The following is a 54,038-nucleotide window of genomic DNA, read 5'->3' as shown; positions in this document are numbered from 1 at the left end:
AAGCTCTGTAGAAATATAAGTTAAGACATTTGTTTCCACACAGAGCTCTTATTTGCTCTTGGTGATATTTGATGGTGTTTTTGTAAGATAATACAATGGGCGTTTTCCACTGAAGATATTTTTTACATGTCACAGTCAGAAAAGCACGGGAATAAATGCCAAAATCAATGATGGATGGATCCCATGTTGCTGCCTCTGGTTCAGAGGCCTGCTATTCTGTGCGCTGGCTCGCTGTCAAAAAATAAATAAGTCTCACCGCTCCTCTCCATTAGATCACGCTTTATTCGTCAGACTCTTTTGGCTGTCTTGTATGGTCTACTGAGGACAAGAGTACAGGATAAAACCACGATTCCTCATCCCAAAAAAGGCAGATTTTTCTCCCACGACCATTTTTTTTTAACAAACTGCAGGATAATGACGTTACAATTCACTTTTTTTCATTGAAACGGTATATTTTTTGTGGTTTTGTGTGTGGTTTCTTGATGAATTCTCAGCTTATACAAAGTCTGTGCCTGTGTAAACGGCCATTCAAAATAAGTTTTTCATGACAAATACTATCACAACTCCTTCACTGTTACAAGTCACAAGTACAGCTGTATAGAGAATGAATTCAGAAATATGAACAAGATAAACATTGCTGTTTACTGGTTTATAATAATATAGCACAGGTAATTATACTTGGCATTATGGTTATTGTGCGCATTTATGAACCCCGTCAAAGACGTTGTAAATTCAACTTGTCTTTCAGACTCATAAGTGTCCATGAGACACAACAATAATGTGGTGGCCTTGACTCAAGGCATCAGGTTTTTTACTCTCCATAAGATAAACTTCTGTTCTATTTTCATCTGAGAGTTTGACCTGCAGCCACTGGCCTCAGGGTTGTAGAAGCACTTACCGATCACATGCTTGGGGAACTTCTTAAGCCATAAACCTTGCTCTACCAGCCCCCCTTTGGGCCTCTCTGTGTGGTATTATGACCCAGAGCCCAGCCTTCATCCATATTCCTGTTTCTGCTTCTTATCTGCCGTGTGTAGGAAGGCAGTGACTAAGAATAACACACTGCCAAAACATACACATGTGACTGTGTGCCTCTTAGGGCCAGATGGAGACCAGGCTTTTACACTATCCCGCTCCTTTTGTCCATATAGGTTTGGTTCTCCTTATCTGGACACTGTTTATCTAATGAGACATGACAACATTGGAGCTATGAATGACATAACCACACCTTAGACCAGTTGTGTTTACAAAGGATATGAGCTATAGGTAAGACAATCAGGAAAACCTTGCTAAAGGATTATACAAAACAGACTTTTCACCAGCCACAGTTTGACTCCGTCACTAAACCTCACAATCCAAATCAATCTCAGACTACAGGCAGAGAATTTTCTTTAATGTAAACATCATTGTTACACCTTTCACCTTCGACTACATGCAGTACGTGTTTGAGTCTCCCTCGTTGCTTCTTGTGATGTGGATTATACAGGCGATGAAGAAAAATACATACACAGCTGCTTCCTCCTATAGTGGCTGAGGTCCAGCACAAACATATGGAAACACTTCACAGTCAAACAAGATGAAGAGACTTGACTGTTCTTCTCTTAAATCGGCAGCTCCAACTAAGCTGCACTGTATCTGACCTACTGTAATGGTAGGAGGTTTCCTCTAGTATATTATTACTTTAATCATACGATTACCTTATTATTTTAATATGCGTTCCTTTGGAAACAGAAATCATGAGCATTAACCAGGGATCACTATAGTCTTGGTCTCAAAATGTACTGCAGCAACTCAGTCTAACCAGTAACGTCACAGCTGGGCAGAAAGGCAGAAGAGATAAAATGACTGAGAGTTGATTGACAGAAAATAATTGCCAGTTTTTTTGATAATCGAGTAACTGTGTGAGTGATTTTTGAAGCAAAAATGCCACACATTCTCTGGTTGCAGCTTTTCAAATGGAAGGATTTTTTGCTTTTCTTTGTCAAACGTGAATTCAATTCAGTGGTCAGACATTTTATAGACAAAAAGATTATTTGGTAATATGAGAAAAGAGTCCGCAGATTCATGAAAATAATTCACGTATATCCACTTAAATTCTACGGGCCAACATCTGAAAATGGTACACAATTAATCCAACAGGATTATTATCTTCTCTCTTCTCTCAGAGGGGCAAAATTTCTACTATCTAATATCTATTGCAGCCGTTTCCATCATCTTTCTGAACCAGTAAAATGATTGATTGGAAGCTAGTATTAAACTGAAGGAAGTACATCTACCTCCTGGTCAATCGAACTGTTTACTAGAGAGGCCCCGCTCACTGCTACTCCTCCATTGGGGAAGTTAGGTGGATGTGTTCCAGCATTTTGCATTGCGCGCTATCTTTCTTAGTGTTAGTGGTTACGCCAGCAGTCGCTTTTTTTGGTTTTGGGGGCATAATGGTCACAGACCTTTAAGATTCTTAAACAGAACAAATAAAACTCGAGTTGAAAAATGAAATTGTAGGATCGCACTGGCTTTATCATTGAGTGACAGGAACTCACAATACTTCTACTCCAAAGAGATGCCACCTAGTGGTTCTACTCCTGTGTCAGGTTAATAAATTGTTATTTTACTAAAATGAATGAATAAGGCACAAAAAACATCAGTCCAATAAAACCAATAAATAAACCTCTTTTAAAATGCTACTATCCATGCCACTTCACATTAGTCGAATCACTGACATCTATGACATCTGGTGAGCTCCTTTGGGGTTAACTGGGTTTCTTAAAACACCTTAAGACAACAACCACCTTAAATCCATCATGGTTTTGTGGAAAAGACAACTATAAACTGTGTTCTGTAACCTTTACTGATGAGTCATGTGCCCGCAACTCAAGGACTCTATTGTTTAAAGTGAAAATATACTGTCAGGGTCAGAGAAGTTGAGCTCAGCATGGTGGATCAGAGCGAAAGAGATATTAGTGAGATTTCCTGTGATACCTGCCTCGATAATCGCTGAGTGCTAGTTTTGGCCTTGACACAGCAAACCCAACAGAGATGCTCATGACTTTCACCACCTTTCACGCACGCATTAGATCCTCCTCAGCCTACAGTTTATCAAAACAAACGGCTTTATCTTTTACAGTACAAGTATCAGATGCATCCTCCTGCTTCTGCCAGAGATGCAGTGGTTCAGCTTGTTTGGCCCTCAGGTTGTCAGGCAGAAACCAAACAGGCTATTATTGTTACCTTATCATCAGGGCAGTTGGTGTCCTGCTTGGTAATCTGACAGGAGAATATCTACCCTATCACTATCAATCTTCGAGGGACACTCCCCTTCGCTTACGAGTCAGTGGTGTGAGTTGCGGCTCCACCCTTTGGGTACCAGCTGGCCAGTAGGAAGACAGGGAACATATGTAAATAGTGAGGTGAGGAGAGCATAGCTGGGGACAGGTGTCATTTGTGACCTGAACCTCAGGTGCATCTGCCTATTGCCCCATGGGAAGAGCATATTACCACACAATGATACTCAGGCTAATTTGATATGAAGAGCAAAGTGTCAACAGTGATGCTGCTAGTGATGGAAAACCATGATTTCCAGCTATGGATGCACTTTGACAGTAGATGCAATTAGCTCCATTGGTGGGTGAAATCATAATTTAATCCTTTCGCCAAACACAAGCTTAAATTTTCACTAGATGTGATACTGTTGGGTGCGGAGTCCTCTACGCAGGAATGTGGATCCCAGTTCCTGACAGACAACATACCACAGCTTCCCAAAAAGTAAACTGTTGGTGCAGCAGGTACAGGACCTGTCTGTGACGTCAAACACACACACACACACACACACACACACACACACACACACACACACACACACACACACACAATCACACAGGCTTGCATGTCTATGCGTGAGTGTATCTGAACTGCTGCGTTTTGTTTAGTTTCCACAGCTCAAAGTTCAATAATATTTTTTTTGTACCGCTAAACTGAAGCTTTTCAGAGCCAACTGTGTGAATTAAAAAAATATTTGTATTTGTTTTTAATGAAACACCTTCTTCTTGTAAAACTGTTTCTCTGTGGTCATCTCTGCTGCTAGCTCGTAGAAAGATGCTTTTATTATTACTATATGCTCTAGTCCACAGAATCACTGCTAAATCACAGAATCACTAAAATCAGTATACCTTCCCTTTCTGTTAGGGAAGCCGTTGTTGATAAATCACTTCCCAGTTGCTACTGATGCTACACTGCTTCCCCAGTGACCACCCCCCACTGCTCTCTGATGCACTGTAGCAGACAGAGCACTGTTATTTTCTAGAGAGGAACCATTATTAGGCATGAATTATGGAGGAGGTTTATTAGGTTACTGAGAGGATGTTTGCGGGTTGTTTGCTTTTGCTGTTATGTCAGGCCAAGCAGCACCACTCTTTCCCCCTTATATGAACTGATATCTCTCCTTTTAATATCACTTGTGTTGAATTCTACATGTTAAAAGAACACATTTCTCTCTAATAGGGGAACATGAGTAAATATTATGAGGAGATTCCAGTCGGAGATTAAGAAAACAGAGATATGAAGAAGACTGTTCATATGTCTTCCAAACCCAAAAGCCAAGCTACTTTCAGTCCAGAAGGAAAACCAGCCGCTCATGTTTTCTCTCCCGTTTGATCTGCAGAAACACAGGAAGGAGACATTCTGGGTACTTCCCTATGAACTGCTTTAAGGAAAAAATTCAATATAGTGTCTCTGCGCCTCATAATAACTGAAAGAGAGTAGAGTTCCTCAGCAGATCACTCAAATGACGTGAATCACATTTGCTTAGGTTGGCTTAGGTACAGAAACATAAAATTCCCCACCATGTAATAATAAATCTGCACTTTAGACAAAGGCAGAGAGGAAGGGTGATCTGATGGTGATTAGTTTAAGCACTCATCCGCTCTGTGTGCAAGTTATGGCAACATGGTTTCCAGGCAACATAAAAATAAACAGGTTTTGTGGACATCCATTGTACCCTGTCTTAGAATAATGGGCTTTGTCAGTGAGGAGCTCTGTTAAAAACATGTAGTGCTAAAATCAGTTTGTATCTCATGTTCTAATATAATCTAATCATCAGGATTGGATTGGATGAGACTTTACCTGTGTCTAAATTCAATACTACAGAATTGTATGCATTATGTGTTATATTCTTATCTTATTCTTATCCTAGACTCTTGCTGCAGCTGCTAAAAGAAATCCTCCTACTTAATTGTTTTGTACTAACATGAAATGATACAATACTTGCACCATCAGATGTCAGTTAATCTGAGAAACTGGAGTGATTTCACAACTATCCACAGGTTTGGTTTTTTTTTTAATATTGACTATTAGTACACTTTATTTTGTCACTTTTCCAATGTGAACACACTACATACTCAGAACTTGCTTAGAATTAGTGTGCAGTATGAAAGCACAACACAGGTACTGTCTTTTCTTAGATGTCCCAGTTAACATGGGAGACAGGTAAATTTTTTTTTTTTATTAAAAAAGGACCAACAAAACCAAAAATAAACAAAAGCAACGTGCAGGCTGTTGTGCATAAATCCTTCAGGTTTGTACATACAAGTTGCTGTGACAGAGAACATCTTCCTTTGTAAACTGTATATAGTAACAAAAAGGCAGACACAAAATAAATTATGTGATTTAGCATTGAGAAAGGAACAAACAGTGGTGTAAGGAACAAAGAGAGTTTCTTCAGCATTTTTCTGTAATGTGTGGTACACAGTTGCAAATGATAAGCACTACCCTTCAGCCGTGACTCATACAGGATGGCATACACACAAAACTGAGCAGGTGTCCAAAAGTTTGATTGAACATAAGTTAAATATGTACAATGTAAAAGTTAAACTGACCTGGAACAAAAACAATTCGCCGTGGTTGGTGCTAATATATGTTATTAACTTTTTACAGCCAGATGACAACAATCAAAAACCTTCTCTTATATATTTCCATAAATAAATAAAAGAATCTCATACATATTTACAATATTTCTTGACTAAAATTTACAAATGTAAGAAGGCAACACCAGAGTGAACTTAAGAGCTTAAGCTTTAAAAATATTTACAGGAATTATCTACACTGTTACAATAGGTAATCACCAACAGTACAATCACTTTTTACTGGAACTATCTTCATTAAAAAAACAAAAACAAAAACAAAAAACATTTTCTTCATTTTGGTTGACTTCAGAAACTCAGCAGCTTTTTCCATTTAAAACATAAACCATCTGTGACACTTCACACTCAAGATACCTAATTGGAGATCAGTCATTAAATGAAAAACACAGCATAAGAGCTCTGAATTAAATATGATTTACTTTTAAGAAAGACTATAATGGGTGATAGTAAACAAATGCCTCTGATATGGGAGCCAACAAAATGTGCAAAGCTGTTTGGAGAAGAGGAGAAGAAAAGGCCTCAAAATACTGTGGTGGAGGCCATCACTGCCTGGGGTGAAAGCACTACGACATTAACTACCACGCAAACTGGTTTGGAAGGTAGTGGGATCAGTAAGGCATTTACTGTATGTACATCCAATAAACGTCACTAAAGTACCAGACTGTGGATGGAAGGCACACATGCGTGTTAAGACAGAAAAGGTCAGGCTTTTCAAGTTAAACTCACTGAGCAAACAAAGTGATTTGTGTATTTAGGCCATCAACATAGTGAGGTGATGTGTTGGTGGTAAAGTAAGCATGCTTCTGCAGCTTTTTAAATGACGGGATTCTTAGACAATTTCGCCTAGCTTCAAAAGAGTCAAGGCTCAGTGATCAAGAACATCATCTTTCGAAACCGTGCATTACTCCTTCATTTTGAAACCATTTTGTGGTTTGACTAAATGGCATCCTGTAGTTAACCTCCATTTTGTCATACAAAAGTTTCAAGTATCTTTTTTTTTTTTTCTTCTTTTTTCAGTTCTTTCTTCAGACTTGGACGGCACAGTGCTGAGGTCAGAAACATAAGCCACAAAATGAGGTCACTGGGGGAAGGAGGGGTCTGTTAAGCAGCAGCAGTAGAAACAAAAAACGGTCTTTGATGCTTCATATTTGCATCAGGAAAAAAAATTACTTCAAATAAAGCCAGTGTCTTCTTCATCTTTGGGTCATGCAACATCCATGTCGTCCATGCTCAGTAGTTGCCTCTGTAAAAAAAAAAAAAAAGCTTTAAAATTACACCCTCTCATTTTTAGAGACAAAATCTAACGATAAATGATGGCATCAAAGGGAAGATACCTGAGGATAAACATGGCCGTCACAGCTGTTCCTGCAGATATGTACCTCGTCCTCCGTGGTTTTCTGGTACACTGGATTGTCAAAGTGGATGGTGTTGGTGTTCTTCAGACGCCAGTGTCTCCATAGCAACACTGCTCCAAAGATCAGCAGGGAGGTGACCACTGCAGAGCAGGAGAAGAGTTGAAGGTCATTTAGATTGCACGTGTTGACCACGCAGGGCCGGCTGTTTTCTTTAGTGTTTGACAGAGAGCCGTGAAGAGCTGAAATGTGGAACTTACCTATTGGCAACACGACATAGAGAGCAATAGGGTGGGATGGATGGGCTTCTGCAGGCACTGCTGCCAATCTGTTGCCTGAAAAAACAAAGAGTGCAATGTTTTTCTTTATATTATTCCTTAAAATTAGATGAGAAGATCAATACCACTCTTGTGTGTTGTGTGGTATATACTGTAAGAAGCTGCAGGCAGGAGACTCTGGGAAATCACTGTACCCTGCCAAGAAATATGTCCCACCTGAGTCCCACATATGTAGGGATTCAACAAATGAGATATAACATGTTAATTTGTGAACTTTAGAGGTGCTGGTAGGTGGTTTTTGTTGCCTATGGACTGAGTTTTATCCCGTTTCCAGTCTTTATGCTAAGCTAAGGTTACTGCACAAAGATGAGAGTGGCATCGATCTTCTCACATAACTCTTGGCAAGAAAGTGAATAAGTGTTGTTTTCCAAAATGTTGACATAGTCCGCTAACAACATAATCTATCACGTAAGGGATCACGTACAGTGGAACTTTAATTCAAAGCCTTTCACTGTTAATTTCATTAGCACACATAAAGTAATAGTTTCTGTACCTTGAGCAGTGGCGGCAGGCTGCTGTGTTCTCTGTGTGGGCTGGATGGAAGAGGTGGATGTGAGCTTTTTGGTGGCTCTGGTGGTGGTTGTAGTTGCAGCAGTTGTAGTTGTTGGGGTAGCGACAGGCTGCCTGGGTGTAGTAGGCTTGGCGGGATCCTTGGGTGGGAGCAGTTCAGCAGTTTTGTTTTCGGCAGGAGGGGCAACTGTGACTGCTGGGAAAGACAAAATGTAAGGGTTACTGTGGCGATTCTATGTGAACCTGCAGTTCCTTTGTAGTGCCATGCACAGGGGACATTTACCTGTCACGCACATCCTCATGTCAGGTCCCATGGTCATGTGGTCAGGACAGGCGCAGGTGTATTTAGGAGAGTGCTGGTTGATCAGAGGGGCAGGGAGGCACAGAAACTCACAACCTCCATTCATACTGTCACTATCTTTGCACCAGTCTGTACCTAAATGACGGAAAAAGTGGGTACAATAAGCATTAGAAAACATTATATGGCCTTGAAGTACTTTTTGTATGTTATAATTCCCAGATCCAGTGATGTTTCTGTACCGTTGGGCTGCTTGAGGTTGTGATACAGTATGATATCTTCAGGCTGGTCCAGGTCCACTGCCAGCTCAGTGATGTCCTTTCCTGTCAGACGGTTGGCACTTAAAACAGCACCATTGCCAATGTCCGTCCAAAACACTTTTTCCTGTTTAAAGGGAAATACAACTTGAGTAATTCTGTAATTATTTGCCGAAGTTTCCTGAAACACGAATGAATTAATTATCCAGACTGATAAAGGCTTAGTATAAATGATCCAAATTTATTGGGAATAAAGTGCGGAAATAGTAGCTAAAGCCCTGGCTTTACACTAAAAACAATTCCAGATGGATAACTGCATATGAACTGGATCACTGACTGTCTGGTTTTGAATTACAGTAGTAAAGTATAAATGACTGAAAGTGCATAGCTTTGTGTAAAAAAGACATTGAAGAAACATTTCATTTTAAGTTGAGGATGGTCCATATTTTCCATTGAAGCAGATCATAGTTCCCGTTATGATTCTCTTAATGTATCAGAACAAAATGATTCAGTCTATGCAGCGCAGACATTTTTGTGATAACATGACTGAAAACACCTTTAACTTTCAGTGACTTAATTTTCATCTGCGGATAAATTTACTTCATCACTAACCTCAAAGACAGTCAGAGAGAGGGGGTGGGAGAGCTTTTCCTCGCTGACTATGAGGCTGCGTCGCGTCCCTCCATTCACATCAATGCTCGAGAGTGTGTGCATCTTGGAGTCCACCCAGTACAGACGCTGGTTTGCCATGTCTTTCCAGAGAGAGCATGAAGCAAAGAAAGATTTGACTGGTTATCATGTCTGTATGCTCATTATACAGTTTGAATTGAAATTTCTTGGTTTCAACTAAAATCATTCATGAAGTTCTGCTTACCTAGGGTGATACCATTGGGCCACGCGATGTTGTCTGTCACCAAGGCAACGCGATCCACTCCATTCAACCCGCTCTTCTCTATCTTAGCCTGCTCACCCCAGTCTGTCCAGTACATGAAGCTAAAGAGGACACAGGACAATTCATAAAAATTGGAATCGCAAACTACAGATAATCAGGAAAAAGGAAAAAAAAAAAAGCAATTTTACGAGTCATCTAGGTTGAGGTATCCGTTCCACATCTGCAACCTGTCTGAAACTTTCACTTACTTGTTTACCGGGTCCAATGCGATGGCTCTTGGCTTCTCCAGGTTGTCTGTGATGAGTGTCTTCCTCTTGCTGCCGTCTGTCGTTGCCACAGAGATAGTCTTCAAAATGCTGTCAGTCCAGTAGATGTTGCCATGGATCCAGTCCACGGCAATGCCCTCTGGGGCCTGAATCCCACTGCCGATTACTACAGTGTGGCAAGAGGAGTTACTGGCCACGTCGATCTTGGAGCTGTCAGGAAGGAGACGAGGGTGGAGAGACTCAGTTTAGAGAGAGGTATCGCTTTATATGCAGTCCAGCCTACATCGCAGTCTCTCGTTCACAATGGAAAATCTGTTTCTGACATCTTGCAGTTACACATACAGGGTTTCTGGTGCACTACAAGAGCTTACTTAAACCAAAAGACTCCCTAACTAGATTGATAAAGTTTCAGGGTCTTTCTAACCTGTAGATTTTCTTCAAAGACAGGTCAGACCAAAAGATCATCTTGTGTAGCATATCCATGTCCAGAGCCACCACGTTTTTCAGCTGTGGGATCAGACGGACGTACTCGCTGCGGTCCACCGTCAGCTTCCTCACCTCGTGTCTGTTGGTGAAGTAGAGGGTGGGTACAGTGCCTGGAGGACACAGAGGAGAAGAGGTTTCAGTCAGGACTATAAATCTAAAGAGGTCCTGCAATCTGTGGGTTGTCTCTTAAGAGTAAGCATGGCATAAGGACAGGCTGTCTTTCAAACATTACCTGATTCAGCCTTGCATGTCTTGGTCGCGGGGTCAATCTCATAGCCGTTTTTGCAGTCGCACTTGTAGCTGCCGGGCAGGTTGATGCAGATCTGACTGCAAGTGTCCGGTTCTGCACATTCATCAATGTCTGCAGGGGGAGGAACACAAAGTCAAGGGGAAAACTCGGGGTTGCATTTGCAATTGGCAAATCGGGACCTTTTTTTTTTTTTTTTTTACATAGTCAAGTTTCTAATAGACTGTTTCTCAAAATATATGTTCATGACCCAAAGCTGATCACGGCCGACTTAAGAATGAATGTCAAATGTCAGACTCCCTCCTCTCACCTTCACAGGTTTTTTTGTCCATCTTCAGGCTGTATCCAGCAAGGCACGAGCAGTTGTAGCCAATCTTCAGATCGTTGCAGTGATGGGAGCAGCCACCATTTCCAGTCGAACACTCATTGATGCCTGTGGAGACCGAGATACACAGGGCTTTCAAATAGCATTCATGATAGCCATTTCCTAATGGTAGCTCAAATTGAAGCTGAACTCACTCATTCAAACTATCTAGGCCAGTGGGTCTGCTTTGGTATCTGGTCTAACATTTTCCACGCTACGCTGTGGTTTCACTTTTTCTTTTTCTCCGAGCAGCGGTGGAGCTGAGCGTATACCCGAACTCTAACACACTAACTAGTCTTATGACTTTTGGCTATTGGGTGGATTGTTAAATAAGACTTCACTTACCGCACTCTTTGACAGGTTCATCTGACCAGTCCCTGCAGTCTTTCTGTTTGTCGCACACCCTCTCAATGCTGATACACTCCCCACTGCCACACTTGAACTTAGTTGGGCCTTCACATACAATTTCTGTGGAGGAAAACAGGGGAGAATGAATTTAACTGTAATCTAACGATATGAAACTGCTGTGCAAAGACTTTAAGACTTTTCCATGGGCCTTAAGAAATAAATGATTAACTTCAGTATACAAAGTGTGTGGGTGAAAATAGACTGGATCTCTGTTAGAGTCACCTATGTGGCAGCCCATCTCATCACTGAGGTCCCTGCAGTCAGCCGCTTTGTCACACTGGCGGCTGCCATGGATACAGGTGCCGTCATTACACTGGAACTCGTCCGCACGACAATTAGGACGACCTACAAAAAGAAGACAAATTGGTGAAAAAGAGAGAGAGAGAGAGAGCGTGAGAGGCGACAGAGAGCAAAGGGAAGATTAATGAGATAGACATAGAAAGAAGAGATGACTTATTGTGGCTCTTGTGTCAGTATTGATGATGCTGAGTATGTGCAGGTGGCCCTGGATGACAACAGGATATCATGTATGCTCAAGCACGAATAGGCTGCATCTGTTAGGCTGTTAGAACTTTAAATATGAGCCAGAAGATTTATCAGAGGAAAGCAGGTTTGCAGAAGATAAGATGGATGGAATGAGAAAAACTAGGAATAACTAATACTCAAAGAAAGCGAACTCACTGCAGTTGACCTCGTCCGATCGATCCTGGCAGTCCATGCCTCCATCACACCTCCAGCTGCTGTGGATACAATCCCCATTAGCACACTGAAATTCGTGGACTCCGCAGTGCACCGCCGTCTTGTCCGGCTGCCGTTCCACACAGTTCTCCGGCCACTCATCCGACCCGTCGGCACAATCCTTGTCTCCATCGCATTTCCACAGGGCCGGCACACAAATGGAGTTGTTGCACTGGAAGGATCGAGGGCTGCAGGTGGGCTTGGGGCAGGAAGCCTCATCTGAGCCGTCTGAGCAGTCGTTGTCATGGTCGCAGACGAAGGTGCTGGATACACACTGGCCATTGGCACAACGAAATTCTCCAGCTTTGCACTGTTTGGCCGCTGTGGTCAGTCAGGAGTAGAGAGAGAAGAGAGGAGTTGATGTGATTTTTTGTTACCATAATCAGGTAAAATCAGACAGAAATGTCTTTTGACATGTTTAACGAGTAGTTTACTATATGAATGGTTTAAACCTCTTTGCATGTGTCTTTGTTTTAAACTCTGTATGTCTTTTAATTTTCCACTTTTTATTGTCGTTTATGATGTTTAAGCATCATTCATTGTTACTGATGAGGTGAATAAACTCTACTCCGGTCTAAAACGTACTGCAGTTCTTCTCATCAGCCCCATTGTCACAGTCAGCTTTGCCGTCACAGGTCCAGGTTCCTGGGATACACTGGTTCATGGGAGGGCCACAGCTGAACTCTGATTCCAGACAGGTTTTGGTTGCTAAGGACAGAAAAAGGAAGTATGAATCAAGTGATTTCACGTGTTAACAGAGGGGTAAGGCTTGTGACTACAGTAGAGTATAATGTAAAACTGAATAATCATTTACCTCTTGAAACTACTGTCTACGGTAGCTTTATTACTGCGTTTCTGATTCACTGTTTTAATTGCTGCTGATGATTATTGTCACAAGTAGGTCAGCAAGTCAAAAAATCAGGTCAAGAGAAATGTTCTGTATTTGTTTCATTTCTTGTATTAATCCTATTTTAGTTAAAACATGTAGATTTTATTATTTTTAATTATTAGTCGATTAATAGAGAATTTTGATGAATCTTTTCCATTTTCCAGGCAAAACTGCAAAAAATGTGCTGGTTACAGCCTCTCAAGTGTGCAGATTTGGTGGGGTTTTTTTGGTCATATATGATAGTAAACTGAATATCTTTGTTGGATTGTTGATTGGATAAAACAAGAAATCTGAAGATGTCACATTGGGCCGTTGGAAAATTAGAATGGATGTTTTTCATTATTTTCTCACATTTTGTAAGAAAAACTATGTGTTGATTAATTGAGAAAAGAATTGTCAGATTAATACAAAATGAAAATAATCATTAACTAGAGCCCAATTCCCATATGTTGCATTTTTATTTTCACTTACAAAGAGGATCACAGTCTTAGGTCCTCAGTGATAAAATAACATACCGCAGGTTGCAGGCAGTTCATCAGTTCCATCCCCACAATCGTCCGTATTATCACAAATCCACCTTCGGGTGATACACCGCCCATTTCCACACTTAAACTGAGTGGAGCTGCATGTGAATGCTGCATCTGTGAAGACAAAAGGAACAGAGTTCATTCAGTGTTACATGAGAGCAAACCGAAACCTTCCTTTACAGTCAACATCACAAGCTCTGACTCTATCAACAATTTACATTTCGCTTCCTGTGAGCACCTTGTAATAACGTGAGCTTGTGTCACCGCAAAAAAAAAAAAAAAAAAAAAAAAAAACACAGATATCCTGTCAGGTTAATATTTCACTGAAAAATACACACAGGACAAAAAAAAAACTGAAGGCCACTCAAATTCAGATAAGTGACGGTGTGAAAACTACACCTTTTACTCTTTGCTTAACTCAGAGGAATTACCAAATTAAGATAACAACACTCTGTGGTTCCTTCACTTGTGTTAGAACAAGATATTAAGTAAGAAGACATGAATGTAAAGTATTTGGACAGAGGAGGCCATTCCTTTGAGGGAACAAAAAAACATAATAGTCGTATATTTCTTTATTCCACCATGACACACACATGCACTCTACCACAACCACAATTCAACTGAATTTTAGTTCATTTACTTGACTTTCAGACAGTATAGTCCATATTTCACAAAACTAAAGATATAATAAGACAACTAAAAGATAACAGATGAGAGAAAATGAGTAAAAAACCGTAACTGTCTATTTAATCTAATGATGCAGCTTCAGAAAACTCCACTTGTTACCAAATGTTTATTTTGTTTTTTAATCACTTTTATTACGTGTTTTCTTATGTAGTTTAAATGTTGATCTTATCTGCGACGTATGTCCAAGGTTGAAGGCCATTAATGTTAGTGGAATGAAAGGAAAGCAAGTTTAACCAAAACCCAATACCTCTGTTACCCACTGGTGGGTTTTACAGCTGCACTACTCGCTTTGAGTTTTAAGTTGTGCGACCTTACATTGACCTTGGTTTATTCTGGGATCTGAGGTCTTCCCCCGAGAAGATCACACCTCGGTGATGCGCTGGTCAAAGCGAAGAGTGCATCAACATCGAGGAACATGTGAAACCAACACAGGCCACTCACACTCCTGAGCAAGCATGTGTCATCCTCCATCACCTCAGCACTGCCAGTCTCTCCAGTGACCTGGAGGCTGGGGACATGTCAGACTATCCCTTTAAGGCAATAGTATGGGAGGAGTTGAACAATCACACCACCAGTTGCTGATTGGTCCCAGAGTGGTATTTCTCATCAACAGCATCACCACATGACCGGCACACAGAGGCGGAGACTCCGAACACAAGGAAGTTTGTCACCTTAAGTGTGTCAATGAGCGATGACAGTTAAAAAAGGGACAGTGGGGTCTGGCCGGTGATGGGTTGTAGGAGATTGTAAAATAAGGAGAGGATGCTTGGGCAACACTGGGCTTGCCACCAAGAGTTAACTCCCACCTCCTTTGAAAATGTGAAAAAAAAAAGAGAAGGGAGAAATTGACTTTTTACTTCTTTTTTTATTATTATTGGAAACATTAAGTCAATGTGGGCTTTCCCTGATTATGGGAAAAACCTTTAGCCGATCTTGAAAAACTCTTCCTGTGTAACACCTACACACCCATGCGTCCAGGAAAATCCCAAAAACACACAAATGCTAACACACATGGCGGGGAGGCTGGACGCGCAGCCAGCAGCAGTTCCAGGAATAAAGTTTCCAAAGCTGGAAAATTCAGCTGTTACTGAAGATAAGCTGTGACAAATTAACAATGAAATTTAAAAGATTTCCTCCACAACTCTCACTCATTTTACCTTTTTAAGAATCGTCCATGTATTACACTTAACAGAGAAGGACCAAAAGTAAGACAAACGCTGGCACTTCCTGACCTTCAAACTCCCGACCTCGTCTCTGAGGGTGGAAATTACCCTGTGGGCCAGTGTTTTCATTTCCCACTGCTAATCTTCCCTACTGTTTCCACATATGGGTCACAAGCCTCCCAAGAATACTGCTCAGTAAAAGGAGGTTTACAGGCCCGTAAATATCAGGGCCTGTATCAGGCTCTGTTTCATGCAGTTGTTACTGCCTGTCTATTAAGACAGGCAGGCCTATCTACCAACTCTCAACTTGGGTTATATGTTATTGGGTCATATGTTATTTTGGACATATTATATATCTATGTGTGTGTGTGAGTGTGTACAGTTAGGTTCATAAGTATTTACAATTACAATTTGTAATTTTGCCTCTGTACGTCACCATGATGGATTTCAAACGAAGCCATCAAGATGTGACTGAAGTGTAGACTCTCAGTCTTAATGCAAGGGGTTTAACGTTTAGGAATTACAGCCATTTCTATACATAGTCTCTCATTTTTAGAAGCTGAAATCTAAATCGAGTTTCATGGCCAGGTGTGGCCTGTCCCCTCGTTATTTCATGACAACCGAAGTAGATAAAAGGTCTGGAGTTGATTCCAAGTGTTGAATGTGCATTTGGTAGCTGTTCATGGGATCTATCAACATGTGGTTCAAAGAGGTGTCGATGCAAATGAAGGAAGCCATCTTTACGTTGAAAAGACAAAACAACCCTATCAGACAGATGTCAGAAACTTTAGGATTGGCCAAGTCAACAATCTGGTACATTCTTAAAAAGAAGGAATTTACTGGTGAGCTCAGCAACACCAAAAGGCCACAGAACACAACTAAAGTGGATGATGATAGAGTTCTTTCCTTGGTGAAAAAAACCCCTTCACAGCATCTAGTCAGGTCAAGAACACTCTCGAGGAGGTAGGCATATCATTGTCAAAGTCTAAAATCAAGAGACGCCTTCATGAATGTAAATGCAGAGGGTTTACCACAAGGTCGAAACCACTGGTAACACTCAAGAACAGAAAGGCCAGATTAGACTTTGCCAGAAAACATCTAAAATAACCTGCCCAGTCCTGGAACAAGATTTTTTGGACAAATGAAACCAACATTAACTTTTACCAGAATAGTGGGAAGAGAAGAGAAGAGTATGGAGAAGGAAAGGAACAGCTCATTATCCAAAGCATAATCACCATCTGTCAAACATGGTGGCGGCAGTGTTATGGCATGGGCATGTATGGCTGCCAATGGAACTGGTTCACTGGTGTTTATTGACCATGTGACTGCTGATGGAAGTAGCAGGATGACTTCTGAAGTGTATGGGGCTCTGCTATCTGCTCAGATTCAGCCAAATGCTGCAAAACTGACAGGACGGTGTTTCACAGTACAGATGGATAATGACCCAAAACGTGCTGCCAAAGCAACACAAGAACTTCTCACGGCAAAGAAATGGAATATTCTTCAATGGCCAAGTCAGTCACCTGACCTCAACCCAATTGAGCATGTTTTTCACTTCCTGAGGACAAATTTAGAGCAGAAAGACCCACAATCAAGCAACAACTGAAAGTGGCTGCAGTAAAGGCCTGGCAAAGCATCTCAAGGGAGGAAACTAGCATTTGGTGATGTCCATAGGTTCCAGACTTCAGGCAGTCATTGACAGCAAAGGATTTTCATCCAAGTATTAAAAAAATTCCTTGTATTTATAAATATGTTGGTTTGGCATGTTTTAACTTCTTTGTCCAAAAGTGCTACAGGAAATAGGGTTTGTTTGCTTGCTTTTGTTTTTTTTTTGTTTCAGTGTGGAATATGTGTAATGTATCAGATATGTAGTATTTTTTAAGGGGGCTGGGGACCTTTGGATGTACGCACGACATTCGCTAATTCATTCACTCCCTATTCAGAGCAACGCTGACTTTCTCTGCATCTCCACTGTCTCCAGTGTGCTGCCGGGAGGATGCCAGCACGCTGGTGTCGAGGCCGCACCCTGTCTCGCTGACAACCGCCCGCTTCCCTCTGCGCTCATTCCTCCTCTTTGAAACTTGAGACGGGCGAACGTGATTGACTGGTCGCCTGCAGTCCACGGCGGAAGGAACCAATCAAAACGCGGAGCGTAAATTTTCACTCACTTGTGACAAAATTGTGAACCACAGTGTGTTGTCATCACCGATATTATTGAATCATCAGTTTCCTTCGCAGTAGCTGCAGTTTGCAGTCACTGCGCTCGTTGAATTCATAGGAGAATTTAAAGTAAAGTTCAGAAAGAACCAAATATCAAAGCAATTTCTCCCGATTCACTTAACATATTCAGCGCAATACCCTCATGGAAACATTTGAATTTGTAACATATGAAAACAAAACAAAAATAATGCTAAAACAAACGAGTTATTCCCATTAATTGTAAGGGATACAGAATGATACAAGGAAATAAGCTCGATGTTCTTATGTGCAGCTACAACAAATCAGCCTCGCCAACTTCCCAACACCGGAGCATCCCTCTGTGTGGTAAGAAAGGTAGTTGCCAGGAAACCACACTTCTTACCTGCCTGAGGCGAACAATGGATCAGCATCAGCAAACCCCAACATGTTGACAGTCCGGCGAGTCCCCTCCACATCCCAAACATATCCTGTCCTCCCCTATCTGTCCTGATTTGACACCTAAAGTAGACACCGGTCAGGTATGAGCACAGGTATGGAGAGGAGGGCGAGTTCACCGCGGGGATCTGTGCGTAAAAGGCTCTGGCTCAGGCGCAGAGGGCAGGCAGCAGAGTCACGCGGCGACTGTGCGTAAAAGGCGAGTGCCAGCCAAATATTAAGGGGCGCGTGTCACATCCGACCAGTTTGTATGAGGCTGACAGGGGGGCGGTGCTAGAGCAGTGGTGTGATGTTTGAAATGGGACGTGAGCATTGCGGGGGAGGAGCCACATTGTTGCTGTATCACTGAGATGGTGGGTGTGTGTGTGTGTGTGTGTGTGTGTGTTCCTAAGAAACAATTAATTAAAGGAAGAGGAAAAACAGACCTATATAATTAACACAGGCAGTTCACATCTAACTAGACTTTTACTGATGATATGACTATGTCTCTAGAAGAAGAAGCTGCTTTTATATTAACACTTACAGAAGAAACAAAATGTCAGAACCACAGTCACACCATAGTCAGGATGTCCGTAATGGTTCTACTCTTTTAGAAAACGAAAAGGACGGAAACCCTGTGTTTGAGACCACATGTGAGTATGTGCTGGCACATGGGGAGTCCTCCGCAGCAGCAGGGGTTCTTGAGTGTAGTAAAGGCTGAAGCGTGGCAGAAATTACTGTATAATTTCCTGGCGAGAAATAAAAGTATTAGACTCAGCTGGGTTTTGGGTAATTTAATGCATAAGAAGATGAATCAAACAAAGGATTAAACAAGCCAACAAAAAGAGTCACAGCAACACTATTCAGCTGAGTAGGGACAGAGTTCTTCCACCAAAGCAGGTTCAAGAGTCTGACAATTCCTCTGGAGTTCAGCAGATCTTTTAAACACGAGTTTCATATGAGCTGGCAGTCAGTAGCCCCGTAGGCATCGATCTGTCGTCTGCAAAAGTGGGGGAAAAATTTGTTCCTCCTGGCCCAAGACTGTGGGGCCCATGTTTGACTTGCCAGTTCAGTGGGGTCTTTTGGTTCATTCTAGACGAATAAAAGCTACTTAAGAGCTACGAAGTTAAGCAATTTCTATTACAAAACATACGGTAGCTTTGTTTCCCGGAGAGATGAGCTGGGGGCAGATCTTTTTACACTGAATAATGTGTGCACAGCACGTAAATTATAGATAGAGGCAAGACTTTACTTTAAGTCCTGCTGTTCAACATTTTTAAGCGTTTATTAATGTACAGTGTTTTTTCAGGAATTATGACGTCTCCTATGAAGACATATTTTACATTTATTCAACTGAGTTTTACTATATTGTCACTGATGATCTGTTTATACAACAGCCTCCATCCTGCCCACAGGAGGAGTTATAGTTGTTGACAAAATACACTCAAAATCTGCTTACAAATACATTATACTATATTATAAGGGTACTTAAAGTATAGTGTTCCCTATTTAAGTCTATTGGAAGAATACACATATAATTTTATTTTATTGTAGCCACCACCAGCCCACTGACAAGAGGAAAACTTTATACCACATACTATTCCTCATATTATTGTTACTGTTAATATTAGTTCTAACCTTGGTGTTACTATTATTAACAAAACAGTTAAAATACATTAATCCAGTACAAAGAGTAGAGAAAAAAAAATTACACAATAATAAAAATATAGTAGATAGATAAATAAATACACACATTTTCAAAAGGAAAAATGTGCACAACTTCTCGCTCATTAGTTGATGGTAAAAAGACTGTTACTAGCTACACTATGGGACGTAGGATGAAGGTTTCCATCTGTAATTGGAAATGTGGCTGTGTTTGGCAATTGGTAAATGGACAGGTTCACAATTTTTCAAGTCTGACTTCTGAACATCTGAACAGTGGAACAGGTTTTGCTTGCTGTGCTCATTTCTCCTGTTCATATCGGGCATCCAGAGATCCCCTCTTTGATCCCTTCTGTATGTGTCTACAACGTCAGTGATGGGGACAACATTTTGCAATAAAAAGACAGCAACTTTGGAAGACACTCATTTGGTTTGATTAATTCAGATTAATGAAGCATCATATTAACTTCAGATAAACTTTGAAATACACTTTTTTCTTTTGTCTGGTGCCTTTGTCCCCCATCACTCACATTTAAAGTGCATTTCGAAGGGATCTTTTAATGGCCAATATGAACAAGTATAATCATTACAGCAGGAAAAAACTGTGTCAATTTACACATGAGCATATGAGCATGGTTTTAAGTCAACCTTGAAAATATGGGAACATAACTGTTATAGGCAAAGCCAAATTTAGCACAAAAATGTACATTTTTTGACAAGGATCATTCTGTCATTGTAAATAAAACCGGTTAAGATGTCAACTGCTCTTTTCACTGGAATAAGAGACCAAACTATCTACTGATGCTGCATCTGAACTGCAGACATACTGTCTGTTGCTTTACATGAGTATTAAACTAGACCTGTACAAATGTAAAACTCTAGTGTCCACAGTCTCTGCATCCTGTTCCTCTTTAAAAGCAAACAGAGCATTTGCAAAACAAAATATTCTTATTATTTTAATGGGGGTGATGAAAAATGAGCCCAGGAAATATGATAACCTCCACTGTAATGTTAGGCGAACTGCAGTTTACAGGAACTATTATGAGTTACTTGGAGGCTGATGCATTGTGGTGACATTCAACGGTAGAACTTGCTTCGCATCACTGTCTTCTTATCCCTCCCTTTATACTGATTTTGTAATTCCCAAAAGCTAAATGAAGAAACCATTCCCAAAATGTCTTCTCTCAGAAAGGTTGTTTTCTGACCTTCCCCTACAATCAGATTGTTCCACATGCAGAGTTCACTTTGCATCACCGTTAAAATATTGAGGTGTTAAGACGTCACTGTGAGGTGGAGATGGCCTTTCTGATATTTATTGGGTGAATCAGACAGATAAACTGTATCTGTGTTTCCATGAGGGGGATAATGTGTGTGTGCGTCCGTGTGTGTACAGAGAGTGGGAGGACCTTGGCTAGCTCCTGGTAGAGGCAACGAGCTGAGGGAGGCATTCCTGGAATGTCGAAATAGCGGCTGGATTACATATTCTGCTGCACCCACCATCACTACACACACACACACACACACACACACACGCACACACGTACATGCTTTGTACATGTGCTCAGGCACTGCACAGTACACCTTCTATCGACACAATGTAGTAAAACATCGACTTCAGTGACTTCCAGAGAAGACAGCAACAAGGGAGTCATATGTGACTTATTCAGATCTTCTCCTCTGTGCTGCCAAAACAAAACCTGTGTCCCCGTTTTATTTAAACCGTATTCTAGATATCATACTTGAGACTTGTGTCCCTTCAACATTGGTGAGTTTGACATTTTTAGATGACTGAAGGACTACTATGACTACCAATGGAAAAAAAAAAAATCCCCTCAAACTCAGATTCTTAAGGGGAGACTATAGGGCTTTTTCACAGCAGACATTTTGAGATGTCATAGTAATAAAAGCACAGGTGTTACTAATAACATCAAAATGCTTCTGTTCTAGTCAAGTGTCCCAGTAAACCACGGAAGTGTGACAGTGAGACCATGAAACTGAAGCAGCTTAATGGAATTCAGCCATCATTCATATTATTATTTACACCTGCGCTTTTCCTACTGTGACACCTCAAAATGTGTTCAGTGAAAAACTCCTGTTGTGTTATCTTTAACCAAGTTTAACAGCTAAGTTTTATTAAAAAAAATGTTTTCCATCTTTTCAGTTCCACATGAGCTGGCCGTCTGGAGATACATGGATCTCATCTGACGGCAGCAATATGCTTTTTACCCCTTTGGAGATGAATCCAATTCTCCGAACGTGATTAGAAAACACTACATAAATGCAAAATGTAGATAGATTCAAACAAACAATATTTGTTCTGCTTGGTTGCCAAACATATTATTCTTTGACGTATTTAAACATTAGCATGTTGTACAACTAATCATTTTGTCCTGGTAAACCAGTAGCTTTCTGATTTCCAGCTTGATTCCCACATATCTGATGGCTCCTATCTGCAGAGTCAATCACTATGTGTGCGCACTGTATTTGCTGTGTCCTAGCGCTAATTGGTAGCCCGGTAATCAGTCTGAATTGCCACGGTGTTAACCCCCTATTACTACCTCTGTTTGAATTATTGAAAAAGATCAGATCTATGGGTAGAGAATCAGAGGTGTGGCACCAGGCTGATCTGATTAGTTCCTCCTAATTACTGAGAGCAGCTCACCAGAGTGTCAACAGCGCAGAAGACATGAAACGCAGAATTATATGAGCACTACAGGCAGGCCAGACTAAACACATGGAGTCTTGAGTTCTTCTCACACACTTGACATTACCAGTCTTCTCTAGACCAATCAGAGAACAAGACCCAGCGAGACAGACACAGAATATATACTGTACGCTACTTTATCGAATATGGACTGTGTGCACGGTATGTGTGTGTATGTTTTCTGCCCCTCACTATATGTGCTCGGCAATGTGGAAGTCATGTCCAGTGTCTCAGGGCCGACAGACTGGATGAGCTTGCACACATGCAAACACACACACACGCACACACGCAAATGCACACGCACACACACAAGCGTGTGTTTTCTCAACTCAAGGTCTTACAGTTTTATGAGTCTAAACCACTTTTTTAAGTCTGGGTTGCACTCTCAATGTGCATCACAGGAGATCCTGAACTAAAGAAACACCTAAAATTGTTGTCTGATGAACACTACTGTAGCTTTCTGTATAAAAAAAGTTTCCCTGCACATGGCTCTTCTGCCCAAAAATAGAAATGTTACTTGAAAGAAAGATCCTCTATTACTTTTTAAAGATCTATTCTGCAGATTTATTTCTGAAATGCAGACGTATAAAGGTCATTTAGAAGTTAGTAAAGGAAACTCTGTCTGCGGACTTATTCAGTTTGAGTCACCAGAGAAGAGCTTTAAGAAAAAAATCAGTTGCCCAAAAAAGCTTGAAAATGATCCCATACACCCACACTGACAAATGTTCATCTTAGCAGCACAGCTGCTTATATTTGACATGTATATACTGTGTATACTCTTGTGTGTTTTAACAACCCCGGAGTAGTTTTAGTAAAAGCCCATGAGGGTGCTGCCGTTGAAATGTGCTGTTTTGGGGAGATCGGGAGCTGAAGCCCTGCTCTTACCCATCCCCCCGGCAGATGTTAACAGCTGGTTTTGAGTTGCTGAGGCAATCTAGGGGTTCCTAGAAATCAGGAAACCTAGTCGCTCCCCCTTCCCACATTTACTCCATAAGGAGAAAACACTCCAACACAGGCCTCACTGTCGAGGGTGTTTAATACCACACACACACACACACACACACACACACACACACACACACACATCTTGGCATGTGCCAAGTTACCGCCTCCAAATGGACACTGTACATATAACATACTTCTCTCTGTGCCCAACAACACGCTTACAAACTAAACAGAAATATGAGCACAATACCAAGATTGTTTATATCATCTGGATAAAGAGGTTGTTTGTATTCATTTACTTGCAGGAGCTTAAAAGTGAGTCCAAGAGGGTTACAGCCCTGATTTCATGTTGATGTTGATATCATTTTTTATATTAAATTGGAGGGAAGAAATAAGGTGAAGTTGGACTAAAACTTAATGCTCAGGTAGATACAGGATTTTACATTGTAGTGTGGTAACTTTTTGTTTATAAAAGCTTTTGAGGAAAGATTTAATGAAACTTTTTGAGGAAAACTGTTAAAGCACTGATTATTTTCGAGGTTTAAAAATCCTGTTTCCAAAGACACTAATGTGAGGATTTACCTCTATATTTTGTATTTGTATGAGACCTCCTCCTGGTGATCAGAGAGAGGCATTACATCTTCCATTATCAATAACTTAAGTTTGAGCTATTCTCAGGTCTGTTTGGGCTCAGTATTTAAAAGCCAGTCAGCTAAAGGGCTTTTATTGTCCCCAAAGATTAAAATCAAATCTGCCGAGAGTAAAGTTAATGTCACTGCACTGCAGTAGTGCTTTTAGTAGTTGGAGGATTAAGATCGTCTCCAATATGATGTTTCCCAACTCTGACAACTTCGGTCTCTAAAAATATCAAAACCTTTTGATCCAAACTAACTTGTTTGGATTCTTCCATTAATCTCGTGCAAAGAAAAGATATGCATGAAAAACAAGCGGCAAATCTTCATATTTTGAAAGCTGGAACCAGAAATGTTTCTCTCTTTTGCTCAGAAAAAGTGACTCAAACTATTTACGTTATCAAAATAGTTGCCGATTATTTTTCATGCTGTTTGACTTGTTGATTAATTCACTATTTTATTTCAGCACTACATCACACAAATGCCAACATTCACTTTTACTGTGGTTTATTGTTACGTTTCAAGTTTCAGCGATAATGACACAACACAACAGACAGATCTTAATAATTTAGTGGCGAAAACGTTGATGCTTTGGTTGTATGTTCTTCACTCTAGTAACCTAGCATAATGAGTACAGTAGTAGAAGTACAGTATTGAACTTGCCAGCTGTACACACATGCATGGACAGTATAGTCTCAAAAAAAAAAAACAACAACTCTATACAGTATATCCAACACCATACAGCCATCAGGCATTCACAAGCAGAGAAGAGCCACTGTCCCTCTGGTCCTTTGTCTTGAAATCAAAAACATAAAAAGTGCCAAAGTACATCAAATAGTTCTGAAATAGTAAAATCACCACACAACAACTGAAGGAGAAGCAATTAAAGTTACAGTACTCATTGATGAAATACGACCTCATGATTCTTTAAGTCTACAATCAACAGTTATAAGTGCTTATAGTGGACGTGTAGCAGGTAAGCAGCAGTAAGGTGGAGTAGTCTGTTTCTATACCGTACCATATATACAATATTGGAGAGCAACCTGGACTCAGCTCCATCAAACCTCAGTCAAATAACTGTGGTGAGTTGCTAGAGAGCTACTGAGAAGCCTGGAAACATCGTGAGCGCTCACAGCGCGTTCGATTTCCAAATCAAACAGCCTATCACACCTCGGCAATCACAGTGGCTCCAGAGTGGCTGACTGTTGTTGCAACACATCGCCACAGTGAATCAGAGGTGAAACGTCAGGTTTGTTTATGTCCAGACGTAAGGTAGGTTAAGGTGGTAGCTTCACGCTGGGTAAAAAAAAACAAAACAAAAAGGACGAAGAAAAAAACAGCTCTGTCTGAAAACCTTTCCTGTTTATATTCAATGTTGTGGACTTTACTTTAAAACAGCTCTAACTCTTTGGGTTAGCTGAGGACTAGTTTTTAGTCCAGTTTGTCCAAAATATGAGAAAATCTGGATAATTCTTGGCTTCATAGGAAATGAAATTTCTTGTTACTTGTTTGTTAACAACACTGTTATGTCAGAGTTTAACTAAATGAAGCTTTATTCTTCTTAAATCTTGTCTGGTTTAGACACACTTTATTTTAAGTCCACCATTTAGCATTTATAAACAGTATATAAACATTTAGTAAATGTTTATAACAGCCTATAATGCAGTCGTAAGCTGTATGAAGTGTTTATTAATGCATTTGTCAACAACTATAACTCCTCTTGTGTGGACCCATAAGTGGAGGCTTGTTTATAAATAGATCAGTTTTAATAACAAAGTATGTTTTCATAGTAGAAGTTTAAATTTCTGACAAATACTCTACATTAATAAGCACTTGAAAATGTCCTTATAGCTGTATACATCTACATTATAGTATGATATTAACCATTTATTCGACATCTGTATACTGCTTATAAATGTAACAAGGGGGACTTGAAGGAAAGTGTTACCGAAGTAATTGCTGCAGTTAGGTTCAGAAATTTGCAGTTACAAGCGGCTTCAGGACATTTTCAGGAATATTTTCCCAGTCGAGCTGAAGAAGACTCCCATTAAGTAAAGGCTGATTATAAAAAAAAAGTTAATAGCAATATTATCCTGGGTTGAAATTCTCTCAATATGTGATATTATTTAGATAATTATTGAAATAGGATTTAAAATATCTTCAAATGGCATTATATTATACCAGAAATTCTTTAATTCTACTTTGGCTGCCACTCTTTTAACACGTTTTACTAGATGTCCATTGACAGTTTTTTTTTTTTTTTTTAAACTGCCTTGTCAGTTGTGTCAAAGAATTCAGCAATGATAATGTTTATGATTATCACAATATGCTGTTATATTGATTATTGTCGCATCACTAACTCCCAAATTTCTGTGTTCATCAGTTACGTTTTCTAAGCCACTGTCTTTCCACATGTAAACCCTTAGACTGTTCCTAGGTTCATACAAGTAGTTCAATAACAACTGCACACAGACAATATTCTCAGTTAAAATGACTAAAAACTCTCCTGACCTGGCACACGAAGATAAAAAAACCTCATTTGATCCCTTGGCAATAAGACTTTCTTCAACTAAGCAACAGCAAAGTAAAAGAAACAATTTAATGCAGTGATGTGGATGGCCTAATTAATCTGTGTATTTTATGATATGTTATTATGATGAATCTCCTTCTTTTTTAGTCCTTTTTATAATTTGACTGAGGTTGGATGGAGTTGACAGAGGCATGTTTTATTTACTGTGTATGTGCTGCTCGGTGAGTTGGAATATCCCTTTATGCCCCCTTTTCTTCCATGTCACAGTACAGTTCAGGACTCTTCATCAGTGGCACTGGGGGAGCGCTCCTGGAAAAAGAGCAAACAGATAAACGTCTAGAAAATGACAGATTCCAAAATCCAACAGAAAACTTCCCTGGCTGGGATCATAAAGGTTGAAGGGAAAAACAGATCGCAACTTTGATGTATTCTAAGTTTTGAGGCTCTTCAGAGCTGCATGATGTCTGACGTCTGCTAAGACTGACACAAGTAGAAACATATGACTACGTCAAGATTGGAAAAGAAGTAAGTCTCACCTTCACGTTGCCACAAACACACACACACACACACACACACACACACACACACACACACACACACACACACACACACACACACACACACACACACACACACACACACACACACACACACACACACACACACACACACACACGAACAGCATGAGCTACCTCTTCCTGCTCGTCCTCAGAGTCGTCATCACTGACGACAGGTTTGGCCCTGGTGCGTCCTGTTCGTCTGCTGCGTCCCTTCCCTCGATCTCCGCCTTTATCCTTCCTGCTCAGACGGATCTTCACTTTCACTGAGCGAGCTGGAGACACAATACAACATGTTACAGTATAAATAAAACTAAGTCAGACACAAAGCAAAACGCTCACTAAAAGATAATTTAACATTAACACACTAAATCCCAAATGCAATTTAAAAACGGGCCGAGACTACACACGCAAAAAAAGTACCACTGAGGACTTTCTCCCGTGCTGCTCTCTGCATACAGACATGCTTACATTCGGACTCTGATCCTTCCTCCTGCTCCTCCTCCTCTTCCTCGCTCTCCTCTCCCTCGCTTTCCTCCTCCTTCTCAATCTTCTGCCTCAAACTGGTGAACACTGACTGGAGCACGATGGAGTCTTCATAGATCTGCTCACACGAGAGAACCATGGTTGAAAACAACTGCTTATTATCATCATCATCTTGTGCGCGGCAGGTGACAGTGACAGAAATACACAGTCCTCACACATCATGTACGATCACTAACATCGTCGCACCAGTAGTGTCTGAAATATAAAAACAGGACAAATGGACAGACCTGAAACTTAATTTCTGTCAGTGGCAGAAATCATAGACACACCTGGTGAGAGGTTTATACACAGCTCTAACAAGGACAGCGGGTGTTTTTCTGTGTTTATGAATGAACAGTGTATCAGCAGGTCCGTCTCACCAGTGATCCCTCCAGGTTGAAGGTCTGAGCATTTTGAAAGAGCAGCATGACGTCCCTCTCCAGGTCACCCAGACTGCGGTAGCGATGACTTCTAATCCTCTCCTAGTGATGGAAAGGAGTGATAGTTTTTGTCGCTTGGCGTATAATAAAAAGTAACACGTTACCTATATATCTATCCGCAGCAGATTTCATTTTATTTGAGCTTTAACTTTGCTGCACCACAGACCAATTTTTCCCAGCTGGAACCATCTTTTCTGGTCTTACCTTGATCTTCCTGAAGTCCACAGGCTTGCGGATCAGTTCATAGTACTCTGGCAGCTCTTTTCGAGATGGCAGCTGGATGAACACCTCGCTCAGCTGACGCCCACTGGCGCTGCAGGAGATGATATAATCAGGATGAGCAAAATCACTTTTATCAACAACTGAATGTGCTAAATTGTGATCCATCTGATGAATATTTTTTTGGAAAACCCCCAAAATGCACCAGTTAGTTAGTTAGTTTGTTTTGTTTATTATACTTTGGGAGATTCCTTTTATATCTGTAGCAACTGTCAGACAAGTATATTAACAACGACATTGACATTACAATTCTGACACGCTACAGACGGCTGTCGCCACCGCGCAGCGCCAGAAGTCAGATAGAACAGGGGGGTTTGCTGAACAGGCAAATTTTAATTCAGTTTACATTAAACTCAGAAAGTCTTATTGTGAAATTGGATATAGCATATCATTTTAACTACACACATCCAGATGTTTAAAGTGCAAAATGTATTTATGCTGTGGAAATGCATGTTTAGTGACTGAGCAACAGCTTGTACACTGATGTATTGCTCTTTACTTCCATCACAAGTGTAGGTTAATGGTTGTATTTAATGGCAGTAACGAAAAGGTTTAATTCACATACAAGATAATATGGTTTTGAAACTCTGGGGTTTTGGTGAGAGCAGAGCAGGTGTTTGGTTTTGTGTTTACAGTTTGGGTAAAATGACAAATTATTACAAGAAATAACTTGTGAAAACACCTGTGAAAACTTCGGATTCTTTATCTGCGACCTTTCTCACTTTCTTTTGATGTCACTTACATCACGTCTCTTTTTACCTTAAGTTGGCCTGAACCTGGCAAACTATGAAGTCCCATTTTCAAAACGGAAATGAGTAAGTTAAATAAATGGTGCAGAGACTGAAGAGAAACATTTAGTAAGGAAGAAACACACTAACGCAGAATACTGTAAGAATTATGTAACACCTGTAGCTCATTGCTGCTACCTGTCTTTGTATTTGATGACAGCGTCCACAATCTTCTTCATCTTCTTTGTGAGGGCAGGAGGATTTGGGGAGAGTTTCTCAGCAGGCGGTCGTCCCCTCTTCCTCTGCCTCTTCCCATCATCGTCTTTGTCCCCTCGTCCTCGTCCCCCGAAGGAAGAGGAGGGACCGGGGAGATCCACGTCGCGGTCCCTCTTCCTCTTGCGGGTCGTCTTTTTGTGACGTACCTCTTCCTCCATCTCCTCCAGCGTGCCCTCCTCTATTGCCTGCTCCGGGTAATAAATGCGAGAACGAATGTTTCAATACAGAAAGCAAGGAACTTTTTGCTTGCATTTTAAATTCAGTTTATATTCTGTGTTCTGTTTCTCAGCTCTGCCCTTTGCCCATGAGGCTAATAACCTTGAGCCATTGCTTCTCGGTCAGTGAGTCGCTGTAGTCCACCTCCTTTCGCTGCCGGGAACCTCGTCCGAACATTTTCTCCTCCTCCTCCTCACAGGTCAGCCGCTCCACCTCGGCGTCGTCCTTCATGATCCAAGTGGGCAGCTCGTCCTCCTCCATCAGACGAGGTTTTCGCCGCGGATTACGGGCCTCCTCCCGCCGCCGGTCCAGGTCCATACGCTGGGAAAGGGAGAGGAAGAAAAAAGAAGCAAGAAATGATGTAGAAGGAGGATTTTGGTTGAGTCAGGGCTGGAAGTGAGGACCGAGCTATAATTTATTCTCCAAACACAAACATTTACCATGAACTGGTCGAACTCCTCCTCACTCCTGGCGATCATCTGGTTGACCGTCTCATCATCTGGCACCTCATCCTCCTCCTGAATACAGCAGACACACATTGGCAAGCAGAGCATAAGAAAGCACACTCTTTAAAAATTGTGTGTTGCTGGTGCACGCACACACATTCATGCGTAGACACACTTCTTGACCCCAGACCTCGTCTTGCTCCTCGTGCTCCAGGATGGCCTGCAAGAAGGCCCTGCGCTCGTGGCTGGAAGACTTCTGATCGAACATGCCGGCCTGGATGACCTTTTGGTCCACGTTCAGTTTGTACTTGGCAGCGGCCAGGATTTTCTCCTCTACGCTGTTTACCGTGCAGAGACGCAGCACACGCACCTCATTCTGTTGACCAATGCGGTGGGCTCTGTCCTGAGCCTGCAGGTCCTGGAGACGCAATCGGGCAGGAGAAAGAGAATTAGTACAGGGCCAAATGTTCCCCTGAGAAAGTTTTGATACTGCAGCAGCACCTGACTTGTAAACCCACATGCAACACTGTGGGTTATGTAAAGGACAACATGTTGAAAATATAGTCATCACATGCCAATAAAATAAAGGGTATCATCTAAAAAAACATAACATTTTTCTACTAAAAACTTTGTCAAGTTTTAACAGACGGTTAGACTCTTTTCTGTGCTGTGCTGTGCTGTTATCAGCTGCTCCAACAAGAAACTTAAACTCTGGAAAAACAGAGTGAAAGCCACAAGTCTCTGCCCCGGCACGCTGTCAAAGGACTGACCAGAGCTGATAACGACTGAAAATCTGCCCTCACAGGGCTGATACTGATCCACACGGTACTCTGTTACTTCTCTAAGACAAAGTCCAAGATTTTCCTTGTTGTGTATTTCAGCTTGGTGATTAAAATCCTGCCTGAAATCCGTCTTGGTTTAATCAGCTGTCCCACACCGCACGTTCACATCCACGCTGTGGTGGTGAGAGGGAAGCGGTACATTACTGTTATTTTTCCCCAATAATAAACCGGAAGAAGCTACCCAATACTCTCTTGCTGAACCCAAACAACCTGGCTGCTGGTAATCAGTTACTGTACTGCCTTGTCCTTAACTCTGGTTTCTGAATGGGAGGCCCGTGGGTGTGCATCCGCAAATGCTGTGTTAATGTCTATTGTTATTTGTATGGTAAGTGTCCAGCAGAAAGTTGCCTCCAGCTGCAAAATTTCAAAGCAACTCCGAGTTGATATCAACTTACTTTCCTTAAATGGCACCTTTTGTAAATTAAAATACATGTGCATCACACCTGATGTGGGTTCCAGTCAGAGTCAAAGATGACCACAGTGTCCGCAGACTGCAGGTTGAGGCCGAGACCTCCAGCTCTTGTGCTCAGGAGGAAGATAAAGTACTCTGACTCTGGATCATTGAATGTCTTCAGCAACATACCTCTGTCTTCAGCCTTTGTGGTTCCTGGGATGTAAGGGAGGTGGGACATGAGAAGGAAATCGGATGAGAGAAAAAGAGGAGGAAACAAAGCAAAATGGTACGACGGCGACAGGATTCCAGGGAAATGAATGAATGAAGTACAGTGAGAAAAAGGCACACAAAACTGCTCTATTACAGCAAGACTCAAAGAACAAACTGTCTCACCATCCAGACGCAGATACTTGAAGTTGCGGTAGGCAAAGTAGTCCTCCATGATGGTCATGAGAGACGTCATCTGACAAAAGAGCAGCACTTTGTGGTTTGTAGCTCTCAGTTTGGGGAGAATACGATCCAACACCTCAAACTTTCCTGATGCCCGATACAGGTCTGGTCTGATGGAAACGAGGACAGACAGGATTACAAGACGCGTGAGTGTGACTGTGTGTGTGCTTGTGATCTTGGCCTGAAGAAGAATTAGCACTTACCCCTGGACTATCCCACCAGAGAATCCTAAATGTTCAGAGAAGGATTCCTGCAAAAACAGTCAAAGATGTATTCTGTGATCTAGTCTCACACACACACACACACACACACACACACACACACACACACACACACACACACACACACACACACACACACACACACACACACACACACACACACACACACACAGACACTCGTCTTGATGTCTTTGTGCTTTTTATATTTTACACTTGCTCCTAATAACCTGACAAATCTTCCACTTCGACACTGTTCAAACAAATAACGGGAGACAAAATGTTTCTGCGTAACACTCCTCAGTCGTACCTCTATCTGCTGGAACATGTAAGGGTGGTTACAGATCTTCCTCAGCTGCATGATGGTGTTCATCAGTGTCTTCGTGCCGCCTTTACCCTAAACACAACAAGATAAAACATGCAGTGTGTAATCACAGGTTATTTTTTTTAAATTTCAGTTAGCCTTTATTAATGGAGAGTCATCCAAAGACAGGTATCAATACTCTCTCTTAAAGCAGGAATCAATAATTTAAAAAATAATTAAATGTTAGAGCCAAGGACCTAGGCCTAAGACTGAAAAAAAAAAACCTTAAAGCATCAGCAAAATAGCACAATCTGGTGTTTCAATTTACTCTGCTGCAATTCATTTCATCTAAATGCAGCAAAAGCTTTTTTTTTGTTGCTGAGATCAGTCTTAAAATTAGGACCCTCATTGACAAGCAAATCTTGACTTTTTGTAGTGTAGTTTTTGCTGTAAACTTGCACCCTGGTACAAGTCACAGTATGTGTCCTGGACCTCTCACTTGTTACAAATCTCAAAGTGCTGATGTATAAATCCTCTAGGGCCACATCTGATTCAATTAAAAAACACACAGTGTCCCAGAGTTTATGCCCTCACCTTCTTGTCTTTCTCCGATCCATCAGTCAGAAGAACCCCCTTGGCCTGCATGTGTCTGTACAACACCCTCTGAAGAGACGACATATCACACTTGATCACGTATTCCACCTGAAGGAGAGAGGAGACACATTCGATCAATAAAAGACATAGAGAGCAAGAGACATGCGAGGCTCGGCAAGGACACTACACATCTCTTTGTATCAGTCTCTGTTTCTCATCCAGTAGGACATCGTTTGGACACGTGTGTGTGTATATGCGTTTATTTGTCTATCTGCTGTGTGCGCTGAAAAAGGTGAGCCGTGCCTTCTCCGGAAGCTGTGCCTCCACCTCCTTCTTTAATCTGCGCAACAGGAAGGGGCGGAGCACTTTGTGGAGACGACGGATGATCAAGATGGTCTCCTCTTCATTAAGGTCCACCTGGAGAGAAAAAGGAAGAGAAATTTGGCATCTCTCAAACGCAAAGAAACAAATCACACGAGCAGACTGCCTTGCTAAACAGCGCCGTAGCTGTGACTGAGTCCTGCACACCTTCTCTCCCGTCATGGCGAAAGGAGCGTTGAACCACTGCTCAAAGGTGCTGCAACTCTTGAAGATAGTAGGCAGGAGGAAATTGAGCAAGGCCCAGAGCTCAGGCAGTTTGTTCTGCAACGGCGTCCCAGTCAGGAGGACTCGCCGTGGGGCAAGGTAGTGGGTGTTCAGGACCTGGGTCAGTTTACAGTGGTGGTTCTTCATACGGTGGCCCTCATCAACGATCATGTACTTCCAACGGATCTGGTGGGGACGACATAAGAAGAGGAGGGGAGACAAGAGGAGAGGAGAACATCTGGATAAAGCTACCACTCTAATGCCTTACTGCTTCTGCCCATCCAAACAGAACAAAGACAGAAAGTGCTCAAACAGAGGATTTCCTGTCCAGTTTGTCCTCATGCCCCACACTGACTCAGCCCCATGCAACAGCCTTGAGCCGCCAAGTGGGGGAAGCGCTTGCCTGAACTACAATACCCACCTGGCAGCACAGTCAGGAAGTCTATATGACTACATGAGTGCATAGCAGCATGATGGCCAGAGAGGACAGTGGGAGACGCGGTCTCAGTGTGTTGCAGGACCTAGGAGAGAGCACTGAGACGGAGCACAGAGGGCGGTCAGATTGGCCAGGGTCAAACACTTTTAGAGCACTTTGGGGGTTTAACTAGTGGGAGCTGATAAACAGAAACACACAGAAACCTCAAGCAAACTCAAATAATTAGCAAATAAAAGCAACCGCATCCCGTTGCAGGCATGTGTACATGTGAAGAGGGAAAGAATTACACTATGTTTGCCTTGGTGTTGTCTGTGAACATCCTTCTGCTTGTGTGTGTTTGTACGCCTCATCTCACCTTTGCCAGTACTTGTTTATCCTTGATGATGTACTCGTAGGTGGTGAGTAAAACGTTGAATTTTCCGCTACGCAGTTGGGGAACGAAGGCTCTTCTGGCAGCAGGAGACCCCTGACAGCCAAAAAACAATAAATAAATACAATTTCAAATATAAAAGAAAATCTGTATAAAAAACATCATCTCCTTCAATACATCAAATACAGGAGGCCACAATGTCTTATGTTATGTTTCAAGCAGAAGCTATAACCACAATAAATAAGTGCATGTGTAGAGACACATTTTGTGATTATATGCAGGAAGTAAGAAAAAAAACAATTTTGGTGGTGTTGCTGCAAAAACTAACCTTGTAGGACACTTTGACGACTGTCGGTGCCCATTTGTCAAACTCATACACCCAGTTAGACAGAGTTCTGTCAATGAGAGACAGCTCAGTTGTCACTCAGCAGTGAATTCTAGGTTTCTCAGTGAATTAATGATGAAGAACGAAAAAGAAAAAAAAATTATATTTGCAAATCAACAGTTTTAGCTCACGAGAGGGGAACGATGATGAGGTAAGGTCCATTGAGACGTTTGTGCTCCATGAGGTACGTGATGAGGGCGATGGTCTGGATGGTTTTTCCCAGACCCATCTCGTCCGCCAGGATCCCGTTCAGGTTGTTGTTGTAGAGGGAAACAAGCCACTCCAGACCTTTAATCTGACAGGGAAATTCGCGTGAGGGGGGAAATCTTTCAAACATGACAGGTATTTCCTGCAGCCGATCTCCCTTTTCACAGTTATAATAGTGAAACATTTCTTTGTGCATGGAAAGATAGAAAATATCTAATAAGTTCTGATTGTGCTTGTTTACCTGATACTGTTTGAGTTGTCCATTTATTAACAAACTGGACTGTTTCTCCACCTTCTCTGTGACAGCGTGAGCCACTGAGTAATAAGACTGGAGCCCTCGAGCGAACGCTGCACCGCTGTACTCGTCATCCACATCTTGCTTAGCATTTCTGCGGAGGACACACAAAGAAAGAGTTTCCTTCGATTGTGGCATAAAGTCATTTGAACACCTTTTTTAATACCTCATGACCACATTCATTTTTTGTTTGGGTGTCCCTGAATACATAAATGGCATGAAATTGTAGTAGTGCAGTAGTCGATGTATGAACTCACTCGATGATGTGTCGAACGTCCACTTCTGACACGTCTTCACTGTCGGGGTCTGTTATCTTCTTCTTTTCCTCCACTGGAGCTGCTGAAGGCTGTGGCTCCTCCTCTTCTTCCTGCCAGATAGTGGGATCAGCAGTTTGTCAGCGGCTGGGGCAGTGACTATGAAACTGGCTTCAAAACGTGTCGAACAAAACAACCCACCTCCTCCTCTTCCTCCTCCTCGCTGTCTTCGCTGTCCGAGCGGGGGGCCACCTCATAACTGAACAAAATACAGACATACTCAAAAACAAAATCCACCAACAGCCCCATTACCTGCACAAGTCATTCTGATGCACCTGTATACTCCCAACCCATATTTCCAGCCACACACTCAAAAGCATTTCAGTGAATTAAATAGAAAAGCTGGCTTAAGGAGACAAGACTCAAAGCCAGTAGCCATTGTAGTGGCCCTGTGAGGCCGTGACGTTCATAACGTATCAGGAAAGGACAACTGAAAACTGGAGAGAAAACTCGGCAAAATATGAACAGTTTGGCCTCGGGATGACACAACATACTTAAAATAAAAAAACAAACAAACATTTGTGCTAAATACAACTCAGTTTTCATCGGCCTGAGCTGTTTTTCAGGGGTGGTTAACAACTACCCGCACAATAACAGAACAGTTTGCATGTAATATTTAGAGTTTTAGTTTGGTAATGTCTTTTGCGTTGTCGTTTGCGAGTGAACATGCTCATGTATATCAACGTAATGTTTAGCACACCGTCATATAGTTAGCGTGCTAGGTAACTAACATATTAACAACTATTGGATGCTTCCACACTGATAGTTAGCGTGCAATATTTAGAATTTAGCCTGTTAGCAACTTAACTTTAGCGCTTTAAGCTGCTCATGTTTAGAACTTTAATCTTTAAAACTAGAATCTCGTCTTTATCACTTAATGTTGCATTCATTTAAATCTACATCTATGGTTCAAAGCAGTTGATGGCACTAGATGAAAAGTCAGGGGATCAGCATAGATTTAGAATGACTGTCAGAAATTTCATCCAGTGCAGAGATACAGTAATTCAACCTTCTCTTTCGCAGTTAAAAAGACATGCAAGACAGGTCTCTCTTCCTCCCTTCCTCTCTCCCTCCAGTCTCACCCAGGGTTCATCTCCAGCCAGGTCTCCAGTTGTCCAGCTTTAGGAGCATCCACCCCTGTCAGGATGTTGCCACTGTCCACGTGGATGACCTTCACAGGCAGGTCGCTCATCTGACTCGTCTCATCCAGAGGCTGCAGGGGAAGAAGGCCGGTTATCGTTTTGGACTGGGTTAGTCTGATAAGGCTGGATTTAAATAGTGGCTAATGGAAATGAGACTAAAACTCAGAATTAGACCATGCGTAGAGGCTAGGGTTAACAGTGGTCCATTGAACCGCAAAATAACACCATGCAATTATCCAATGTTGTTTTAATACACTGTGTGAAGTTTGGAGGTCGTTTTTTCCAACTGTGACAACAGGTGACAGCAACTGCAGGACACATGCTGTTGCATTACTTCATTGTTTTCATGCACACACATGGTTGCCTGGGGCTGTAACTGATGGCTTTTGAATGTTGTCCCCTGTTTCAGATTGCCATTGTTTTGAGATATGTATACGGTATATAATGGGATGTTTGTTGGTGTCGCTTTCTTCCTGATGAAAATGATCAAAGCTGATCAAAATGTTGCACAGAAACAGCGAACAAAAAAAAAAAAAAAAAAAAATCATTGCGGGAGCAACAGATTCTACTTTTGCCATGACAACACTAAAAAAAGCAAAACACTACCCATCGGAATACACGTACAGTTATCTGCACAAAGTTAACAACGTGAGTGTCTGCAGAGGTTTGCCATCACTACGGTTGCTGCATCAGCTCACCTCTCCATCAGGGCCCAGGGCAGGAGTCTGACCCTCAATGTTCTCCAACTGCAAAACAGATCATAACTGAGCCACTAATACACAAGGTGGCAAATAACACACAACCAGAAACAAATAGATAAACACTGAACATCAGTGTGTAACAATAAATCATAAAGATCTCATATTCCAGTATTGAAGGTGCCGAATGTCGATGACATACGGATATCTCTATATCTCTTCCAGTTTTCTATACCTTCTTCTTTTTCTTCTTCTTCTTCTTCTTTTCTTTGAGGGCCTGCGCAGCCTTGTGAGCTCTGACCAGCTCGGTGAGGTTGGCGACATACTCATCAGTTTGCTGCAGCAGGTAGGCCAGCCGCTTGTCCTTCTTCTGGTCAATCAGTTTACGGTAGCCCTCCTCATCCTCAGCCTGGAAAGACAGACACGATTACATACAGTGTTGGGAGGGAGTTTGTGTAATGCGCATGCTTGTGTAACTGTGTGGCGCCCTTATGGTTTCTTCTTACCATAAGCCTCCTCATCCTCTCTTTCTCAATACGCTCATTCTCCTTCTTCTGCTCTCGCTCAGTGTTGGCATGGTAGGTGGCCACAGCTTTGGTCAGTTTCTGAATTTTGCCTGTAATTGAGCGGTGGTACTCTTTGAAGTCTTTGGCGTGCTGGAGGATGCTGTTGAGGTACTCCTGGGATTCGAGTGTGATAATGGGAGGAGGTAGGAGAAGAGAAAGCACGGGAGAAGAGAGGCGTCAATCACAAGTACAACTTCTAATATTATCACAGGTAACGTCACGGCTGCATCCGTCCTCTACCTGATGTTTCTGCCTGCGTTTGCGCTCCTGCTCAATCTTCTGCTGTTTCTCCAGTTTTTCCGTGATGCGGGCCTCTCGCAGAGACTGACGCTTGCTACGCTTGTAGGCCTTAGCATCAAGGGCAGTCTCTAGAGCTGTGTCACGACGCATACACACCACCACCTCTTGACGCAGCTGTGGAAGGCCAGAGTCACATCAGCAAGGTGTGATATTGTTAAGGTTAAGGGTGAAGGTATTGGTGATATCGTACATAAAGTACCTGTCTCTGGAAGTTAAGCAGCCGAAGGGCTTTGAGCTCTATAGTAGCTTTGGTACGTAAATCACCAGCAAGAGAACCCGGCAGGTTCTCCAGTTCAGCAATACGATGGGTGATACGAGCCTGTAACCTGAGGAAGTGAAAAGTTATTTAATATTTCATCATGAATCTGCTAATGGTTTATGCTTTTTGTACTTTGGATACGAGTATGCTCCACATTTTTTAAGTGTTGAACATTCTTTAAACGAACGTTAAACTGGGGAAACAGCAAACTGCTAATAATCTGGTAATAGTAAAAGTTAGATATAGTATAAGGTAACCTCAATTATCAGATTTAAACAGTTGAAGTTTCATTATGTCATCATTTTCTCATCAAGCCAGAAAAACCAAATAGGGAGGAAGGAAAAAAAGATACATCCCCGAGGCTGCTGACGTACCTGTACTCCCTCTCCTGCAGTATCTCCACAGGGTCAAGGCCGCAGGGTTTCTGAATGGGGGTTATGCGGTTCTGCTTGGCGTGGTAAGGCATCATAGGAGTAGGCTGTGCCGGCTGGCCGGGGGACTGCGTCTGCGGAGGCATTACAGGGGAGGCAGCAGGGGGAACTGAAGGAGGCGCAGGAGAGGGCCGGCCGGTGGGCTGAGGGGGGATCAACTTTTGGGGTGCGTTTGAGGGGGCTGCTGCATTCACCATGGGACCTTGAGGGGCGTGAAGTGAGGAAAGATCAATAGCATGCTGCTGCAGTCTACAGTATGTGATGGAATTCCAGCTAAGGTTCAAACTGAATTCAAGTAGAATGTTGAGAATTAATACCGATATTTTTATACAAAGTTGCTGACAGCAAGTATGGCGGTAAACGTTTTCACAGCAATTACTTTGACTGAGACAGAATATAAAACACTAGGGCTCTGAAACTAGGACACCAAACTCTAATGCAGCCTTTATTAATTTATAACTTACACCAGGGATTTTCCTGCTCTGATGTGAAAATTATCTGCCGTGAAAAAGATCTACATTCAACGTATAGAAGATGTTTTATTGTCAAGGAAAAGAAACTGAATAAAGTGTTTGGTATTTCCCCTGTAATTCTGTTTTTGGTTCGGTTCGACAGGACTCATAAGCAACATTTAGACCAGACAACACCAAAACTTAAAATCTTCTGCTGCACAGGAGGTTATGCATGTTTAGAGATACCCTGTGGAGCTTAGGGCCACTAGTAGAGCTATGGAGCAGTGTTTTTAAAAGTGGGTCCCCGTATTGTTTGCATCATGCACGCGGGAGATGGGACACACAATCGTGCTGTTGGTTTCACGCCACTCCCTTGATCAACAATTGTTGACAGTAAGGTACTAAGGAACGTGGCAATGCGCCAACAAAGATAGTGAAGAAGAGGACTGCTGGTAAGAAAACATTTTAAAAATCTACTTTGGAAATGTTTTATGAGCAAGGAAATTGAGTCAGCATGTTTGTTGGAGCTGAAGGAAAGACACAATGCATTTTGGTGAGAAACAATAAATGTATAACTTTTGTTTGTTTACAAGAAAACTCCACAGGTCATCTTTAAGTAATCAAAAAGGTTTTTCTTGTTATAAACAACAGGATAAATCCTGGAAGGTAGAATATATATAACAAGCTGCAGGCAATTAGTGGTTTTACAAACTCTTACCATTGTAATCAAGACAATCAAGATTTGTAACTTTAACAAAAGATCATAAACAACCTATGAGCATACTGTTCTAATCATATCAATTATTTTCTTACGTGGATTAGGGGTAATAAGTGGAAATTACATGGACATACCGGCTCTCATTCAGCCCCTCTTCCACTAATACCCAGTTTAGGTTTCTACAAAGGTACTCACACTAGTTAAACAGCAAAAGAGGCTGACCGGTTTCACAAGGTCTCACAGCAACACCAAATACCTTCAGGCCAGGACTTGGGTGGTCCGTTTGGATTTTGTCCCTGCATGCCAGCTGTGGTCCCCGATGGGCCTGGTGGGGGCATGTTGGGACCCATCATACCTGAGGAAACAAAAAATGTCCATATTCTCTAAGTCTAACAGCACTTTTACTCCACAGGTCTTTCAGAATTTGAGAAGCGCTATGAGCTCCAGCTGTGAGCAAGGATTCAATGTTACAATCAGGTAGAAATTTGTCTCCTATCAATTACCCATCAGACCACAGGATATTGCTTGGTAGTCCAGACTGTCCCCATGCATGCTCACCGTGAGCTCGGCTGTAGCCTGAGCCCAGTGGCCCAGGGCCTGGTCCTGGTCCTGCTGGTCCACCTCCTGGCCCACCTCCAGCCCCAGGAGCCAAGCTGGGCATGGGCTGCTGCTGCTGCATCCCAGGCATTGGCCTCTTCCCTTGGACAGCCATCTGGAGGTGGTCTGGCAGGGGCTGCCCCCGAGCCAGCATCTTATAAGCCATGATCTGGGCTCTGAGCTGGTGGAGTTGGTTCTGGTTGAAGGGAGTCGGGCCACCAGGGCCTCCAGGGCCAGTAGGGCCACCAGAATCAAGGCCAGATCCAAGGCCAGGGACACTGGATCCAAGACTGGGTCCAGGGCTGGGGCCTGGGCCAGAGCTACCTGGAGGACCAGGACGGTTATTCGGACCCAGCGTGTGTTGATCTACACTGGGACCATCCAAAGGTGTAGAGGCGGAGCCGGGGCCACCAGAGGAGGAGGAAGAGGAGGATGATGGCATATGAGGACCGGAGGGAGGGCCATTTGAGGGGACAGGGCTGGAGTGGTCAGAGCCACCTAATGGAGAGTGGTAGCCTGAAGAAACCGACAGACAAAGAAATAATCAGAGCACTAATTCACATACTTTATTATTTCAGGTTCTGTATAATGTTCCTATAATATTCTATTGATATCTGTTGGGACTCTGATAGGGTTTTGTGACTTTACAGTGATCTTAACATGCTTTATATGCATTTATGTTAGTCAATATAATATTTTAAAAATATCCCTTAAGTAGCTTGTGATATCTATTTATCATCATTTATGTTCGTATTTTGTAAATTCACCCAATAGTTACTAAACAGTGAGGCTATGATCTTTTTCTTAGTATAATATTACACCGACTGTCAATCTGTATGTCCTGTCCAGAGGCTCTCCAGGTAACGGGTGGAGATTTGTCTGCGATAGGTGCTAACCTTATGCAAGTTCTGCCAGCCTGTTATTTCATCATGATTCAAACTGTTTCACAATGCTAAACTTGTCTGTCTGACTGTCCTATTTTATTTCTTGTTTGTGTGTTTTATAGCAGGCTGCAGGAAGCTACAAGGTTGCCACCATACTCTTAACAATGTCTTTGTTTTCCCACGTGGACTGAGCTCTATGATTTTCAGTAGTTTTACACTAAAAGAAACTTTAGAAATCGTTTGAAAATACGGCTCATGGTTTGTTTGTTTTTTACATAGCTTGCAACAGCAGACACACTCCCTATGAGCTCGCCAGGCCACATGACTACACCACCACAGCTGAGTCACACCCAAAAGTACACAACTTGATGCAGGAAAGGATGAAATTGCTTAAGATAAATCTGTGTACCCTGTGAGTGTTGGTCCAGAGGACTGGGTGGGGGGCCCATACCACTGTGCCCGCCCTGTCTCATAGACAGTCCCTTCATCTGACTGAAGCGGCTCTCCTCACTCATGCTCTTCTCATGCATGGCCTCCATCGGCTGCGGGAGAAATCAAACAGTGTTAAAATGAAACTATGATTGCCTTTGGGAAAACGGCAATAATATAAAATTTAAGGAGCTGTTTGGTAATGACAGTGAAAATTTGGGCACATGAAAAATAAGGGTATGGAGTATGGGTGTGTGTAAGTGTGTGTAAATATGGATTAGTGTAAGTGTTATAAATCACACACTGAAAACTGATTAAAGTCTATGAGCTGTCATATACTGTATATAATATATACATATCATGTCAAAAGTACAAATTTGCCTTGTAAGTCCACAGTTGATAAATTTGCATGTTCTGCTATAGAATTAACGTCTATATTCCTATGAATACTCATTCATATTAACTCTATTCACATCCATTTCTAAGTAAATATGATGTTTAAATGCCTTCATATGCATAAATCACACTAAATTTGTGGGGTACTGATATAACAATAACTGCTGACACCCCACCTCTGTTTCCAAAAGGACTGGAATTAACAGTGGTGGAGTGTCTCAGTGGGACTGTCAGTGCTGTCAGTGTCCTCACTTTGTGCAGAGGGTGCATGTTGTCCTGGCCGTATCCAGAGGGCCCTGGCTGTGAGTGTCCAGAGGAAGGAGGGCCAGGGCTGGGGCCCATTATACTATGAGAGGAGCCTGGGGAGGGCCCGGGGCTGGGGCCCAGCATAGCACCAGGGGAGGGACCCGGACCAGGGGAAGGACCTGGGCGCGGGGTACCTCCCATGGGGGGATCTGGTGTCGACATCGCCCTGGATCTCCTGCTCCTGGAGGAGCAGCAGGGACCTGAGAGAGAGAAGCGACAGAGGGAATGACAGAGGGTAGGAAAATGATCTTTGCAAAACTCAAAGGATTGGCAAGACACTATGCAAAACTTACTTATCTAACTGAGCATTCATTTAGTGGTTTTATTAGACAAAACACTAAAAAAAATATCATGACAATGTAGCTGGATCTCTGGCGTTAACTATGCTTTTCTAATAAATGAAGTGGGTGCATAATCTTTGCGGGATATGGGTGAATTTTGCCCAGCGCCTATCAGATTGTGGACTCTCTATTCTCCCGCTGCGCTGCAGCAAATCACCCGTTGCGCGCATATGGAATTACAGCTGCAGGGTCTAGCACTGAAGTTGAACTGAACACGGGGAAATACAGTCAATTATGCACACGAGCCAATGCTACTGAGAAATTTCCTCACTCAGACCACGAAAACGGGTCTCGTTAAATGTATGAAAAAAAAAAAAAAAAAAAAAAAAAAAAGGAGGGGGGGGGGAATGGCGGATTGTGCTTGTGCGACTGACCTACCCGCATCAACAGGACAGACAGGCCCGGGTGAACGTCTGCGCTCCCGAGTTGATGTTTGGGGGAGATTAAAGAAAACGCAGCGGCTTTAGCAATTAGTCCACTCACCCTCTTTGTAATCTGCCTCCGAGCGTTGGTTTGTTTCACCGACGTGGCTCGAGCGCCCCCCTCCACCGCTCCTATGACCGAATGTCTAGTCACGGCCGCACGGCAGCGCGCATGCGTGCGCAGCCACGGCAGAGCTCCGCTCACACCGAACGTGAGGACCGGGCTCCAGGCTCACACAGCGCTCGTGAATGCAGAGCAGTCAAGTCACAGGCGTCTTAAAGGACGTATGGGCACGAGTCTGCAAGTTTTATCAAGCTTAAATCAAGGCTTTTATAAACCCTTTACAGGCTAAAATCCTCAAATACTTTACTTTTCTTGTTCTATTCAATTTTTTCCCCCATTAAGTATGTATACTATACTATACTATTACATATCCTATGTGTACTATGATCAAATACGACTATTTTTGCATTAAAGTGATAGTAAAAACAACCAAGACACAATATTTTTCAGAAATACTTTAACTAACTGCAATCAGGGTTTTTTGATGGCTTGTCTTTCAAATGTAGGTATTTTAAGATTTCTGAGAAATCTGCAGTTACTGAATATGAAATATATTCTGTAAAGGGTATATAATAAAATAATAAATAACTATGATACCTAAAGATGTACACTCTAGTGTCCAGCAATGCTATACTCAGTCTGCTATGTCAGGCGGTAAAAATACATTACATGAATCAAGTCCCTTTGAAGTTTGGTGCATTTGGTGGAGTTCTGAAACCTCTTTGGAGTGGGTTATATAGAATTATTTTATGCCAAGCAATTTCCAGTGGGAAAAAAAAAAAAAAAAAAAAAAGGCCCGATCACAGGACAGGTTTGCTTTAAAAGTTCATAGCAAACTCTGAACTGGGAAAAGAAAGTTTACAGTGCCATGCAATTTACTACTGGAATAAAAAAAAAAAAAGCAAAAAAAAAACAAAAACATAAGGAAATTATGTTTTAAAAGAACTTTGCATTACGTCTGAGAACAAACGGTCAGTTTACAGTGATCATGTAAGAATAAAGAGGGTGCAGCAGCATGAGATACGAGCGAAATGTGATTCCAGTGTTTGAGGTTTAATCAGGACAACAAACCGAATAACAGTAGTAGTGCAACTTGCAGTTTTTGTCTTCATGTAAAAAAGGGACAAACAAACAATCACGGTTGAAGGTTGAGGCAAAGTCTCCATTCAGCTTGGTCAGGTCTTACTGACTTTGCCAAGTAAAACCCAGAACCCGTACTTAAGTAAAAAAAGGCTGTTCTGGGTTCTACTTTGCAAATGTATCCAGAAACTCTGTAATCCTGCTTCAGGAGACCGGCCACAATTTAGCAGTTAAAGATTCACATCCATCTCCAACCGAAGAGATCATTTCTTCTTCAACCCCCGGTCTGGGAGCTGATGTAACTCTTCGAGCAATAGGAACATTTTCACAGCAGATTTCTGGGAGTGTTTCATAATCCGGCTGGAAGTGTATGGGATCGAGGCCCGAGGGGCCATCTGTGTGTAGTCGGCCTGTCTGCAACACTAGAATGAAATTACAGCTGTTCAAGATGCTCTTGGAAGAATCTGAAACCTCTGTGGGTTGCACAGTGGCTCTTAAATACATCAGTACACTTATTAAAGACATAACAAATTAACTACACTAACCCGCAGACTCTCACGCGCACACACACACACACACACACACACACACACACACACAGTCGGAAACCTGATAAATAAGTGGAAATAAAAAGGAGATGTACAGCAGTTGGTATATGATACAAGTCAAGAACCCTGTCAGGAAGCCCTTCACCTGACCAGTGAGCTCATTTAAAATTAGGTAGACCGCACATCACCTCCAGTATGTCCAGTTCAGACCAAGAGAAAACACAGTAGTTTAGTGTAACTGAGTTCAGTACTTTAAAGCACTCGATTTTACTCGGACATGCCTGACTTGGAGGCTTTTCTTTTTTTAGGTATGCAACGATGATCCATTTTAAAATCATGCCTTTGCCCAGTAAAGTTATGCTCCAGTCAGGACCCAACCCTAATGCCCTAATAGCTTATAATACCCATCTACACAGAGGTGATGAGAGGAACCACACAGTTTTGTTTTTTTTTTTTAAATTTCTGATCACCAGTGAGGGTGATAAAGCACAAAAGCATCGTGTCCACCTTGCGGCTCTAACAACAGATGAGTCCATCCTTTTGAAAGGAAATGAACCGGTCCTTTTCTGCCCCCTACAGGTGAGAGCTGGGAGAGCATCCTCCCCAGAGCCTTAGAGGAAGACAAACTCGTCACTGTTTCTTCTGTTGTTACTCCTGCCCAGTTTGCCCGGGGGCAGGATGTGGGCTGCAGGTCCACTGTGATTGCTGCCGTGACCCTCCAGTCCATAGTCCTGACCCTGGCCCTCTACGAAGGTAAAGATGGGGTACTTCTCCTTGGATGATGACAGGGCCTGGGAGGACAACAAAACTCTGTCAAAATCATACTGTCTCGAAATGCTACAGAATTTATGACTAGTAGAGTGATTAAAGGGGAAAACACAGATATCCATCAAACTTCTTCCACATTGTTTCTGAGCCAAAATTAAACCAACATTTCATTTCAGTATCAATTCATCTGTTGACTATTTCCACAATTAATTGTTGGTTTAGTATATAAAATGTATGTTGAGCTGCAACTAACGATTATTTTTATTACTGTTTAATCTGCTGCCTGTTTCCCAAATAATCAATTATTTGTGTTGTTTATAGTGAAGAATTCCCTTTATACATTTATAGATCCCAAAGCTAAATCTGCAGTTGGCTTGTATTCAAATACCAAAGATATTCAACGAGCTATCATATATGACAAAGAAAAGCAGCAAATTCTCACATTTCAGAAGCTGGAAGCAGGAATTGTTTGGAATTTTTTGCTTGAAAAATGGCTGAAACAATCGATGATAAAAATAGTTGATGAATAATTATTTGATTGACTAACCGATTAATCATTTTAGGTCTAAATGTGTGCATGTAAATTATGAAAAATGTCCATCACAATCCACCAGTGCACAAGGTGATGTCTTCATTTTTTTCATTATTTGTTTGACCAACAGTAGAAAATCAAGATACATTCAATTTGGAGTGATATAAGATAACAATGTTGCATTCACTGAATATTTGATATTTTGGCTTGATAATGACTATAACAATTAATGGATTACAAAAATAATTTCCGCACTACACTAAAAACTGACTATGAACAGATACTTCTAGGAGTAGAAATTTTTCTGTTCTTCTGATCTTTGATGGTATCAAATTTAGAGTCAGACAGTGGGAGGAGGGTGTAAAAACTCACCACACTAACAGCAGAACACATAGACTCAAAGTCCTTCTTGTTCTTGGCGTAAAAGCCGATGGTACAGCTGGGATCCATGCGGTTGAAGGGCATCTTTTTTGGAGAGCTACAGTGGAAGGACTAGAGCGTGACAGAGGTCATATAATAAAAGTTGATGACTGGACAACCTGTATTATCTGTAATTGACTGCCGAGTCAAAACAATATTGAATGAGAACGTCACATGGTGTTGCTGTGAGTCTGATACCATCTGAAACATGAAATAAAAGGCAAGACAGGAATGTTACAAAAATGTTGAAGAGACATATAGACAGTGCAACCAACCTCCAGTGAGAAGTTGACTTGTGTTACATCCACCACAGGTTGGCAGTAGTGAGGGTCCAGATACAGCAGCTGCTCATCTGACAGACAGAAAGCAGAAGTTGTGAAGAGGAATTAAAAACAGTATCAAAGTGTGAAATCTCCACCTGAAAGGCTGTGTCTATATTTGCTGTTTCTAAATTGTTAGATTTTGTTCCCACTGACCCACGTAGCAACTACCATGGTTGAGTGGTGACGCCAATGTCAAGCGTCATAAGCTACAGTACCTTTAACAATCATTACACACACTGGCTTAAAAAACAAAACAAAAAAAACAAAAAAAAAAACCCACTGTATCAAAATGTATGAAAAACACCCACCCAACTTCTCTCTTAAAATAAGAAGGGTTGGTTTCCTAAACTATTTTCACTTCCTCTATTGTGTGTCTTGGTGACGATTTTGAGAATCATTCTTCCAGTAAGGGGAAATCAATGATTAGCGATTAATATATTTTTGGTATGTTGTTGTGGGATGATGCTTGTTTGGTTGACAGGGTCTAATGTAATCAAGCCTACCATAGCTACCACAAGTGTTCATACGGTATAAATAATGATCAGATAAGGTGTCTTCCTTACATTTTAACAGGCCTGCGTACACCCCACGATGAGAAAACTTTTGATGGAGATGGAGCTTCACTGAGTGCTTGGCACGGTTATTACTGTACTGTACCAAAAGGAACAGTTCTAGGAGAATCCATGAGTGATAAAACACTCAGAGGTGTCTTGATATACAAAAATACAGGATGAGGTGAAGGCAACGCTTCCACTGTCTGCCAGCACTTTCTGAGTATCAGGACACTTTAAACTGTATTATTGTGCTTGTACCATCCCCGTCACTTGGTGGGCTGTGTTTAAAATTGCAGTTTGAAGTTTGCTCATGTTCAGTTAGGAAAAGCTAACCAGCTGACCCAGTATCTTCATCGTGCGACCAATATGACCGTTTCAAAGACTGTCTTCCTTGGAAAGTTGCACCACGAGAAAAAGTGGTAGAGAGCGCTCATAAAAAGCAAAGAAGAGAAGAGCAGTGCCTTGCAGTGTGACTGAACTCATGTAGGGAATCAAGCTCATAAACACTGTGGGTATGCTGTAAACTGAAAGTGATCTGGAAGACAGTGTATGTGACATGTTCCTATCTGTTACAAAAGGATTGTGAAAGGTTTAAACCCACTGTTCACACACACAATGATATTTCATTCAGAATGAGCAGATTGATTCTGATGGAGGTCACAGTCTCCACATAAACACAGCCGCGGCCATTTGGGATGGTTGCAGTTTGGGTTGCGCCACCTCCGCTTCACTCAGGCCACAGGCAACAGCCTCCTGATTATCACACTGGCCTAAGCAGAGCAGCGTTTCTCCAAGTTTTTAGTTTACCGACCCTTTAAAGGTGAGTCAGGCAGTAAAGACAAGACTAAAGAGATACAGTATTAAGAGTGCAACATGTTTGGTGCAAGTATAGCACAGTTACTTTTCTCAGGCATATATATTGCCAAGGAAAAATGCTGTCTACTCTATAGCCCTTGCTCTTGCATTGTGCATTCAAAAAACACCAGATCCTTCCTCTGACTGTGGATATTGTTATTTATTCCCTTCCTTCCTTCCTTTCATTCTTTTAGTATGAAGAGGTTGTTTCTCACCTTGGAAGCCAATGAAGTAGAGTGAATGCTTTGGTTTTCCTCCGATGATTCCAATACAACACTCCAGATTTAGGATGTTCTAGCAATAGACACAAATGTTTTGAATGTGTGTTAGGAGAGATGAAAGAGAACTGAAGTCAGGCAACACAGTTCTAAAAGGAAACATTATTCTAGGCCAAGAATACAGAGAGGTCGATGGGTGAGAGGCGTGAAGCAGAACGTACAGACCTTGACACATTCAATGTAAGATGGGTTGAGGGCCTCCCCTCCCAGCCGGACAGGCACCAGTATGATGACAGACTTCCAGGCTTGGCTGGACAGATCAGGAGGAGTCTGGCTTAGTGACGGATCACAGAGATGCACCACATCCTCTTTGTACACTAGAAAGCACAGAGACATGGTAAGAAAAAAAATTTGAATGCATAAAAGTAGATACAAGAAGATTTCTTTAGGCCATAAGTTTCCTTGCTGTATATGTTGGAGCAAAGCAATAAACATACTAATACCGCTGAACTGAACTGTCACAAGGAGAAATTATTTAATTCAACAAATGTCTAAGTTTGTTAATTTCACCTGTACAATCCTGAGCCACATATACAGCCAGGTTGTGGACAACAGAGGTTACGGCTACTGCTTTCCTGAAAAACAAACAAACAAACAAAAAAAACCCCACAACATATTCATATATTGAATTAATGCTTAATTGAGTCAACTATGTAAGTAGTTTAAGAAAATAGTAAAGCCATGCTTGTTAAAACAGTTCCTCCTCTTCAAATGTGGAGCCCTTACCGTAGTATGTGTGCCACTATAGAGGGGCCATACCAGTCACCAGCCTTCTTCCCTGAACTTTTGCCGATTTCCACCAGCTGGTGAACTCCAAAAGGTGCTGGGGGCTGATCCCCGAACCAGGTGACCAGCCTGCGGTGGATGGGCTCTGCTTGTCTGTCCCTTGAACACTCAGGTCTCTTCTTCTGGCTGCATTTGGGCACCTGATCGCTTGACAGGGATTTCTCAGGGGTGTTAGATCCTCGTGGGGAGCCAAAAGAAGGGATGGGGACCCCACCAGCCCGAGCTGGGGAACGTGGTCTGAACAACTCAAAGTCCACATCGGTTAGCTGCTGAGCATCTGGCCAAGCCCAATCTATGCAATACAAAAAAGTTTTGTTCTTAGCAATTGTGCACAGCCAGGCTGAAGATCTGGGGGTATTTTTTCTGGGATTTCTTGAGTGTTATCTTTAAACAGACAGAGCGTAGGCATGTTTTGAATGCCATACTAATCAGCATGGACACATAATGAAACCATGTTATAAATAAACAGAGCATAAGTGAGAGGCAGCATGCAAGGGGCATGAGATAAATACTGGCAGCAGTAAAAAAAAAAACAAAAAAAACCCAGTAACAATACAGGATAAGTAAGGCATAGAAAATATATGAATAAAACAAAAGGAGAAAAGCAGAGATACGTAGCAGAATAAACTAACAAGTGAAACTGAGAAAAATAAAAACTTTCAGCAGAGATATAAAAATGAGAGGAACATAGGAATTAGAGAAACAAAGGATGGAAAGAAGTCAGGTGGCATTTATTGGCCTTGAGTCATCCTATCCTTCCGAATAAGCAAAGCACTTACGTTATGCATGTGTGAGTGTCACACCATTGAGAGAAAACTGGGTTTTTTGTTTTTTTTCCCCCCTCCAAGTGCAAGATCACCCAGCCTGTTAGAAGGTGCTGATTGGCTTTCCATCCAAGTAAATTTACCTATGCATTTCTATGTGCGGGTGTCAAAATGCGTGCCACAGATAAAGACGCAAACCTCTTGGCATCAAATGCACCAGGAGTCCCTGTGCCAGCAGCATCTGGCCACTGCGCAGCATGCAGCCCCAGCCACAGTCTGTGGTCCAGGTGGAGCCCTCCAGCTGAGGGAACTCCCTCCTGTACGTGAGCCAGATCCTGGACACAAAAGCGAAACGAAACCGCTCCACCTCATCTGAGAGGGAGTGAGGTGAATGGATGGAAGAAGAGACACAGAAAAAGAAAAAACAAAAAATGGACAACCTTTACACCATATTTATTCAAGTAAGAAACTGTTTGTGATGATTATCTGATGTGAGGAAGCTTAGTTTAATATTTTGTGAAATAAAAGAAAAGGAGGAAAGCTTTCTTTTCTTTTTTTTCCTCCTACTGCTCTGTGTTTTTGGATGTAAACCAAACTGCCTTTCAAATAAAAAGGGTCTACACCACTGTGGTTAACCAAAAGCACACATCACTACAACCCCTGGGGTCTGCTCTTCCTGAAGTTTCCCTTTCTGGCGAAGAAATACTTAGCATCAAAAGGGATGAACCTATAATGTACTATACTGATTTATATAAGTTATTTGAGATGTGTGCGTTTGTTTAGAACTTACCCTCACTGTTGAGCAGATAGGAGTGTCCCAGGACAGTGACTGGTGATATCTTATTGAAAGTGGTTTTAGACTTAACAGTCCAACCTAGACAGACGAGCAGGGAAAATGGAAGTTGGTGAGGTGATTCCCCAAGCAAACATTTTGAGCCCAAAAAAAAAAAAAAGTCTGCTTTTTTAAGAGATATATATAAAAACATGCAGGTATCCAAATAGGTGCACATAATAAATTCCAAAATGACATGTAAATCTATGACAGAGGCACCCACACCCTCATCCTTGGCTAACAACAAACCGTATTTGACATTGTTCCATGCCGACATCAGCTTGGCTTTCAGTTTGTCCATCTCATCAGGCTCCCCGGCTGCCTCCCTGCTGGGATCTGGCGTCTGAGGTGGCCTGAGGCCAAAGCTGCCCTGCCGTTCCATGGGCTGCTGCCTCCGGTTCTCCACCAGCTCATCCTGCATCACTCCCCCTATGTACTGTGCTGCGCTGGGGGAAACGGAGTTCATGCCTCTGAGCGCTCAGAGCTGGACTCTGGTGCTCCTCATTGCAACACAGAACTGACGAGGGGAACAAAAGGAGGAAGGGAGTAAGACATTAAGTAAATTATTGACTGTTGAGAGATGTTCACATTCTTCACTCCAAACACTCTTTAACTTTTTGGAATTAATTTGTGCTCAATGTTGTATCTTTGTACTTTTTTGGAAATCTATCCTAATCTGTTTTTCATTATACCATTTCAACTTCTTTCTACTCGGTACATATGACATCTATTAGCCCTAGAAGAAGGATCGTACTCTTTTGCTCTTCCTGAGGTTTCTTCTTCTTCGTTTTTTTGTTGTTGAATTTTTCCTTATCCGCATTCAGGGTCTAAGGACAGAGGGTGTACAGATTGTACAGCCCTCTGAGGTAAATCTGAGATATGTGACATTCAGCTATATAGATATAAAATGATTTGACTTGACTGGTCATGGTCTGATTGTTCCTACTGCAAGCTGTTCATTATATGGTGTTTATTTGGAGCAACTTTGTACATGAAGCCCAATTTCACACTCTCCAGAAGAAAACAACTTTAAATTCAAGATGTTGTAGTAGAAAGGTTAATTCACTGATCTATTCAATTCTTAAAAAAAATAAAAAATAAAATATATATATATTTTAGAAAGTTCTTACTGAGAAGGTGACTGAGCAGGTTAAAGACTAATGTCATAGATCAACTTGTAGAGATTCTGTCTTCTTGGCTTTTTTAGTAGAAACTAATACAACAATACAAAACTATCAAATCACATGAAAACTTAAACTCCATCCACTGATGAAGACCGAGAGATGGTCAATAGATCTAAAACAATTAGTTGAATAATTTATTAGTCAACTGACAGTAAATTTAATCACAGTTTTAATAATGCCTAAATATCCACTGGTTTCTTCAAAATATAAAGATTAGCTGCCTTCTTTGTTTTCTATGAGAGTTATGTTTACGTCGAGCAAGGTTATTCGTGGTTTATAGATCAGAAAGTCTGAGAAACTATTCAGCAGATTAATCGCTAATAAAAACGTGTTGCTTGTCAGTCAGTCAATAGACCTCGAGTCCAGTTTTTTTTTTGCCAAACAAAATTACCAGATTTAAGAATGAACTTCCATGTTCTTAAAATCACATGGTTATATGGCACTGCACATGAAAACGCTACAAGCACTACAATTATGAGTCTGAACGCCATAAGCAAAGCCTCACTTCCTGAAAAAGTATAAATAAAGGCTGCGTAAACTCAAGTCATCGGTCTTCAACTACTGATTTCACAAAGCAGGAAACACAGTGACTTGTCCACCCTGTCTGCCTTGCAACTGATGAATAGCAGTCTGAACAGGGAACTGTAGTACGGTATGTAGTCACCGTTTACACTGATGGGATTAATCCTGTGGGGGGAAAAAAAAACCCATCATGTGATTAGCATTTGGAAACCAGCACGTCGGGCTTTCTCAGCGTCTGTGAAAGTCATCTGATTATGGTGGCTTTCATCACGAATCACTGTAGATCAAGCTGTAAAACGCCTAATGCAGTTACACTGCTGGCTGTGTCTGCCAACGACACTGACCGCCTTTCTGACCAATAAACCCTCACTGTAATTTCAATGTACTTGTCTGGTCCCACATCGTAGAACCTATAAATACATCCAAGCCTCACACTCAAATGACCGCACAGGTACCCGTACACCTCTTTTAAACATAGCTAATTAACCCAAAATTAAAAGTTCATGAGCTGACAACTACCTACCCGTTGTAATAGCCGCTTAAGCTGGTCGGTACCTTGTAGCAGCCTGACTCATTTCGGCGTTTTCCTCTCTCTGTCCTCGCCCTCGCCCACGACCACGACCACAGTCTCCTTAGTTAAATTCAGTCCACTATAAGCTTAGCTTAACTTCAGCGTTTTTTTTTTTTTTTAGACGCTAGCCCCGGCGTCAGCCTGCTAGCATTCCTGCCGCGCCGACCGAATATCTTGATGACTTTTCAACCAATTGCAGCTGATGTTAGCGTGGTAAGCGTCTCTCCATTTGACAGACGAGCTAATTAGTCCGCACGGTTGTGAAGTTCATCCAGTACACCGCGGGTTTCTTTCCCCTGTCCAGCAGCAGCCGCCGCTTTAGCATCTGCCTTCTACACCAGAGGACACTCACTTCCTGTTGTCCTTTCCTGACACAGCGCCATTGGTTGGAGTAATCGCTGCGAGAAAGCTGTTTGGGTAATATTCAAATAATGGACATAAGCAGCGTGCTATTGGCTGATACTAACTCTGACGGTTATGTAATCCGTAACCTAGGTAACAAATCATCTCATAGTAAATACATTAATCACACGTATTTGTATAGATATATGTATGATATGTAATGTGAGTGACGGGTGTTACACCTGTCCAATATTTTTAAATGAATGTTAAACTAAATATTTTATTTATCTTGGTTTAAAATAACATATACTCATTTTTTTTTCACATTTTGACTTGTTATAGCAGGCAGAGCACAGGTGAAACAGATAAACATGAAAGTCCCCCTCCACT

At 41.9% G+C, this 54,038-nt stretch overlaps 3 protein-coding genes across 7 annotated transcripts; all 3 read right to left on the bottom strand.

Annotated features, from left to right (window-relative positions):
• Positions 1-5,408: 5,408 nt before the first annotated feature.
• On the bottom strand, positions 5,409-18,169 carry ldlrb (low density lipoprotein receptor b). 2 transcript variants are annotated; one of them, XM_040146545.1, is made up of 18 exons: positions 17,919-18,169; positions 13,476-13,601; positions 12,657-12,779; positions 12,015-12,392; positions 11,556-11,678; positions 11,271-11,393; positions 10,872-10,994; positions 10,547-10,675; positions 10,253-10,424; positions 9,811-10,038; positions 9,545-9,663; positions 9,283-9,422; positions 8,656-8,797; positions 8,399-8,551; positions 8,099-8,311; positions 7,528-7,602; positions 7,250-7,410; positions 5,409-7,158 (listed from the first exon to the last, which is right to left on the bottom strand). In XM_040146545.1, exons 1-18 carry the CDS (start codon positions 17,998-18,000, stop codon positions 7,120-7,122), a joined length of 2,649 nt encoding a protein of 882 aa, XP_040002479.1. In that variant the 5' UTR covers positions 18,001-18,169; the 3' UTR covers positions 5,409-7,119. The 2 variants fall into 2 exon arrangements, with proteins under 2 accessions (XP_040002479.1, XP_040002480.1); XM_040146546.1 differs by having other exon boundaries at positions 8,099-8,308.
• Positions 18,170-26,143: 7,974 nt separating this feature from the next.
• On the bottom strand, positions 26,144-42,624 carry LOC120800033 (transcription activator BRG1). 3 transcript variants are annotated; one of them, XM_040145773.1, is made up of 33 exons: positions 42,409-42,624; positions 41,741-41,873; positions 40,409-40,963; positions 40,107-40,205; positions 38,624-38,882; positions 38,190-38,316; positions 37,931-38,104; positions 37,631-37,804; positions 37,360-37,533; positions 37,125-37,172; positions 36,367-36,497; positions 35,426-35,483; positions 35,228-35,337; positions 34,917-35,064; positions 34,600-34,763; positions 34,412-34,478; positions 34,069-34,179; positions 33,221-33,463; positions 32,996-33,109; positions 32,693-32,800; positions 32,105-32,191; positions 31,780-31,826; positions 31,520-31,686; positions 31,176-31,339; positions 30,048-30,308; positions 29,885-29,962; positions 29,547-29,765; positions 29,151-29,413; positions 28,150-28,258; positions 27,886-27,987; positions 27,452-27,584; positions 27,116-27,255; positions 26,144-26,732 (listed from the first exon to the last, which is right to left on the bottom strand). In XM_040145773.1, exons 1-33 carry the CDS (start codon positions 42,622-42,624, stop codon positions 26,697-26,699), a joined length of 5,019 nt encoding a protein of 1,672 aa, XP_040001707.1. In that variant the 3' UTR covers positions 26,144-26,696. The 3 variants fall into 3 exon arrangements, with proteins under 3 accessions (XP_040001707.1, XP_040001708.1, XP_040001709.1); XM_040145774.1 differs by having other exon boundaries at positions 30,081-30,308; XM_040145775.1 differs by lacking the exons at positions 31,176-31,339; positions 31,520-31,686; positions 31,780-31,826; ... (19 more) ...; positions 41,741-41,873; positions 42,409-42,624 and having other exon boundaries at positions 30,048-31,163.
• A 1,702-nt stretch (positions 42,625-44,326) lies between these two features.
• Positions 44,327-53,712, bottom strand: atg4da (autophagy related 4D, cysteine peptidase a). 2 transcript variants are annotated; one of them, XM_040146700.1, is made up of 11 exons: positions 53,259-53,712; positions 51,279-51,546; positions 50,988-51,071; positions 50,396-50,569; positions 49,374-49,725; positions 49,158-49,222; positions 48,813-48,964; positions 48,585-48,663; positions 46,913-46,989; positions 46,590-46,709; positions 44,327-45,708 (listed from the first exon to the last, which is right to left on the bottom strand). In XM_040146700.1, the coding sequence occupies exons 2-11, from the start codon at positions 51,493-51,495 to the stop codon at positions 45,529-45,531; spliced, it is 1,500 nt and encodes a 499-aa protein (XP_040002634.1). In that variant the 5' UTR covers positions 51,496-51,546; positions 53,259-53,712; the 3' UTR covers positions 44,327-45,528. The 2 variants fall into 2 exon arrangements, with proteins under 2 accessions (XP_040002634.1, XP_040002635.1); XM_040146701.1 differs by having other exon boundaries at positions 53,291-53,712.
• Between the last annotated feature and the right edge of the window lie 326 nt (positions 53,713-54,038).

The sequence above is a fragment of the Xiphias gladius genome, chromosome 15, assembly GCF_016859285.1.
Source record: "Xiphias gladius isolate SHS-SW01 ecotype Sanya breed wild chromosome 15, ASM1685928v1, whole genome shotgun sequence".
NCBI lineage: Eukaryota > Metazoa > Chordata > Actinopteri > Istiophoriformes > Xiphiidae > Xiphias > Xiphias gladius.
The sequence above is the reverse complement of the archived record's forward strand: the minus strand, read 5'-3'. Positions and strand labels throughout refer to the sequence as shown.

What these genes read in the sequence shown, in the direction of transcription:
- ldlrb (XM_040146545.1), bottom strand. Translation starts at nt 18,000, where the DNA reads ATGTTTGGGATGTGGAGGGGACTCGCCGGACTGTCAACATGTTGGGGT. An exon ending in TGAGATGGGCTGCCACATAG is followed by an intron (nt 11,394 to 11,555) that starts GTGACTCTAACA and finishes TTTCCTCCACAG; the next exon opens with AAATTGTATGTGAAGGCCCA. An exon ending in GCCTGCCGCCACTGCTCAAG is followed by an intron (nt 7,603 to 8,098) that starts GTACAGAAACTA and finishes TTGTTTTTTCAG; the next exon opens with GCAACAGATTGGCAGCAGTG.
- LOC120800033 (XM_040145773.1), bottom strand. Translation starts at nt 42,624, where the DNA reads ATGTCGACACCAGATCCCCCCATGGGAGGTACCCCGCGCCCAGGTCCT. An exon ending in ACATGCACCCTCTGCACAAA is followed by an intron (nt 41,874 to 42,408) that starts GTGAGGACACTG and finishes TTTCTCCCGCAG; the next exon opens with CCGATGGAGGCCATGCATGA. An exon ending in ACATGTTCCAGCAGATAGAG is followed by an intron (nt 31,827 to 32,104) that starts GTACGACTGAGG and finishes CTGTTTTTGCAG; the next exon opens with GAATCCTTCTCTGAACATTT.
- atg4da (XM_040146700.1), bottom strand. Translation starts at nt 51,495, where the DNA reads ATGAACTCCGTTTCCCCCAGCGCAGCACAGTACATAGGGGGAGTGATG. An exon ending in ATGGAACAATGTCAAATACG is followed by an intron (nt 51,072 to 51,278) that starts GTTTGTTGTTAG and finishes TCGTCTGTCTAG; the next exon opens with GTTGGACTGTTAAGTCTAAA. An exon ending in ATAGTGGCACACATACTACG is followed by an intron (nt 49,223 to 49,373) that starts GTAAGGGCTCCA and finishes TTTGTTTTTCAG; the next exon opens with GAAAGCAGTAGCCGTAACCT.